The 72,089-nt window shown below is 38.1% G+C and overlaps 1 protein-coding gene across 1 annotated transcript; it reads left to right on the forward strand.

The window, feature by feature from the left end:
* Positions 1–16,668: 16,668 nt before the first annotated feature.
* LOC139736822 (integrin beta-1-binding protein 1-like) lies at positions 16,669–57,106 on the forward strand. The gene is made up of 7 exons (XM_071647484.1): positions 16,669–16,745; positions 18,556–18,837; positions 40,746–40,863; positions 45,733–45,863; positions 48,544–48,678; positions 49,321–49,464; positions 56,706–57,106. Exons 2-7 carry the CDS (start codon positions 18,667–18,669, stop codon positions 56,775–56,777), a joined length of 771 nt encoding a protein of 256 aa, XP_071503585.1. The 5' UTR covers positions 16,669–16,745; positions 18,556–18,666; the 3' UTR covers positions 56,778–57,106.
* The last annotated feature ends 14,983 nt before the right edge of the window (positions 57,107–72,089 follow it).

Here is a 72,089-nt window from a genome sequence, read left to right on the forward strand (position 1 = left end):
ATGTTTGAAATATTACTAATGTTTCGATAGGCATAATCGACTGGTTATTCAAACATTACTGTTTTTCGTTCACCATCAATAGGCCTATATACTGTACCTTGTACAACGGCTGCAAAAGTAGATTTGAAATTTAATACGCGTCTTTAAAACGGATAAAGATTGTGTCGAGTGTACAGATGTTTGAGAATCGTGGGTTTGATTGGAATCATTAAAAATGATAATAAATATCAGAGGGGTGTAAGGAATGCACACGTTGAAACGAAAGTAGCATTTTGTATAATGACCCAACATCACTATATTGGTTGATACGTGTACAACGACCTCGTTAAGCAGTGTATGTATACAGTGAGCACTACGTGTACACGTAATAATAATGTTGCAGATGCGTTATTATGTAGTAAACTGTAAGAATGGCAATCTGACGATTAAATATAGTAGACCTACATTTCGGCATTGTTAATTTTCTAATTGATGCTATGGTTTTGATAAATGGAACACAATCAAATAAGTCGGTATACCCAGGGCTGCCAACTCTCACTTATTGAGAGTGAGACTAACTCATTTTGGTCCTTTCTCACTCTAAAACTTTCATTTGTATGCATTTCTATTGATCTCACTCATTTTGACTCCTAGATTATAGCATTGGCCTATGGGAGTCTCACTCTCAACTAGTTTCCAATGTTGGCAGCCCTGCGGTACCACAGTTGAATCTTGTTGAGTTAGGGCGTTCAGTAATTATTAGTCACCCATGTCAAGGTGTCTGTGAAACAATGAAAATGGTACACATATACCCTTTGGAAGAAAAAAAAAAGTTTATTTCACACCCGGCATTTCCGACTTTAAAAAAAGAAAGACACATTAATTTTTATACATAAACAAATTGCAGCAACATGCACATCTGCAAAAATTTATTTGACACGGGATACTTAAAATAAGTATACATGGAGAGACTTGCATTTCTCCTTCAGAGCGACAAAAATAAACACACACACACACACACACACACACACACACTCACCATTTACCTTGAGTTTGCCCAGGCAAATACCTATCGGGGTGAGTGCATCAGTATTATATTCAATTCGTTCATTCATTCATTCAATTCATTTATTCTTCATTTTCATTTTTCTTCCAACAAAAAAAAAAAATGATAACACAGAATAAATCAGGAATTATATCAGATGGAAAGGGGCATATGGTTATAACTCTCCATCCCAACTTTGAATCTATCTGTCTGTCTCTTTCTATTTCTCCCTTTCTCCCTCATTAAAGCACATACCAGTTAACTATCTTTGGCATAATACATTCACTTTTGTTTTTCAATAATATTTTATTGATTTCATTCAAATCAATCATAAATCAACCCATTCTGGGTGTAACATGAACATAAAAACGGTATAGATGCCATTCAAAAGAAAAATCCATTACCAACTTACATGTATACTGCCAATCATCTCCCTTCAACATAACAACTCGATTATAAATCAATCCTTGATCTACTCGATTATAAATCAGTCACACACACGCGCGCACGCACATACGCACACACACAACACACATACGCACACACACAACACACACAACACACATAATGCAAAGTGCATCGACAGGTGCGTACTTTACGTTCTCTTTAGATGTTCATATAATCATTCACCTTGTAAGAATAAAAGGCGTATAATATTCTTTTATATCAACGATGCCTGTCGGATCAAATGAACTATAAACCTTTTGACAGCCAGCCCTTATAGTACTACGGATGTATTTCAGTTCTCTGTGGGAAAGAATGACATAAATATTCCTTGAATTATGATGTAACCTGAATACGGATGTCACTAATATTAACGGAAAAAGGCATATATGAAATATTTTTTTCAAAAGAACAGAGTAATCTCTCTCTTCAGCCTGAAGCAGTGAATTAACACAAATTTGAGAATAAATTTTTGAATTTGCCTCATCATCCAGTAAAGGAGACCTCCGGATGACTTTCAGATTTTTACATCTGAACAAACGATAAATTACTTATACTGAGAACAGAGGTTCAGAAGTTATGGTGATTGGGATGAGGAATAAGAATGTTTTCAAAATTTATAACATTTTGCGATGAACAATGATGATGATATGCAGCCTCACCGTAAGAATGCATGAGTTGGGGCTCACAAGGAAAGAGAACAAAATAAGAAGGTATGCATACATTCTATACACAGGTGAACTTGTCAATCAAGCAGAATGTGAGTATTGTGATGGAATTACACTGCTACATTTCTGAAATAATTGTGTGAGGCTCCTATGTCATCAACACTGTTCAGTGTAATATGTTTAAGATTTTTTTTTTTTTGAGGGGGGTGGGGGGTATTGGTTTCTGTGCTCAAAGACCAGGAACAATATATTCCAAATCCAAATATATACCTGGAGCTGTTGATTTATGTGCTACATGATGTGAAAATGTGAAAATTGTCTGGAATGCTCCTTTTATGGTTGGGACGTATAAAACATGAACGAAGGAGTGCAGGCAGACTATTAACCTCACTCTCTAGATTTTAGATTTAATCTAAAATCGAGAGGGTGAGGTTATTCGTGTTTGTGTGTCTTAAATTCTCTTTCCTCTGTGTGCATGATTTGAAATAACATGTATAACTTCAAATTGGTGATCTAGCAGCAGTGTAATTATACATGTATTTATTTTGTATCATGTATACTTTCTTATACTAGCCACTCTCTTGACGAACACATTTAATTTCATTCATTGTTTATAGCAAAGGATTCACGAATGACCTACATGCCACTGTATTAGTTCTCCTGTGTATTACTATTTTCGCTACAAATTTTGGGTGTTTGTAAAATTAATTAACTTGGTAAATCGGAAGAGATCAAGGTACAATGTATATAGCCACACATCATACTGCTTTTCCAAAGTATCGACTCGGGAGGAAACATTCTCCATACCATGCATACAATTTTTTACCTCGCTCGACATCAGCTATAGGGCTCACACCTGTAAATAAAATGGACTGTCCCAGACCCCTTCACAAATTCGTACCAAAGATACCAAAATAAATGAAGAAAAAAATTAATTAAAAATCAATGATGTAGTTTGGCAAAAAACTGAATAGCTGTAGATATTGAGTATGAATTCCTCTACAAACTGCATTTTGGTTGGAAGATGAAAGCTTTTCTGATGGAATTTGAGGGGACTATATTAAAATTTTTTCATTGGGTACGTGTACGGAAAATAGGTTATTTTTTGAGTGACAAGAACTCGTAGTCTGGCTTTGCGGACCCCTGGACAGAATTAGAGCAGAACAACCCACCCTGGCAATCTGATGGATGAAAGGTAATATCTCACTTATTCAGGTTAGTGAAGATGAAACACCTCATTTCTCCCAGCTATTTTACAGAATTTTTTGAAATTTGAATTTTAACACACGTCTCTAATGGGGAATTATTTACCCGTGTGAGCCCTATAGAGAATGCACGCAATACATGCAAGTCTATGGGAAGTATTCATCCCATACAAGCTCTGCTGGTCTATGTTGATCTTGTATTGTGTCAGATCTCTCTTCCTCCCTCCCCCTTCTCCTCCCTACTCCCCCCCCCCCCCCTTCCCTCTACCTCTCTCCTCTACTCCCCACCCCCCCCCCCCCAACTCTATCTTGCTACAATTTCTTTTCTTAATATTATGTTCTTGTGGTACTAGATCTTAGTAAATAGCAGTCATCAGTATCACACAACTTTGAATGACTTCTTGCATTGTGTATCTTGTATTGTGTCAGATCTCTTCCTCCCTCCCCCCTTCTGCTCCCTACCCCCTCCCTCTATCTCTCTCCTCTACTCCCCCCCCCCCCCATCTTCCTTGCTACAATTTCTTTTCTTGATATTATGTTCTTGTGGTACTAGATCTTAGTAAATAGCAGTCATCAGTATCACACAACTTTGAATGACTGTGTTAATCTTGTATTGTGTATCTTGTATTGTGTCAGATCTCTTCCTCCCTCCCCTTCCCCTCCCTACCCCCCTCTCTCTACCTCTCTCCTATACTCCCCCCCCCCTCCTCAACTCTGCCTTGCTACTATTTCTTTTCTTAATATTATGTTCTTGTCACTAGATCTTAGTACATAGCAGTCAGTCATCAGTATCACACAACTTTGAATGACTGTGTTATTTTAATGTATTTCTTTGTTTTGGCTACCACTGAAACAGCTCGAAATACATAAAGTTAGTCTGTTTGACAAAACAAAGTCTTATCAAGTACTTTGTAGGCTATAAGGTGATGATGACACACCCACAATCAAGGATAACTGCCTGGATCTATGTATTCATCTTATGAAGAACTGATCAAAACTGCAAGATTTATTTTTAAAAAAACCCCTAAAGGGCATGATTTTCTAAAAGTGTCCCTTTGAGAAGCTTTATAATCGTTGAAAGTGTAATTTCTCATATGATGTAGGGGCAAATATCATAAAAAACACATTTATGATGTTTAAAAGTCAAAGAAATATGACCTCCACTATAGAGAATGCACGCAATACATGCAAGTCTATGGGAAGTATTCATCCCATACAAGCTCTGCTGGTCTATGTTGATCTTGTATTGTGTCAGATCTCTCTTCCTCCCTCCCCCTTCTCCTCCCTACTCCCCCCCCCCCCCCTTCCCTCTACCTCTCTCCTCTACTCCCCACCCCCCCCCCCAACTCTATCTTGCTACAATTTCTTTTCTTAATATTATGTTCTTGTGGTACTAGATCTTAGTAAATAGCAGTCATCAGTATCACACAACTTTGAATGACTTCTTGCATTGTGTATCTTGTATTGTGTCAGATCTCTTCCTCCCTCCCCCCTTCTGCTCCCTACCCCCTCCCTCTATCTCTCTCCTCTACTCCCCCCCCCCCCCATCTTCCTTGCTACAATTTCTTTTCTTGATATTATGTTCTTGTGGTACTAGATCTTAGTAAATAGCAGTCATCAGTATCACACAACTTTGAATGACTGTGTTAATCTTGTATTGTGTATCTTGTATTGTGTCAGATCTCTTCCTCCCTCCCCTTCCCCTCCCTACCCCCCTCTCTCTACCTCTCTCCTATACTCCCCCCCCCCTCCTCAACTCTGCCTTGCTACTATTTCTTTTCTTAATATTATGTTCTTGTCACTAGATCTTAGTACATAGCAGTCAGTCATCAGTATCACACAACTTTGAATGACTGTGTTATTTTAATGTATTTCTTTGTTTTGGCTACCACTGAAACAGCTCGAAATACATAAAGTTAGTCTGTTTGACAAAACAAAGTCTTATCAAGTACTTTGTAGGCTATAAGGTGATGATGACACACCCACAATCAAGGATAACTGCCTGGATCTATGTATTCATCTTATGAAGAACTGATCAAAACTGCAAGATTTATTTTTAAAAAAACCCCTAAAGGGCATGATTTTCTAAAAGTGTCCCTTTGAGAAGCTTTATAATCGTTGAAAGTGTAATTTCTCATATGATGTAGGGGCAAATATCATAAAAAACACATTTATGATGTTTAAAAGTCAAAGAAATATGACCTCCACTATAGAGAATGCACGCAATACATGCAAGTCTATGGGAAGTATTCATCCCATACAAGCTCTGCTGGTCTATGTTGATCTTGTATTGTGTCAGATCTCTCTTCCTCCCTCCCCCTTCTCCTCCCTACTCCACCCCCCCCCCCCTTCCCTCTACCTCTCTCCTCTACTCCCCCCCCCCAACTCTATCTTGCTACAATTTCTTTTCTTAATATTATGTTCTTGTGGTACTAGATCTTAGTAAATAGCAGTCATCAGTATCACACAACTTTGAATGACTTCTTGTATTGTGTATCTTGTATTGTGTCAGATCTCTTCCTCCCTCCCCCTTCTGCTCCCTACCCCCTCCCTCTACCTCTCTCCTCTACTCCCCCCCCCCCCCATCTTCCTTGCTACAATTTCTTTTCTTGATATTATGTTCTTGTGGTACTAGATCTTAGTAAATAGCAGTCATCAGTATCACACAACTTTGAATGACTGTGTTAATCTTGTATTGTGTATCTTGTATTGTGTCAGATCTCTTCCTCCCTCCCCTTCCCCTCCCTACCCCCCTCTCTCTACCTCTCTCCTATACTCCCCCCCCCCCTCCTCAACTCTGCCTTGCTACTATTTCTTTTCTTAATATTATGTTCTTGTCACTAGATCTTAGTACATAGCAGTCAGTCATCAGTATCACACAACTTTGAATGACTGTGTTATTTTAATGTATTTCTTTGTTTTGGCTACCACTGAAACAGCTCAAAATACATAAAGTTAGTCTGTTTGACAAAACAAAGTCTTATCAAGTACTTTGTAGGCTATAAGGTGATGATGACACACCCACAATCAAGGATAACTGCCTGGATCTATGTATTCATCTTATGAAGAACTGATCAAAACTGCAAGATTTATTTTTAAAAAACCCCTAAAGGGCATGATTTTCTAAAAGTGTCCCTTTGAGAAGCTTTATAATCGTTGAAAGTGTAATTTCTCATATGATGTAGGGGCAAATATCATAAAAAACACATTTATGATGTTTAAAAGTCAAATAAGAAATATGACCTCCACTATAGGGCTCACACCTGTAAATAAAATGGACTGTCCCAGACCCCTTCACAAATTCGTACCAAAGATACCAAAATAAATGAAGAAAAAAATTAATTAAAAATCAATGATGTAGTTTGGCAAAAAACTGAATAGCTGTAGATATTGAGTATGAATTCCTCTACAAACTGCATTTTGGTTGGAAGATGAAAGCTTTTCTGATGGAATTTGAGGGGACTATATTTCATTGGGTACGTGTACGGAAAATAGGTTATTTTTTGAGTGACAAGAACTCGTAGTCTGGCTTTGCGGACCCCTGGACAGAATTAGAGCAGAACAACCCACCCTGGCAATCTGATGGATGAAAGGTAATATCTCACTTATTCAGGTTAGTGAAGATGAAACACCTCATTTCTCCCAGCTATTTTACAGAATTTTTTGAAATTTGAATTTTAACACACGTCTCTAATGGGGAATTATTTACCCGTGTGAGCCCTATAGCAGCATAATCGCAAGAAGACAATAGTCAAGAGTGGGATGTGTCGATCAGTGCCGTATATTAAGAGAGTCTGGCCAACTCGGTTTTCGGCTTAGGTGTTTTGAAGCCTGTGATTGGTCAAAAGCTGGTCCCGTGACCTACAGGCGCCATGTCGTTACCAAAGTCAATCACGCGGGCGCGAGCAGAGCTCATACGCAGTGCCCATTGTTCATTACGCGCAGCTACGCGCTAATATTGCTTGCCTTGGGGACTTCCCCTGAATATCAGTCATGGTGCAGTGGGGATATGTCATTGCCGTAAGGTTGTCAACTTTATTGAAGTAGAAGGTACAACACGAAAGATATTTTGATATCTTATTGCCATAAACTGAAGATTCGTCATGCCTTCCTGCGTAGCATGGCGTTGCGCGAACCGACCTGGCTCTTAGTGTAATGATGCACCGCTTTCCGACAGATCCAAAACAAAGGAAAAAGCGGGAAATCAGAGTGCGACGGGAAAATATATATCTGATTTGTTTTCTTTGGATTCCTCGCGGTGTCTTTCAGACTATCCAAGTTTTTATTCACATTTGTATGTCTCCGCCATAACATACGAAAGTGTCGCCTGAGGCATTTGTTTTGGTCGTCCGTCCGTCCTTTCGTCTGTCCTTCATATCGCAATCAATATTGTGGACACCGTTTGAGGTAATGGAACTTGACGTGTATGCTTGTGTGAGTGGACGAAGTTTTGTTTTTAGCTTATAGGGCCTAAACTTTTGTGTAAACACGCTCAAAGTGAAAGGTCAAAATCATGTATATAATGGTTAAATTCTTAAAATATCACTATTTCCCCCCTGGAGGTATAAGTACAGGTATTTCCAAACGAAACTTACTGCCTGACCGTGATTTTCATTTTCTCGTGATTTTATTTTATTCATTTATTTTTTTTTTGGGGGGGGGGGGGGGGCGGGGGTATGGGAGGGGGGTAAGGGTCAAGGATCAATGTCAGGTAAAATGTAATATTAAAATTCTACTCTCTATTGTTAAAATACTATTACCCATGCAGTTCCTAAATACCTTGGAAATTACCCAATTCACAAACTTAAAACCAAAATATGGTATACACGTATTTGCATGCCATCATTACTACACAATGACGCGTGATAGGGAAAGATTTTGACCATGATGGTCAAAGGTAGGTGAAAATACTGAAATGACAGAATTTTCTATATGTTTTTAAAATAACCATTGAAAGTATTGCCCTGAAAATAGTAGTAAGTAAAAAGTAGTGAGAAGAAGTAAGCAAAAGTAAAAATGCTCAAATTCCTTAATATTTGCTCTCTTAAATAATAAAAGACATCCATTCATACCTAGTTCACGGAGAGTAAACATTCAACGCATTAAATTTAGTGACAAATTTGGCATTTTTTCTGCCAATTGTGTGAAACTGTCGTGTAACAGTGTCAAGACGTACTCTACACCTGCTAAGAGAACAATGTAATATGGCGGAGGAATACCGGTCGCCATTAGGACATCTTTATTTGTGTGGGTTTTTAAAATTATTATTTGGTACAGATGTCACTGAGGATATCCCTCATTATTATGTTATCCAGGTAAAGTACTTGTGCTTTCGTTCAACATGTCTTTTTGTAAATATCATTTTTAAACAATTTTAGATCATTTTACATACCTTAATATCGGTGACGTCACTTTTTTCATGTTGTACATTGTACATAGGTGTATTCCTTTTGAATTACATACTAATCGGCCTTCATGTCAGTTTCATACATATATGGGACTAAATAGGATGGTAATTGATGATTGCAATGTATTAACGTGCGAAACAGTAATTACTGTGGAATTCCTCTATCCTCTGCACAGCTAGAATTGTAAATTTATATATCATGTTGTTATGCAATATTCTGGTTCCCTGGACAACTTGCTAAATACAATAAACATAGCATACAGTCTAGTGAAAGTTTACGATACGACTTACTGTGAATTCTTCCTTTATTTTCACAGCATATATATTCAGGAATTATGTCCTTTAGACAGCTTCCCTATTATTTATACGGTATACTTGTGAGCTTGTGTCTATTTGAATGTGTAAAAATGATTGATTGCTGGCTTTGTTCAACATGGATGGAATGAAAGAATGTCCCTCCCTCAACCTACCCCCTTTCTCCCCCCCCCCCCCCTCTCTCTCTCTCTCTCTCTCTCTCTCTCTCTAAGAGAAAGAAAAGCCTGCGCGTACACACTTAACCCTCTAAGCGCACACGCTAAAACCATAAGCGCACTGTACGCTGGGTAACGACATGGCGTCCAAATTATGAGTTGGCCAGACTCTCTTAATATACGGCACTGGTGTCGATGAGAAAAGCACGCCACCTATTGAGCATTGCAGTGTCATGGAACTAATCAATGCATTTACGCTGATGTTGATAATATTTCTAGTGATGAGATCGAATTGCATTGCATGTCTTTCTACCGCTCTTCTTTTGAAAAAAAAAAGTGTAGATCGTGTAAGATGTCAGTCCATCTTTCACTTGAGGGGTATAGCACTTTTATCACAAACGAGAAATTGGAACAGACTTCATGTCTGTTCTATCAGCTTGTCTGTGATGTGATGTTTCCCCTTGATCAAATAACCCAAAGTGCCGTCTCGTCATTAATGAAGTTTTGTCGAATGGATGTTAAATTTTTACCAGTTGGCGCCACACCGCGAGAGGGCGTATGATGATTACTCTCAACTTGCCCAGCAGGGCAAAATCTGGCATCCTTTGTTTTGGCAGAGCGCGTTGGAGTATAGTAATAGTGATGAGTTAAAAACGAAGATGAATAGAATGATCATTGTCTGCATGGCGTCACCCGACTGCAGTTTCCCTGTCTTTGGCGTCTATGCACATATTGCTTGCGCTTTCTGATCGTCCACTGCTTGGCTCGTGGGTAGATGGCAGACTCACTGCTCCCTGCGTAATCGCAAAGAGCTCGCCTCCCAGCACGTTGGAGGGATAATTCTGCGAATTCCCCTTCATCAGTCTCCGTCGATCGTTCTCCATCTCAAACCTCCTCCTCTCCCTCTCTTTCTCCAGCTCCTTGCGCAAACGCTCCGTATGTCTGTGCGATGACCGACGGATGTAGAACAATACGAGGCCGAGTACGACGAGGCAAACGACGGCGATTGACGTGAAGATGATGGCGATTTTGTCATCTCTTGTGAGACCACCCGTAGGGTCGTCCGGGGCGGAAGGGGTGGTCATGATGCTATTGTGAAGAGCACCGTTTTATTGTTCCTCCTGGGAAATCAAGATAAGATAGCAAGAACGTGACGGAAAAGTGCGCTGACAAAAAGATATAAAAAAAATAATAATCGCATTTAGATGTATTAATACTTATTCCTTGGTTGGTCAAGCGTTCTTGCATGGTATCTATTTTTTTTTTTTTTTTTGTAGCCTACATGGTGATAAATCATACTCCCTTTTGGAATTCTTTGCAATATTTGTTTTAAAACTATTTGTTATGATTCTTTTGTCATGTCCCTGTGTAAATTCATAAATATTTATTCACCTCTACCTTGCATAACACTGGTTTTGCAGCACGAACTACAGTGCACTCCCGTTATAACGAGCACGGTTTTAATGGATTTTTTGGATACAACGAAGTAGAATCCATGACCCAAAATTTTCAATTAGATATGAAGAGTTTGTTCGCAAAAACTGATATGTCCATATTTGCCAAATGGAGATATTTGCGATTAAAGGTCAAGAAAAATAAAGAGAATGATAAAAAAATGTTTGCTTCTTTTGATCATAACTTTAAAAATGTAAAAAAAAAAAATTATGTAGTGACCAATATATCATTTAAAAGGTATTATTTCGTACTTTCTGACAGAGACCATACTTCAAAATCTTCAAAAATGGACTTATCGGTTTTTGCGAACAAACTCTTCATTATGTTTTTACATTTTATTTGTTCGGATATAACGCATATTTCGATAATATAACGAAAGAAAACCATCGGTCCTTAGGACTTCGTTATAACGCAAGTTTGCCTTTAACCTTTAAACGGCCATTGGGTGACGTTCGTAGAACAACGATATAAAGTGAATGATTGAATTATTAATGAAGTACATGTAAGTCACCAATCACTCTGCTCCCAGGTCATCTCTCTCTCTCTCTCTTTTTCTATCTCTCTCCCTCTTCTTCTTTTTCTCCTCCTCCTTCTCCTCCTGCAAGATCATTCCTTCTTCTTTTAGGGCATGGATGTGTCCCATTCTCTCGTTGCTCCTATTATACATTTTCATGGCAAGGATAGGAGGGCAGGTAAGCTGTTATTATTATTTGATATGGACGATTATCAATCTTACTCTCTCAATTTCTACAAATTTTACTTAAGTCACGGAGATGTTTTTGTCTCACCTCCCAGCCTAAACTTAAGTAATGTATACTTTTGATGTTGCTATGTTCATCGAATCCACGTGTTTATTCGTGGTCATATCAAATACAAGATAATGATTGGAACAGGTCTAGCCTATTCCGTCTGCAATGCAGTCATTTGCTGTTGTATTACTCTGCCCTATAATCTTGCGTTTGTCTTGATAACGTATCCTTATCCAGTTGTACATGTATATTGTGCTGATTCTTTTTTTTTTTTAACCAGCATTGACAGGTACCCATGACCTGGTCCAAAGGAGCATCATCGGGGACCAGGATGACTTCAGATTCGGTTGCAGAGTCTTTAGCTTAAAATCTAAAGCGTTCAGTTCTTCACAGTGACATTTAAAAAACAAAAAACAAAACCAAACACGATGCTCCCACGCCATCATTTTGAATACGGCATATAGCTTTTTGTTGTTAGCATTACCATTATCTTCCTCAAAAGCTAAATGTTAGCGTACATGTTGTATCACTGGCGTTTTGTGTTCATTATCAGTATCAGCCTAAATTCTATGATTCATATCATCATCACCATCATCATGCATAGTTATCATCAGTATACACTCCGCATGGGAGACGATACGATCCTTCGAATAACTACACTCCACTTATATACTACGTAACTCTCAACGCATTCTCAAGCTCAACCCCTCTCATACCAACTCTTTGTTGGGAAAATCAAAATCAGAATCAGTCACATAATTTGAATAGGCCTAAAGAAGGTAATCATTCATGTACAAACAAACATGCAGTAATCATGGTTATGAAGATTAAAACAAAAACAACAACATCGATAGTCGTGTAACTTCAGGTCACTGTGCCTGTTGTGTCGATTAAGTTTGTATTGTGTAAACTGTGTTTGGCGTACAAAATGTATATGAAGCTACTTATATAGAGCGCTTTGTAGAAGCATGAAAATAATCATAGATAATCATAAGCTGTACCACATGTATACAAACACCCTATTTCCCTGCTAACATTGTGTCTGCATCAAGCGTGAAGCCATCACTTGGTCTTATGCTTACTTCGACTGATAAAATATATAAGAGTCTCTTATGTAAGTCCCGATATAATGCGCCTTGCCATTGTACCCCATGGCTAAACGTACCAGCAGGGAGGTGCAGCACCTCCCTGCTCTAGTATAGAACTCTTACCTCTTTGGTGCAATACTGATGCATGAACGTTGTTGTATACATACCTGTCATCTCACTTGTGTTCCGCCTTGGCACGATATGTCAAGTCGTCCAATTTTTATGTTTCTCTCATTCGAAAGAACATTCGTGTAATGGAGAAATTAAGCGTTGCCATTATCCCTGTAAGCAATCACATCCAGGATTTGCAAGTCTACCTCTATGGGTATTATCTCTCAAATCCATACCGCCATTTAGGGCTTACAGCATTGCACTTTAAACCCTGGCTCTATTTGTACGGCTGAGGTGTGTGTTAATGTGCAAAAGACATGCAGCGTTCCGTGCGTTGCAGCTGTAGCGAGCTACTATTGTCTTCTATCTATTGTTGCGAGTTCGCTCAACCTTTGCACTCTCCTCAAATCTCATTCAGAAATAATAAGCTGGTGCAGTTAACACGAGGAGATTTAGTGTGTTGTTGGTTTAGGATACAGTATTATGCCACTGAAACCACAGAACTCTTGCAAGAGTTCTGTGACTGAAACAGGTGCTACAAAACAACATCCTTCTGAGGACGAATAATTTCCCTATATTATTGGCGCGGCATTCTATACAATGGCGCCTCACGTTGACGACTATAATAATAATAATAATAATAATAATAATAATAATAATAATAATAATAATAATAATAATAATAATAATAATAATAATAATTATTATTATTATTATTATTATTATGATTATTATTATGATATATAATAATTCATCATTATCATTATTATTATTATTATTATCATCATCATCATCACCACCACCATCATTATCATCGTTATCATAAGAATATGACGACTAGAAAAAGATACGCACTAAACACTCGGCTTTCAGCACTCCAAGTTCAAGTTGTCATCATGTATATATGCGTAATGTCAATCAAGTAAATAACTTGGTAGATAAATGACAGAATTTGTAGAGGGAGACAGACTGAAGAATCTCACACCTAAAGTTGGTATACTTTGACAAAATCATGCATAATACTACTTTAAAATAAAATTTTAACCTGTTCAATAACACTGTCTTTCTTTGGAGTCATCGTTCTGAACACAACATCAATTCATAGTTATTTTCCTATTCTTAAAAAAAAAAACACACACACACACACACAACATAGCAAGAGTTAGCAACGCACCAGTGAGAATTACAGCATAATACAATTGCTTTCAAATTCAAGTTTCAAGTGACCGGCCTATACCTCAGTTTGCAGCTAGAAATGCCTGTAAGTTTGTTATGAAAGAATAAAGAGGAATACGAGATCTATACGATCTCGGTATTATTCTGATTCTCCGGGTGAAGGGGGGGGGGGGGATATGCCATCTTCTGTCACATGATACGCATTATTTTTTTGTATTGTTTTTTTTTTCCTGTGCCCTATTAATGCAGGAGTGCAAAGCAGACCCCTGGAGCCCCTACCCTATGTAACTCCCATCATCCCCCTAAACAGCATTCCACAAAGCCTCAAAGAGTCCATCAATAAGTCGAATTTCAAATATTGCATACTCTCCCCCCCCCCTTTTTTTTTTCTTTACTTGGATTCCAACGTCTTTCTTCGCAATTCAGTCCAGTAAAGTTCAAACTTCATTTTCACCTTTTTTAACAGTATGCTCAGAAAAATGTGAAATCTGACATGCATGGACTTCGAATGATATACATGAAGCTCACAAAGAATAACAACTATGTGAGGCCTATGTGATTATACCAATACGGTATGTATCTATACAAGAAGAAGAAGAATAATTAACATAAAATTATCATATTACTTGTATAACATTCTGCCCTTCTAGCAGTCTAGGCCTCTAATGATCACAAAATCGTGTCTAAAAAAAGGCAGTATAGGTAATCACCGAATTGATCAATAAGAGTTCAGAAATATCACTTAGACAATTTGTCGATGAAAGGAATAGGCCTATTCCGTCACAATATCCATTGGTGCTTGCCTTTTCCTACTTATTATAGGCCTGAGCAATACAGTCATCGTCATTATCGTCGTTTTTTCTTATTATGTCCATTATTATGATACTTGTTGCTATAGTATACTGTAATATTTTCATCGATATAAGTATTTAGTTATAATCATGTTTAAACAGTCCCTTAGCTCTTCATAACAACATTTTTATGATCAATATCGGTACAAGAAGAAGCATGCTAATTATACAAACATTATATATATATATATATATGAAGAGTTTGTTTGCAAAAACCGATAAGTTCATATTTGCCAAATGGAGATATTTGCGATTAAAGGTCAGGAAAAATAAAGAGAATAATAAGAAAATGTTTGCTTCTTTTGACCATAACTTAAAAAAATAATATACCTTTATATGTAGTGACCAATATATCATTTAAAAGGTATTATTTTGTACTTTATGACAGAGATCGTACTTCAAAATCTTCAAAAATGGACTTATCGGTTTTTGCAAACAAACCCTAGTATATGAATATAAGAACGACCCAAGTCCAATTTTTGGCCAAATTTAGTTTGACATGGGAAATTGTAGCTTATGCATGGACTCATCTTGTGTGTAAATGATAAATCCTAGTTACCCCCGGAAGTGCCTGAAATGAATGAGTTAAATCTTATATTAACGTAAGAATGAAGGACTTGGCTCATTCGTACATTCATAAATTATAATAGCGCCCTCTCTCATCCTTCTCCCATCTCTATAGCAGAATATCATGTATAATTATGAATCAAAGAACGACCCAAGTCCACCACACAAAATGGCCTCTCCACAATTAATGTAAATGTTAATTGTCATAATAATATATGTTCTAATTTGTATATACAAGGTTGCCTTCCCATCACAGTTAAATAGAATATTATTGGACAAATAAAAAAGATATGAAGTTTTTTTTTAGTTTACTCGAAATGATCTTCCATGGACTTGGGTCGTTCTTATATTCATATACTCATATCTTTCTGCCCTTCTAGGCGTCTAATACAATGTATCACAAAAATAAATCGAGTTTGTAAAAGGCCGTTTATTAGGTAGGGCCTACCTATGACCGAAATGAGAGCTAGAAATCACTTTTGTGAGTAGACGAGTGTTCGATGAAAGGATTGGGCCTATTACTCCACAAATTCCATTCTTGCAGCGGCTGCCCTATCTCCAGCTTATCAGCAATACGCAGTCAGTCATTTTTTCTAATCATAGTAATTATTGTTACAATCAGTTGCTTCTGTTATTTTCATTGATATCATGTGAAGACCTTAGAAGGATTTAGGCCCAATTATATCACATACAGTCCCAACTCTTGATAATTGTCATCGTCGTCCTTGTCAGCTAATCAGATGCAAGGATTTCAGTAGCTTTTAACAGTTTGTCAAACAAAAACAAAAAAAAATATCTGACAAAACACTTCATGATGCCCCCTGATCGTTCACGAAACCATCATTGAGGAGCCGTTGTGCAGCTGGTGAAGATTTAGTGATACTCTTTGGTGTAAAAAAAAAATTAAAAAAAATGTATTTTGTACGTCTGGCTGGTTGTACCAAAAAGTGATGAGCTCACACCTGTAAATAAAATGCAATGTCCCAGATAACACTAATGAAGAAAAAAAATAACTAAAAAACAATAATGCAATTTGGCATAAAACTGAATAGCTGCAGATATTGACTATGAATTCCTCTACAAACTGCACTTTGGTTTGAAGATGAAAGCTTTTCTCATGGAATTTGAAGGGACTATATTTTCATGGGTGCATGTACAGAAAATAGGCGATTTTTTTGAGTGAAAAGAACTCGTAGTCTGGCTTTGCGGACCCTTGGACTGAGTTTGAGTTGAAGAAGCAAACCGCCTTGGAAATTTGATGGATGACAGTGTACAGCTCACTTATCCAGGTTAGTGAAGATGAAACACCTCATTTCTCCCAGCTATTTTAGAGATTTTTTTTTTTTAAATTTTGAATTAGTTTAACACACGTCCCTATGGGGTATTTCACCCGTGTATGCGGCTCTGATAGGATCTGCATGCTGCCCTCTATCGATTTAGGCCGCGTAAATATATCACACAGCAAAACACACTCCACCTGCCTTAAAAAGTTCTTCGAACTTCTGTGCGTACACCATTCCGAATACCGCTGTAAGTTACCATTGTTTTAATTAACTTTCGCATTCTCTATGTCCAGATACTTCACAGAATTCAGAGCGCCAAAGTTTATGAGTTGTTGATGTTAGCAATCCGAACAGTTGATTCCTAACTCCAAGATCCTATTACAGATTCTTCCACGTAGTGTACGTGTAGTGATACATGGTGTAGCATGGTAGTAAGCCTACACAACAGTATGAACGATAGGGCTGTGTATGTGTTGTATTCTCATTGTCATACCCGTGTACTTTAACCGAAACCGCAATGCCAATGGCCTATAAAAATAGAATTCACTAAAAACCAAAGGACTTGTCACTTAGGAATGGTGGGGTTCGTGCGCTAACATACTTCCGCACGAAGCATCTGCAATATTGCGCCGACACCAAACGGGACCGTTGTTACTTATACTTCAGCATATTCAGTAGATTTCTACAGTGGTCAGTGGCAGTGCCTGCCACTGTGCCAGTCCATCACGAACTGCTAGGCACCTGCTACTACACTTGTACTACAACTATGTCCTAACAGTAACACGGGTTACGTTACTCAGTTAGATCTAACACTGCAACAGTTAGGCCTAGGCCCTACTGGTATTAAAAAGTGCTACTGCTCTGTGTCGACACCTTGCAAAACTTGTATTTGGCCATATCGAGTTTTAGGGGTGTCACAATTAATTGCACAGTGCAAAAGGAAATTCAATTTTGTGGAACTTTATTCTCAACGTACCGGTAGAACTCTAACCTTTGAGTCTAGTGAATTTTATTAAAAATTATTATTATTAATATTATTGTTATCTTTTTTTAAGCCAAGGACGAGGAGTGTATTTTTCATTCATTCATTCCTTTTTTTTTCCTGCATAAGGTAGGGTGCAGATTGATCTCGATCTGTAAGTTCAAATCTTTATTGTACAGGCAATGTTTAAATTAAGTTGTGTGTCCTGTCTGCAACCCTGTGGCTGTAACTGTATAATGACAGATTGCTTTCATACAATCATAAGCCGATATTTTAGAGATTGTAATTTGGACCTTTCCTCTTGAATTATAAAATGGGAAACTATGATGGGCAGGGGGGGGGGGGGGTGTATTTCCAGCAAATATATTTATTTTGTTTAATGCTCACTAAGCAAACCTTTTTAACTTCCATGCTTTGCAGACTATACATTTTTCAAAAGTCCTTATAATTTGCTTGTTAAACCACCATTGTTATTTTTAAAGGTGAAATTTATTCAAGCTGTGTTTTTATCTTCATATTATGATATGTAGAACTTATTGTGTTGTATACTCCAGTTTCCTAGAGTAGGCCTACAGTTTGCTAATTAAAATTTTGTTTGAATTTTCTAAGAACTTAAGTTTTACCTTGCTTATACATGTATGTAACTAACTTTAAAATGTCACTAAGCACATCTTTCCAATTTCAAAATCCATCACAGGGTGGTCCTATGTTGTTATTATTATTATGATGATGATGATGATGATGATGATGATTATTATCATTATTCATTCGACCAAGAGAAGAATATATGTATTGTAGTCTACATGTCTTAAGCATTATAAACATGAAACAAAAAACAATAAACATTATATACAAGGGATACAGCATGTACCAGTACTTTTCTGAAAACTGCAGATTCTCACATTTCATATTATGATATAAAAAGAATACACCATGAAATATGTGTCAATAGGAAGATTTAGTCCTTGGAGTGAACACCGTTCTTGGCTCAGACCCTACACTGTACTGTACATGTATGTTACACAAAATGAGTATTAGTTTAAAAAAAAAAATGTTACATCCTTGTTTTTTATAGGTCACAACAAATGGTCCTTCCCTCGTGATATCAGCTGGTTTAACCCACCTCTCTTAGCCCACACATAACTGTGCTGAAAGCAGCACAGATCAACAGTGCCCCCATGTGTTCATGAGCTGCTGCGCTGGGTGCTCTATGTTCAAGAGGCGGCGCGACGGCGGCGTGACCAATCACCCGGTGGCGTCAGTAGACCAGAATGTGCTCCATCCCCGCCCTTCCTCGCTGCTCCAAGAGGATCCACATCTCAGCTACCCCAGCAGCAACAATTCAGCACAAGTGAGGGTGAGACTCGCCTCAACAAATAGTTTCCTTTTTTTTTTTCATAGACATCTTTTAGAACACTCGCACCTCTAATATCAGAATTGGTTTCTCTTTCTTACTGTAATCCACAAACTGCATCAATGGTTCAGACTGTGTTTCTTTGAAAGATATTGAACGAAAAGAAAAACAGGGGTTCATTTCAGTTGCTCCAAAACTACATTAGCTCGATGTTACAGTGTATGTTACAAGATTTCAGTTGCCTGTTTCTTGTACATTGCAGTTGCTCTAAGATTTCAAATACATGACAGACATAACTAATTTTACGGTGCACATGAAAAACAGATGGACACTAAACAAACATGCAAACAACCAAACAAAGTTTACAGTGTTTTCTCAGACATTAATGTGCATAATTTGTATTCAATTGATGACAAACATTACAATGTACAGTGTAGAACGTTAGAGCGTGTGACAAAATTGCAAACAAAAAAGAAACGAGAGAGAGAAAAATAAATACCAGAGAAAGCAAACAAAACATAAAATACTGAACATTTTTGTGACTGCTTCAATTTTACAATACATGTACAAAAATGGGTGTAGCAACAGATGCATGCATGGGCAGTGGAGACTGCTATCTCATGTGTGATTCTCATTATCAATTCTGTATTATGACATGACAAAGCCATATTTTTGATTGCTTAAATTTGCGTCAAGTTTTCATAATCTGTCTCTGGAAGATATTGCATGGGAGCATCGACTCTTCGTATCTTGCTCAAGTCAATGAAAGCCCTTTCTTTATGTGAAGCATCCATGAAGTGATGCCTTTGGCTTTTCACCTACGGAGTGTATAATGGGAGAATACTGTACACGTGTAGTGTACTGGGAATACACATGTATGATAATAGATGAAATTGTTTTTGTTTCTATTGGGTCGTGAATTCTTCCCATCACAAAGCATGATAAAGATAATGGGATATTGCCTTTCTTTTAAAAGTATAGCATTATTTCATAATAACATGAAGTCCTAAATTCATAACTTTTCATAATAGATGAATCTTTAATTTCATGTAATTCACTACATTTATACATGATTACAGATGTACATTGCACATAACATATTGTGTATTGCCACATTTTTACTCCTCAAAGTGCATGCCAACTTTGTAATACACTTGGATGATGTCAACCTTGAAACCTGAGTAAAATATTTACACAGCATACCAGTTTGCATTGACACCTTTGTATTAAAGAAGAAGAAGAAGAAGAAGAAGAAGAAGAAGAAGAAGAAGAATGAAGAGAAAGATATACCCAACTGCATAGAGTACACTGTATATGTACGTAGATTGTACCTTAATACTATTTGTATACTTGGCCTGCATGAGGTCGAAACTCTAAAATTAATGTACTGTACCCTGTAGGTGCACATCAGTACACAGTACCATCAATTTTGATTTCTTAAAAGCTGCAATTAGCAGGCAAAACCTGTTGGGCTATTCAGAGAAACAAGCTAAAGAATGCATGGGTGCCTTTGAGTTTACAGACATGATAAAAGAAATCATTAGGGTGTGCAATGAAACTACGGTACATTTTCATGGTTTGATTGTGAGGTCATGTGTGTTATCTGATTATCATACATACAGCTTTGTACATGTAGTACAATATGTAACAAGAGTTTGAAGGGCCAGTCCTCTTTCCCACTATAACACATGAGATTATGTGTACACCGGTGTGAGACAAAACTCTTCTGTTTCAAGCATGTGTATTTCCTCTGAGTTTGAAATCAGAAGAAATCAGGGATCTGGGCTGCCTAAACTTCGATTCCGTCTGACCGGCCATTAATCCCCGCGGAAATGGACGGGAAATCCATCCCCCGAGCAATTCTTCTGACTTGCCAGCGCGCCTCTCTCGATCCATCCATTTCCTCCAGACGAGGCGCCTAATTGCCCGTGGTCAGTGAGATATCAGGGCCAGTGCTGATCTACTATATCTTGTTTCGCCATCCGGCCACATCTGAGTCTTGTTAGCAGGAATTGATTTACGATGGTGGTGTTGCTCAATTAGTCAGGTTTTTTTTTTTTTTTTTTGTGGCGACCACAATTCGGTCATTCTTGAAGGTGAGCAGGAGTTCCGTTGCATTTCAGAAGAATTTGGATGACTTTGGAGTTCCAACACTCATTTGTTAGCCTCGTATTCTACACACTGCCTACAGCTGTACACACGTATGTGTACATTTACCTGTCATTTCTTTACGTAAAATATGAAAATTTTCGTTGCCCTAGTAATGCAGAACATTTTGTACAGGAAGGATCTCCATTTTGATAGGCTACTCATACTACAGTGAAGAGATCTAAAGTGGTTATGTCTCTCAGCTATCAAAACCAAGCATTAATCTTTTTTTTTTATGTTCCCCATTATACAAATTTTAGCTTTGTACTGCACATATTACAACTTGTATTTTAGTAAACATTTTTTGTCCGTGGACTTACTGTTATGCGCATGCATTGTAACAGTAAGTTCATGGACAAAAATGTTTTTTGTTTTGTTTTTGGTTGTACTTTGTTTGTTTTTCTTTTTTCCCCATCTGCAATAAAAGTCAAGTCAAATAAAAGCTCATTGAATTATTTCTTTCTTTTTTTTTTGGGGGGGGGGGGGAGGGGGCTGGATGGACAGTTTGTACCTCAATTCTGATACATTTAGCAAAAGCTGGCAGTGTGTTAAAAGTGATCTCAAAAGAATTATGGGAATTAGCTGAAGTAGCAAGATCTTGAAACAACAGGAGATACAGGTGTATGCATTGCATGATATCTTTACATTTTCCACAGTGCTTGTGTAACTTTATAGTTCAATCAGTGTTTTGGTTTTGTTTTGGTTGTCATTGTTTTTGTTTTTTCCCCATTGCTTACCATAAGCTTGAATACTTGTACCTGTAGGGATGCGCAGACTTACCAGGATATGATTTAGATTGCGCTGTGGCGCCCTCTCTTGCTCACTTGCCTGTATCACTGTGCATGCACTTTATTGATGTGACCCCTGATTCCTTGCCTGTCCTTTTGGCTACAGTACTATAAAACATTGTTGCTGGCATCGCATAATTTGTCTCAAGTAGTCTTAGAATTTCTCCAAGAGTGTGCTATGTCCAGAAGTTGTAAATAGAGTGATTATAGGTTGTTTTTAAAACACACTTTGCAAGGACTATCACACACATTGAGGGTAATATTAAAAAGTTAAATTAACAAACTCATTCTGATGTCTTTCTATACTTCTGTCTTTTGTATATCATTTTTTTTTTTGCACAATATTTTGAATCAGCGTTAAAGGAAAAACATTCAGGCTGTCCAAGTGAGCTATACATGTACACTTGTAGTTCATACAATCTTTGTATTTTATATGAAATAGCTTTCCTAGTCCCATGATTATGAAATGACTCTCTCTGATAGTTCTTCCCCTTATTTCACGTATGATATTTTATCTGTGTCATATATTCACTGTTTCCTCTGCATTAATCCTCTAGTCTATTGAGTTTTCACACATCCTTGTAAGGCCAGGAAAGTTGTAGTAAAATAGTTTCAAATTTGTGACTAGTTTGAAGCAGTTACCAATCTGTCACATACGCTTAAAATGTAAAGGGTGAATGTCACTTCTGGTTCAAAATATTAGAGAAGTGTTTGGTTTAAAAAAAAAAGTTAATACAAAATGAATGAATGAATGAATGAATGAATGAATAAATAAATGATAAAAAAAGAAAGAAAGAAAGAAAGAAGGAAACTAAATAAATTTGTAATGAATAAATAAATAAAGAAATGGATTAGTTTAACAGTAAATGAATGAATAAAAATGCAGCTCAACATCAACATCAGCCTTTTCAGTTTTAACTTTCCAGAAGGTCACTTTTTATCTTGTTTGCTTGAAGGTGTTTTGCAGGTTACATTTTTTTATTTTATTTATTTATTTATTGATTTTTATTGATTTTTTTTTTTTTTTTGGGGGGGGGGGTATTAAACCCCTTCCCCACCCCTATAAAAAACATCAACAACAAGAAATGAGCAATTACAAATACATGAGAGCTCAAGAAAATGCAGTCACATAAAAGATTAGGGGAATAGAGTCCCACTCTAAAAAGCAATATTCTGCAGTGCATTGGTTCTGATAAAAACCATTTGCACCAATCTTTACATTCTATCATATTTGCACTAATTGGTAAAGGAATTTGAGTGCCAATATTCAAACCTTATTTATTTATTTGCAAGTATTCATTTATTTATTTTTTGGAAGATCTATGCAGATTGTGTAGATGAAATTTTAGAACATATTTTAGAATGTTAGATCGAATACATTTTTATTTGTTTTCATACGTTCAGAATTGAGAATAGTCGTATTGATATTCATAGTATGGGTAGTACAATAAAGTAACATAGCCTATAGAAAATACATGTCTCAGGAAGAGATGGATATGAGAACAAATCTAATTTTCCCCTTCATATTTGTTTTACCCTCCCCCCCGGTCAGCTTTATTCAAAGAGTCTGGAGCTAAGACTAATGGCACACTTCCCCCTTCCCTCCCCTCCCATCCCCCCCCCCCCCCCCCCCCCCCCCTTGAGTACATCCACTGTAGCCATCCCGATCCATCCTAGCCGTCCCTCTGCAGTCTGAATTAGCATGTATGCGCGGAGCCGCATAGACACCTGTTCCCTTCAGCTTTGCCGGGAGGTGGAAATTCGAATCACTGTAGGGGAGTGCTAGGATTTCCTCCAGCCAACCCCTTGCGTTCCTTGGGGACCGGGGAGGCCTGGTTAGCTCTTGTCGCCCACCGCTGGATTGGCTAGGAGGCTGATAAGTGTGGTGACAAGATTTTTTAGCAGAGAGAAGAGAGAGATCAGAGAAGGGGGGGAGGGGGGAGGGGATATTAACTGAGTTGATGAACTCTTATGCCAACACTGCCCCCTCGTGCTAGAGTCAAGAGTAGTTAGGGGTAAACGCTATGGGCACGCACATGATATGCACAGAGTTCTTCTTTGGTGCCCATGTACATGACCGTGTGTGTGTGTGTGTGTGTGTCCTAGTGGTCTGCCAAAATTTGAGAGCAAACTGCCAGCTGCAATGCTGCATTGGCTGTGATCAGTCAGCCTAGTCTACCATTCTAGCCTGGTCTTCCTACGACGTCAGATCCTACAATTTTGTACCATAGTCCAGGAGTGGAGGTCACGCTAGTACACCCTAGTCAATTGTCCAGGTGGTGTTAATTGTACAGTATGCCAGTTTAAAACCACCTCTGCTCTTTGGTTGCAAGACAAATGCAGTACTGTTTTAAAATATGCATAGAAGTCTTGCATTGATCTGTGCAATGGTTATTGCTCTTTGTCATTTGATCCCGGACAACCAGAAATGATGCCTGTATCATTAGACTAACAAAGTCAAAGTGGATGCCATTTTGGGAGAAAAAGGAATATTTTGGGACACCTGCCCTTGTGAGTCTCGGGGATCTAGAGAAGATAAAGTAAAGACTGGGATGAAATCTCGCGAAGTCACTGAACTCGAAGGAAAAGTGCAAGCAGCAAAGTCTCCTGCATCTTGTTTGTTTTTTTCCTTTGTCGAAGAAAAACCCAATTTCAATTTTTTTTTTTTTTTCAAATTTAATTGTGACTTGTTTTGTCAGAAAAAGGTGATGCTCATTTGCTGATCCTATTTTGCCATGGATGCACATTTTTCTGTGATATATCTGGAAAAGCGGCGTGACTCGGAATTTCCAGACGGATTAACCCCGTGTCACTGAGGCTGCACTTGGGGTTGTCAAGCTTCTTCCAGTGGCATCTGGCCACCCTTAACTGAGATACAAGCACTCTAGCACTGAGTTGCTGTGAGGGGGAGTGGGAGGGATAGAGTAAAGCCGCCGAGACTTGCAAGTCGTGTCGTCGAGCCAGCAGTGGCAGCAGTCCCTATCACACAGTACATCAACCTCTCTTGAGCCTCCTGCGGCGGCGTTGTCGGGACCATCTGTGATGCGGACGCTGTGAAGGGGGACGATGTCTCAATCATGTGTCGTGGAGGTTGTTGCGTTCAACTTCAAGGCCCGTGGGGTCATCTTTGCGGTCCACCCAGGGGTAATTCATGACCAACTTTAGCATGCTTGCAGTATTTTGAACAGTTCTCAAGGAAACTACAATATTGAGGGAGACACTGTTCCACTGTTGTACCATCTGAGCCTTTTTTAAGATCTACTGTTTGTGTATTCAGTGATATAGAATTTGAGGAATTCCAAACAAAATTGATTTGTCCTTTTCTTTATCTGCTTTTTGTGCCTCCTTCATTTTAATACAAACGTTGATCTTTGCGTCAAATATAGCCATTTGTATACTGTCTCAATTTGTTGAGTTTTATTCAGTTTTGGACATTTTATCCAGGGCTGCCAACTCTCACGCATTGAGCGTGAGACTCACGCATTTTGGTCCTTTCTCACTCTAAAACTTTATTTCATTCGCATGCGTTTCTATTGATCTCACTCATTTTGACTCCTAAATTATAGCATTGGCATATGGGAGTCTCACTCTCAACTAGTTTCCAGTGTTGGCAGCCCTGTTTTATCTCAATGCATTGTATCTTCAAGATCAGTATAAAAGCATGCACACATGTATTCTGAACTTGCACTCATTTGCTACTTAGCAAATGAGTGCAAGTTCAAAATGTGTGCATGCTTTATCCCGACAACCTAGCCCATATTTTTGCTCCACCTGCTTTTAGAGCAGTAACATTTTCTTGTCTCAAGCCACTAGAGGGCATGGTGCCAAAATATGATGTTGCTACAATTTGTAATTAAGTCAGACAAGGCTCTAGGAAGCTGCACAGTTGTCATGAATAACCTTTCTTGTAAAGAGTTCATGTACATACTCTGTAGAATCCGAATTCATTATCAAATGAGACTATTTACAGTGTAGACTTCTTCGCTGTGAATTAAAGGACAAGTTCACCTTCATAAACATAAAGGATTGAGAAAATGCAACAATATTAGTAGAACACATCAGTGAAAGTTTGAGGAAAATTGCACAATTGATGCAAAAGTTATGAATTTTTTAAATTTTTGTGTTGGAACCGCTGGATGAGGAGACTACTACAGCTTGTGAGTCATATGCGTACAACAGTATAAAGAAAATGTAAAAGAAAATTCAACATATTTTCACTTTTTTTGCATAATAAAAGTGCACTTGACTTGCCTCTTTCTAAAGGCAGGGGGAATAATATTACCCATAACATTTGTCGGTAACGAGTCAGGGGAATGTGTACTTTTTTCAAAAAATGGAATTTTGTGAAATTCTCTTTATATTTTCCTTATATTGTTGTACGCATGTGACATCTAACTTATTCATACACTGCAGTAGTCTTCTCATCCAGCGGGTACTGCACAAAAACTTCAAAAATTCATAACTTTTGAACGGATTGTCTGATTTTCCTCAAACTTTCAATGATGTGTTCTACTAATATTGCTACATTCTCTCAATCCTTATGTTTATGAAGGTGAACTTGTCCTTTAAGTGTACACACTCTGATGATTAATGAGCATAAATACATTTTTGTGCATTGCTGATGTCCAATCGCTGTATCAACAGTGAGAGGAGAATTAAGTGATAGTGAGGTTTTGAATATTGACTGACAGCTGCATTTTTTTGTGTGTGTTTACACACACTGTATAGCAGTAATAGCAAGATCGTTTATCTTTTTTTTGGGGGGGGGGAGGGGGTGATTATTTGTTAAATGATGGAGTGTCATTCAACTTATACTGTTGCTTTATACATCTTCAAGCAAAGTTTTGCAGCAAAACAAGCATGCAGGTACACATGTTCGTTGGAAAAGGTAAATTAGATTTAGAAATGCCAAAAGTACCCACAATTATGAGGCAGAAAAAGCACAAAAGTTGATGGCAGTATTAGCTGAAATCTGTTGATGGAAATAATTTTCAACTCTGTATGATACTAACAAAATCTAAATTTATGTCCCAGAATGCAGACACTGATTGTGTTTCTAGTTTTGGGAACCTGGTTCACATGTACAAACTGTATGTATACTGGTGTACTAGGTTCCCTTGAGGAATGAGTTACAACATGCAAGACCAAGCAGTGTCCTACATGGATATTATGAGGTGTACATGCACAGTGTTATAATAGTCATCTAGGGATTTATGTTCACAAACCACAGTCAGCCACAGGGACCTTGGATTTTATTCACAAGACTCTCAGCATGAAGAGTGAGAGAGCTATACAAAGTTCTGTACATGATATGTAGAAAGAGGAGAGAGAGGGGGAGAGAGAGGTGGAGATGGCAGGAAATTTGCCAAAATTAATGAGAAGTTCCAACAAGCCAGTAGAGCAGCAACTCATCCTGTGCCGCCGATTGAGATGCCCTTCACTTTTGCCTGTAGCAGAAAGAAGGGGTATTGGAGTGTGTTTTTTGGCAAAACAGTTGTCTTGAGGATACCATTACAATGCCATCAACAATGATGTCAAAATATATTCTGGCATTCATATGGTCATAATATAGACTGCATTGTAGGCTTATTTGTAATTTCCTTTTCTTCTTGAACTTCTTCTTCTTCGTCTTCTTCAATGGTACAAGGTTTGTAATTATTTTCAACTGTTGCTTTGAATGATAAACAGTGCTTTACTCTTTTAGAGGGATACATTGTACTTCCCCTGGCAATTTCCTTTATATTATTCAGAGATGCCACACTGCAAAACTTCATTTGTCACAACTTTTGAAGGGATTGTAAAGTTTTAGTTACCTGAAACTTTTACTATAATATTTTACAGTTCTGTTTGTACTTTTAAATTGAATTTATGCGGATCTTTAGGTACAATTGTAATCTTCTCCTTGTAAAAGGAGCAGCCTCGCACCATTCATGTTATATATACAGTCATACCCTGACAGATTTACAATGAAACATGACTTGCCCAATTTTACTTCCAAAAATACCACAGTCATGATACAAAAGAGAGTTGGGGCCCACTTCATGAAAGTCTTTATGAGGAACTGTGAAATGGGTAATTCCATTAAAAAGGGTCCCACTAGTTAAAGGGATAGTACAGTATTGGTGGACATGAGAATTGGGCTTTTAACTTTTTGCGAGATACAAAGAAAACATGTATGAAATAGTACAGAGCATACCATTTTAAGAGGAATTCAAAGTTTATTTGATGAAAATCGGGTTTGGAATGACTGAATCATCCGAAAACAAAGTAAAACAAAACGATCACAATAAAGTGTGGGTCCCACACTTTATTAGAGTCGCTCTTTTTTGGGTATCTCAGCCATTTCAAAATCAATTTTCATCAAATAAACGTTGAATTCCTCATAGAATTACATGCTCTTTCATATTTCATAAGAGGCTACTCATTATCTCACAAAAAAATTTTAGAAACCTGAAATTAGGTCTCAACCAAAATTGTACGATCCCTTTAAATGCCCCTTCTATTTGCTTCATATTGTCATTGCTTAAAAATTACATACCCTAAATCAATTTTACTTCTGAATACTCTTACAATTGTATTCAGGTAAGTATCTTCCTTTTCATAGTAAGATAGAAATTGCTTCTTCAAAGTTCCACATGAATTTTGACAAAAAGTGCAAAATCACAATGTTTTTGGGCAAAATTGTGTGACATTTTACTGTAACACCAGTTAGACAGATTTACAGCTTGTTTGTGGATTAAACTCGCTTTTAAGGGGTCAAAAATGATAAAAGACGAGCAAACACTATAGATATAATTCATGCATCAATTGATACACATTTGCGCACGTAAATCTCAAGAAAGAAGTTTCATGTGTAAGTTTTGGTGTCCCCATAACTGCTTACACGAGAAACCTATAATTTATGAGTGTGAAATCCATATTACGGACCAGTGTTGAACTGTTTGTTGTTATTTTGGTAGCAATCACATAATTTAAAAGATTTCAAGAGAAAATTGGGGTAAAATAAATAAATTTGAAAAAAAAAGACCAAATTATGATTTTCACACACATGGCTTTGGTGTCCCTCTAAATATTACATCGGGGCACAGTGATAGCTAATTTTTTGTGTCTTATCACAACAATAATTGCTCCTCATTGGCATATTTTACAATGTAGCTGTGGTTTCTTTGTAACAGGTATCAAAAATTGACCACACTATTAATTTGAAAAAAAAAAAGCAAAAATGATATTTGGTGTCCCCCTTATACACAAGAAACATGGAAGAATCTTTCTCCTGGCAAAAAATAGGGGTTGTGTAATTTTTTCAATAGTATACTAGTAGTTAATTTCTTACTTCAAAATAATCACGTCTATTGAAACAAACATGGAACTAGTTTGAAATATGTGGTAAGATGGTTCACCGTGTAAGGACACCAATGGTGTCCCCTTTACATGGTGAACCAGTTTTTCCCCATACACTGCAATTTGATATGCTGACTTCCTTCAATTTCAATTCAGAATGTTAATTTTCAGTCAGTTTTCAAGGGACTTACTCAATATGAATGTTTTTTAAAGTTATGTTGAACAAAAATCTGATTTTCTGATTTTATTGGCAAAATAGGCATGTCACAAAGTGGGTCCCTATTTTATGGAATTACCCAAATGGATTTTACTTCTCTCTGAAAGTCTCTTGTATGGTTACTAAGTGAGTGACTTTGGCCATTCTGAGATTTAATAAATTCTGTCTGTGATGACTATCATGTGATGACTTCATGAAATGGACCCCTGGTCAACAGATTAAAGAGGAAATCCGCTCCTAAAATAAATAAACTTCAAAAGAAAGAGAAAAATGTTCCCTACAGAATGATACGAAAATGATGAAAATCAAATTTAAGAGACATACATGTAACAAGGAAGATGTGACATTTTGAAATTTCACATGTTTTTTTGGAAAAACATTTCTTGACCAGTCCCTGTGAATATTCAAATTAGCATGTTGATGATGTCATGCTCTCACAATTTCTTAAGTTCATTTCATATGCAGAAATGACAAAAATATCACATTTCAGAGTTCTGTGTAGAAAACTTGTCTTAAAACCACCCAAAATTAAAAAAACAAAAAACAAATGTTAACTCCGATATATCTTGGTACAAAGTGTATGAGAACATGCTTTTACTTGTAATGTATTAGCTAAACTAAATAAAAGAAAAAAAAATCCAAATTTCATATAACATACATGAAAAATTGAGAGGGTATGACATCATCAACTTGCTAATATTTATTTATTTATTTGTACAGCTTGTATGTGTATTTTGTATGATTAATATGGTCAGTTTTACGGTAAAGGGTGTAACTTTCAATTTTTAGCCTTTTGGCCCACCCTGAACACATAGATTTACAGATCTCAAAGATTTTTTCCCATGTGAGTCACCTTATGAGTAGCCACCTTGGGTAGCATAATCAGGTCCAGGTATTGATGCGTTTTGTTTTGACAGTCACATATGTACCCTAAAAATGACTATTTTGTTGCATTGAAATTTATATAACATTTTTGAAATGTTAATAATTTTCTACAGCAACTGCAGAGATCTAATTTTTTATGTTAAAAGCATAGTTGTATGGTCAATTGAAATGACCAAATTAGTTTGGTTTGTATCTGGCCCTTTATTTTAGAATACTATGACTTCAAATTTGAGGTTTCGGAGGCTTCATTTTCCGTTAACAATTGTTTACAAACTTTGATGGACAGTAATGAACAGTGGATGTGTTTTGGTTACTTTCTTTTATGCTGAAAATAGTAAGGTACAGCTAAACTTTCGACTTACATCAAAGTTTACTTGATTCTAGGGCTATTTGAAATTTTATGATAATTTTATTCCATCAAGTGAAATTTCCGTTAGCAGTTTTGAAGCCTCCGAAACAAAGTGTTTAGTCAAATAATATGAATATAGATAAGAGAAGCGACCTAATCTATATGTCAAAATGTAGGATATGGGGCCCTAACCTAATAGACCAAAAATAGTTAAGATCCGCCAAACTCTCTGAAAATAGGAGACAATACAAATTTTCCGTTAACACGTGAAGCCTCCGAGATGCATTGAAGCCTCCGAAACAGCAAAAACATCTAATTTGACATTTCTTATAAATTCTTTGAGTGTCTGCCCCAAATTATGCCATGAAATCATCAACAGACATAGACAGACAACAAAAATAATAAAAACATTATGATACTGCAATAATTTTTTGAGCTAATACACTTTATAGAGAAAAAGTGGTTTCGGAGGCTTCAAAAGGATGTTAACACTGCATTTTTGTGATTTTCTCTTGACAAAATCAAATTAGATTATTGTTCACCCACCCAATGATCGCTTATGACATATCTAAAGATATTTAATCACATTCAGTTTTCTGGCTGCTTTGTTTACTCACCAATATAGATTTACTATATGATTTACCTATTTTTCTTAAACAGTGCAGACGTGTCACACATAACTCACCTTTTCATTCAGCAATAAAATATTAGCAGATGAGGATGTTGCCCTACAAATATGTTTAAACAGTGTATATCAACCAAAAAAGACACAATTTACCCATCACTTTCTACATAACATACATGATTTTCATAAAAACATAAGGCATACCAAATTAATTTTCCAGATGTTTCGGAGGCTTCATTTTATGTTAACAGCATGTAAATGGAATGTTTTGATTACAATTTTGTAATTCTAAGTCTATCAAATAACTGCTTGGACTGAATGAGACTTAATGATTCCTCAAGCAAGGTGTAGATAGTTGTTTAAATGTATGAAAAGCATTTATTTTGTAGGTTTCCTTTTGAAACAATGAAACAGGCTAGATATTGTGAGTAATGAAAGTGACTTCCAGCTTGCGTGCATGCCCACATCATGCAACAGTAGTGCAACAAAGCAAGTAGTTGTGGATACATCAATGTTCTTAAAGGACAAGTTCACCTTCATAAACATAAGGATTGAGAGAATGCAACAATATTAGTAGAACACATCAGTGAAAGTTTGAGGAAAATTGGACAATCGATGCAAAAGTTATGAATTTTTAAAATTTTTGTGTTGGAACCGCTGGATGAGGAGACTACTACAGCTTGTGAGTCATATGCGTACAACAGTATAAAGAAAATATAAAGAAAATTCAACATATTTTCACTTTTTTCGCGTAATATAAGAGCACTTGACTTGCCTCTTTCTAAAGGCAGGGGGAATAATATTACCCATAACATTTGTCGGTAACGAGTCGGGGGAATGTGTACTTTTTTCATAAGATGAAATTTTGTGAAATTCTCTTTATATTTTCCTTATATTGTTGTACGCATGTGACATCTAAGTTTTTCACACTCTGGCAGTAGTCTTCTCATCCAGCGGTTACTGCACAAAAACTTCAAAAATTCATAACTTTTGAACGGATTGTCCGATTTTCCTCAAACTTTCAATGATGTGTTCTACTAATATTGCTACATTCTCTCAATCCTTATGTTTATGAAGGTGAACTTGTCCTTTAAGTTGGATAACTCATTTTTACTCTTAAGAGAAGTTGAAGTGTTGTGACCATATTTGTATCACTCTTTTGACTGGTTAGACTTTGATAATGAAGACCAAACAATTACTTGATTATTTAGTGTTAAATACACTTTTTTTTTAAAGAATTGAACACTATTCCTGTCCTGAAGATTCAAGGACTTTGAATAATAGATGGTTATTCAAGAGGGAAGCATACACTTAACTAAGAAATATATTACTTTTGAATTTAAGGTTGTATCTTTTATGCATGATCCAGAGCAAATGGTGGAAAATACTTTTTGGATTTTTACACTTTCGACTCACTATCATCTGAGTGTAATAGTTTCGAAACACAATCTTTTACATGTCCATTTATAACCCATTGACAAATCCATTCCATTGTTACTCACATGGCATTTGTTTTTGCCATACTAAAATCTTGACTTTTTCAGCTTTCCATTTCTTAACAAGTTCTTTGGCTTTCATTTCCAATACTTATTTGGAGGAAAATAATTAATCAATACATTTGTGATTGGATTTGAAAAAAAGCTAACATCTTGCAGATTATCATTTCTGTGGTGTGACTTGGATCACAGGGTACTGTTTTGGAATTTTGACATTTGATTACTTCATTCAGACAGGTTTTCATATCAATCTGTATGTCAGATCTGATGCATGTAAGGTGCAACACAATCTTGATACTATACCCTATTTTCCATACTTTATCATGCTGGCAGTGACCACTTGACTATTTTTGATTAAACAAAATGTAACTTGTGTTACGAAACATCTCTTCGCATACATGTGTGAGACTATGACATGCTTGCGGATGTAGTTCTCAGTGCAGTAAATGGACAGTAATGGTTGGGATAGGATTGTTTATAAATGACATATAGACCTCTACTTATAAATAGCCTGTTGCCATGGGATACATGTAGTTTACATGGGTGGGTGACTGGAGAAGTTATGTTCATGAAGAACAATATTGAAATGATTGAAATCTTTATAATCTGTTTAGTCCTGGCTTTTCTGGAAAAGGTTACAAGCCCCTAACTATTTTGAAATTCAAAGGGTTAAAACTGTAGTCTGTGGGTTTATATACTATTTAAAACAAACTTGTGGGTTTCTAAAAAACTTCGATATTTTTAAACACATTTGCTGCTTTTTAATTTTTTGCTAAAAAGGTTGTCATTTTTAGAAACAGTAAAAGTTCTGTTAGCAATTTCTCAATGCGTACCTTCAAAAACAGGCCTCCTAGCTGTCACAGGAGTCACACTAACTGGAATTTTATAAAATAACTATAAAAAAAAGAAGCCTTTGAAGAATTAAAAAAAAAAAGAAAAATAAAATGATATGAAACAGGGGTGACTTGCATACCACAGAAAAAGAAAGTAAAATTCTAACTATCATATATTATAGGGAACTATACATTTGGTCAACATTTTTTTTTTTTGATTCAAATTTCGTACACAGTCATGGGTAGGGTATGTACATATATCTTTTCAACAGGCGATTCAAAAAGATGAATGGGATCTTGACCATTTCAATTTCTATTGAGCTCCATGATAATATCACCAATATATTGATTATTCCAACTCCATTTTGATGATGACAGTTTGATGATGACCCTTACATGGAATGGCTGATCGGTGTTTAAGATTGCTGTTCTATGACCATGATCACTGCATTTGATAGCTATAGTAGGGGGTATCAGGCATGGTCATATGCAAAAGAATGTTTATAAGCCTTTTTTCCCCTTTCTATATTTTACAATGCTATGTTGTAATCTAACCGTCATGCCATCACATAGTCTATTTTCTATCCCTTTCTCATCAACAGTTGAAATTGATTTCACATGTATATAAAACAATTATGATGGGTGGTTTATGTCAATATACATCCCACAAACTGCACTTATAAAGCAAGCAAACATAATCTTTGCATTAAGTCTATAGCTACAGTTCTAAATCATTGAAAGTAATTCTTACTGCATTATGATGAAAAGTTTGACAAATGCATACAGCTGTACATGTGTGTAGCCTAATCATGTTGTGCATTGCCAAAGTCATGGATATGCAAATACAGTGTACAGTTGTATGTATACAACTGAGCATAAAGATTTAAAATATTTTTCTTTGTCTCTTAACATATATGTTGGAAAGTCTTTTTTCTGCATACAAATAAATACTATTTTACATGTTACAACATTGTTAGTTATTTGGAAACAATCAGCTGCATTAAAGTACTTCATATCACCTTAAAATGGACCATTTTTGCATATTAACAGTCATGATGAAGCCTCCAAAACATGCGTTGCTGCTAACTTTAAGCCGCAAAAAAAAAAAGATGTTCCTAATCAGTGTACTTTTATTGCTACTGTTGCAGTTTCCTTTAGAATCATATTGCCTCATGTAATGTCATAAATTCGAACTGAGCATTGCTCAAAGTGTACACAGTTTGTTATTCACTTTTGTGGAAGCCAATTTCCTTATAATAATAAGTACAATTTGTATGAAGGGTAAACATTATGCACTGCCATAAAATGTACATCTGTATACTGTCATTCACATTTTATTGATGCCTTGTTCTTATTCTAGCATGTAGTGATAGTTGCTTACTGTAGTTTTATTATTTTAAGTGAATACAGGACTAGAACTTTGTGTTACCAGTTTTGAAGCCTCCGAAACACACTAGTTTGTTAACTGAAGCCTCCGAAACTCACAAGTCTGAAAATTTCAACTTTGTCAAAAATAATCAAATTTCTTTGGGATTTGGGTTGATAAATGTTTGTTACCAAGAGATAATTTAGGGCTATGTTTAGAGTGGCTCTTGTTTCTGGAACATTCTTTTAACTTAAAAATAGTTTGTCAGGTACCATTTTTACCTTGGAATTTGAAGTTCACATCCAAATAATTGCAAGAGCGAATATCTGTTGGGGGAAAAGTGTTTTGATATTTTAAATATATGTTCACAGCGAATGAAGAGTTGCATTACCTCCACCATTTATCTTCATTTGGTTGCTGTGGGTGATCAAAACATTCTTGTTGTTTTTACCTAAATTTATCTAAAATTCCATAATAGTCACTTCATTTTTCATATTTAGCCTAAGAATTAAGCTCTGGAATGACAAAATATTGGAAATATAGACATTCCTATATAAAATAACGGCAAAGATAAAAATGGAAACACAACTTTAATTTTTGACCCTTGCCACATCAAAGTTACACCCTTTACTGTAAAACTGACCATATACAATCTAATATATATTTTTAATAATTTATTTATATATTTATTTATTTATTTATTTTTTTTTTATTTTATTTTTTTTTTTTGGGGGGGGGACATATTGCATAGATCTGTATAGGCAGCAATATAAAGTGGTTTTACTGGAGATGTGCTGTGGCAGTTGGCCAGTATTACACAAGAGTGCTTGTCCTGTTTAAAAATTGGTGGACTTTGAGTCTAAGACGTATTAGCATTCCCCTTTCTGTATTTGCCCCTTTGTTCACGAAAGCTCTTCGTGTATATAAAGACTTGAGAAGTCGGGATTGGGGCTCTTCAAACAGATCAAGTCTTGCATACTAAAAGAAAGAATGAAAGGAGGGGGGGGGGGAGGATGCTCTCTGTATACAGAGTGATGTGTCAGAAGGTCCTATCTTTCAATCGTAGAAAGACTTTCATAGTTCACTATCAGCCCAGCAGCATTGATGGAGGCACTTCCGTGGGACGACGAGAAATAACATGCAAAGCCCAAATGTCAAAGTAAGTGTGATATCAAACTGTCGTTGCGCTTTCGCCTTATGACTGATTGGACGAGTAAGACCCAGTGTGGAGTGATGGGTTTCCTCTCTGGCTTTTTAGGCCCCTTCTTGAGTTGGCAAGTTCCCCTCTTCTTTCTCGCTCTCTCTCGGCTTAGAACCAAGGGTAGCTCAGAACCCCCTGTACACGGTCCGTTCGTCCGTGTGGAATTGGCCACCATGGCAGTGTTGACTCGCGATGAAAAGAGTCGCATAGGAAGGGGAAGCTGTGCCATGTAAGAACAGTGTTGCGGGACCATGTAGCATGATTTTTATCGCGGCCAAAACTGAAACATGCACAGAATATGTGCTTTGCCCCCCCCCCCCCCCCCCCCACCCATCTGCGTGTTTTCAGATCAGGGAAATGTGATTTATTTCAGGGCTAATGTGGCATTGCCCCATCTCTTGAACTATAATACATACACCTGATCTTTGTCTGAGATAAACTGTACCGCGGATTTCAACCCTGTCAAAGTTGTCAATATTAGATTCTCTTTATTACAAGCAGAATGCATACAAGTCATTTACGTGTTAACATTAAACTAGTTGATAGAAACTGCTAAGTGGCTTTTCCTTTTGTGACACATTCTGCGATTAAAGAAAGATAAAAAAGTTAGAAGCCTTATATAATGCTTTAAACTATAATTACTTTACCATGATTTTACTGTGAACCATCTGAAGTACATGTACACTGTGTATTTCAATGATACGGTTGTACCGCATTGTTACATATGAAGAGTTAGTTCGCAAAAACCGGTATGTCCATTTTTGAAGATTTTGAAGTACTGTACGGTCTCTGTCATAAAGTACAAAATAATACCTTTTAAATGATATACAGCTGTATTGGTCACTACATTATAAAGGTATATTTTTGAAGTTATGGTCAAAAGAAGCAAAAATGTTCTTATCATTCTCCTTATTTTTCTTGACCTTTAATCACAAATATCTCCATTTGGCAAATATGGACTCGTCGGTTTTTGCGAACAAACTCTTCAATATACACGGTAATGTTATTAATGTATACATATGATGTTCAGGATAAAATGCCTGTGAAGCCATTTGAAAAAAGTAATGTAAATGCAGGCTTTATGAATTAATGTGCCATACATTATGTGGTTGACAGTACAGGGAAGCACATACAATTGTACCTATTTTAGTCATGTGTTCATCTTCGTGCCAGCACTGATGAAGAGAACTTTCCAACTTTCCTACTTGGAGGGAGAATGAACCTTGTGGGTCGACAGCCCGACTGAAACTCTCACTCTCGTCTTCTCCACCACGACCCTCACTGACCCCGTAAGCAATTTGTACCCATCCTGTTATGATTCAATTCAAAACTGGAAGCTTGCGCCCCTCCAGGGGTGGATTTTCACCACCTTGGCGTTTCCGTGCTGGAAGAGGGGGGAAACGGAACACCAATCAAAGGGGACATACCAATGGAGGGGTGGGAATTATTTTTATCATAATTTCAGCTCTCTGAAGTTGTCTATGCTCTGTTTGTTTTGCCTTTTGTGGTTAATTCATCAGAGAGAACTTTGGGATACTGAATTAGGAAGTGTGATATTTTTTTTCCCTTCTTCTATTTAAAGAAATACAGTATGATCCACAGATGATTTCTCTATCCTGTGAAATAATGAAATAGAAAAAGAAACAGAAACTAGAATCTTTTTAGAGGTACAGTTAGCTGTAGTATTGAATCAATTCTTTTGTCGAATACCGTAAACGTACACGTACAATGTACATGTCCTCTGAGACCAGGCAGTTTGTAATGATTTGAAGTATTTTTTCTCTCATGCATATTTTGTGAAACTGTTAATACTTAACCTGAAAAAGTACACAATCATACACTGTACAGTATTTAAAGGGTTTGGGCATACAATTTGTACTCTACAATGTATTTTGGTGATCAATTAGCATTTTCCCCACAGGATTATTAAAGGCAGAAATCATCATTCCTTGAATGACACTTCACATTACTGCATGTTTGTAACAGTCGCATTGGAATTATACTGTAATCCTCCTTGGTACAATCGTTTGAGAAATATGCAAGAACTACACTTTGATTGTATAAAGAGAGGGATACAAGTGTAGTTCCGCTACAGAGAGAGAGACAGAGAAAGGGATGGAGAGAGGGAGGGGAGGGGGGAATTACACAATAAATGTACCGTGGTACTATAGATGGAATCGTAAATTCCTTTGTTGTTGTTGTTGTTGTTAAGAACCTTATTATGTGAAAGCCATTGTCAGTTATCCAGTGATGTAAAATACAGTAGTAATGACATTTATGATTAGATGAATGTGCATCATGGGATCAAATGACAATACACGTATTAGTACGTGGTCATGTATTGGGTTCATTGTGTTTTGCAGTATCGTATGTAGCGCTTTTCCACCATGTTTTGGGTACAAAAAGCTCCTTTATTCAAAGATAAACAACACTTTACTTTAACCTTCCCTACAGTAAAGTCCCACACAATATTGAGATGAATGAGAGTGCAATCACATGAATATGATAGTCCAAGTTTCACCAATTTTATATTGAAGACATAGAAAGTTATGAAATTTAGTAATATCACTCAAATGTTTCGCGAATTGCATGAAAATTATGGAAGTTGGTGATGTCATCACCTTCAAATCTCCCTTTAGTGGCTTTGTACACAAATATTAGATTCAAATCATGGTCTGGGGCACTAAGTCATCAAAATCCAACTTGTAGCAGCTTACAGCTCACTCACCATTACATACAAAGTCATCAGTGCTGGGTTATTACATGATCACAATACAAATTTGATCTATCCATACATGTGTGTCTTTCATACTATTTTCTTCATTTGAACCCGTTGAAGATGAGTCCCAAGTATACTCCCGCAGGTGTCAGATGGGAAATGCATGCTCTTACAGCAAAATTACAGTAGTCCATCCTCAACAGGTTAATAATTAAATGCCAAAAAAGGGACATTTCATAAGATTGGTGTACACTTCAGTGAAGTCAGAGGGCAAGGACTTTATCACCAAGTCTACCACTTGTTTGCGACTATTAGGTAAAATACTGGTGCTTTTTATCAGGTGCTACAACCTCACAACAGACAGGATAACTCACTTGATGTAGACTCTCAATAGGCCTTGTGAGACCCCCAAATAAGCCTTTTTCTTCAAAAATGTCAGACTTCTCACAAAAAATGCAAAATAATACGTTGTATATAAAACCTATTAAAGTAGTAATATTCTTTTCATCTCATTCTGCTCTTTAATATGTTAATAATGGCAGCTATGAAAAACATGATAATAATTGAGATTATAACACATCTTAATGTGCAAGCAGTTTTTCAAACTTCATTCATCAACCGTAAAGAAGTATGAAGACGGTACCTTGTTATCTCAGGGCCTCACAAAGTGCCGAGCGACCCTTGATTGACCTGCACGTAGGTGGGATTATGGGAAGAGCTAAATTTGCAACTGCATTAGCATCACGATGAAGCGCGGTGTAATCTGAAAAATGTTGAATCTGATCTCGCTGGATGCTAAGGAAGTCATTGACAGAGCCAGGTGCGAGTCGATCGACTTCGATTCGTGGAATCAACAATGGCTAATTTTGGAGTCGCAGAAGACCTCCTCCATGTCAAATGATTAGTTGTTGTTTTTTTGTTCTGTTTTGTTTAGAGATGAAAAATTTCTTAAGCTTGTGCTTGTTGTAGTTCACAGATTTGATTAAAGAAGACAAGATGTGATTTTTAAAAAAGAGAGAGAAAAAAAATGGATTATGATGACGTGTTTGTTTGATGCAGATTCCTTGTAAGAATAATGTTTCTTGTTAATTAGAAAAAGGAAATCATAAATTTGGATGGAACCTTCACCTTCAAAGCACACCATGTATAGTTAAACACAGTGACAAAAGTAGCAGAACATTTTTTTTTGGGGGGGGGGCGGGGGATCTCAAGGCTAAAGCTGTGCCAAATTTTTTTTTTACATTGTATGTGTACATTTTGTACATATTGGGTAAGAATTATTTTCCATTTCGGTGTTTATTTTATATTTCAAACCTGAAATGATTTCGCTTTTTATACGCTGTATGTTACCAAATGCTGATGATGTATGTGAAATGCTCATTATTCCAGCTGTCACGATGCCAAGTTTTTGCATGGAGATAATAGCATTATTGCCTGTCTTTGTTCTTTAAATAGCAGCTTAACCTCAAATAGCCCAACCTAACAAGAATGGAATTTGCTAATTTTGTGGGGGAAATCATAATTTGCTGTAGTGTTCAGACACTCACTGTGGCGATAATCGAATGAGGGCGCTATTTCTCAAATAATCAAGATAATTTTTAAATAATCACAAGAAGCTGTTCTTAAACATAGTGAATAATACACGTACTAACAAATTTCATCACTTTTTTGAAGCACTCTTTGTCTTGTGGAGCTTGTTTTTCTCATTTCATTGCTTCGTATCTACGCAATATCTTTAATTATGGTAGTATTAACCTAGCAGCTCAGATTCCTCAAACTGGGAACATTGGTAATAGAATGCCTAGCATATTTATAGGAAGTAGCCTTTCAGATGTGTGCGCTAATCAATGTACAGTTGTACATAGTATCACTTATTCTACAAAGTATTCTACCATCTTAATGATTCCCTTTTCTCATGTCCTTGACCCTTTTGCCCCCTGCAGGTAGATCCTGGTTACGGGTATCCCCCGGCTGCCGCGCCCCTGCGGCCAAACCAGCACTCTGCGCTGAGGACGGGCTACAAAGAGACAGGAGGCATGGTAGCGGAGCGAAAGCCCCCCTGTGAGTAGCCTTAGATACCCCATGTAGACAGGAGAGTTCCATGTGTGTGTGTGTATTATCCCAACAAACGAAACTAAAGCCTCAGTCACATAGACATCCCAGATCACCCTGGACCACCCCGGATCTGATCCGGGATGATAAGGGGAGAGATTCGTGTTGATGCCTTGGACATCTGTGTATGTCCGTGTAGATCCGCGGACATCTGGGAGGCCAACACAGCAACTTTTGCTGTCAAAAACATCCGGCGTCATCCAGGGATTGCCGTGTTGGCAAAGCAATCCGGGGTGGTCCGTGTGGCTGCCGTGTAGCTGCCGTGTTGATCCGTGTACAAATGTAGATGCCGTGTTTGTCCGTGTAGATGCCGTGGTCTTTCGGCCCTATCCGTGTAGCTGCCGTGTTGATACCGTGTGCACAGTCATACCAACGCTCGTCGACACTCCATCGAGGTCGAAACTATCCCGGATCTCCCCGGATCTCCCCGGACTTCAGCGGATCTCCCCGGATCACTGTGTACGAACTGTAGATCCTTGAGCATCCGTGTTTATATGTGACTGGGACTTAAAGATTTAAACTTGATCCTGGAAGGTCAGCTATAACTGTTCACAACAGCACTGAGTATACGAAACTCATAGTAACTAAATTGGATTGGATTGGATTGGATTGGATTGGATTGGATTGGATTGGATTGGATTGGATTGGATTGGATTGGATTGGATTGGATTGGATTGGATAGGATAGGATAGGATAGGATAGGATTGGATTAGATTGGATTAGATTGGATTGGGTTCAATTGGATTCAATCACGTTTGATCGGAAAGGATCAGATAGTATTGAATGGGATTGAATTGAATTGCTTTGAATAGAATTGGATTGGATTCTGTTAATTGCACAGAATACATTCAATGTAATACGCTCAGTCAGTGTAATAAAACTGTAGGTAGTATGCTTATACAGAAATTCACATAGTCAGGAGATTGAATAAAGCTGTTGGTTTGTTTTGAAATTGTTGTCTTTTTATCTAACAAGTGGAGTAGAGGATATCTATTTAAAGACAACCCACTCAGAATGTAGCAATTCACAGTTTCATGCCCTGCAAAAATGAATGGAACTCAGGCACACCATAACAGTCAAATTTTCATAGTCTAGGCAATTAATGTATAAGCCCAGCCTATGGCTGCTTTGGCATAGAGTGTACCAGCTGAATAATGTACACATCTTGCATGATGCCAGGCTTTGATCTACAATGTATTCATCGTGATGTGTAGCATGGATGTGTGTGTATGCATGTATGTTTGCATGTACACTATTATCCATCCTACAGGTAGATATAAGTTTTCAGAGCAGGTTCTTGTAAAGTAAGTTGCCTTCTTCTTCATCCCCTTCCTTTTGTAGGTTGCCAACAAAGTATTATTGAGTCAGAGTTTGAGTCTCATGGCAGTTCTGAGGACAGAGTTGTAGAGAGCTGTCTTTTCAGCATGTACTTGTACCCAGAAAATTCTGTTCCCAGAGCTTTAACCCATTGAGGACGGGTTGATTTTTCTACTACGTACACACGTACCCATAGACACTTGCCCGAGTATACCCGGGACTCGCCAACGGGTAAAACAAAAACCTACACAATGTAGCTTTAGTGCTTCAAAATAGCTCTGAAATGCGAGTTAATGATATAAACAACCAATGTACAACTGTTAATCTGTACAATCAATGTTTAAGTAAATTGTTAGATATACAAAATGTGAACAATACTGTGATAAAATTGTATCTAGAATAAACCACCAACATCTTACGGTTTATTGAGAAAAAATAGTAATATCTCCTGTATTTTAGGCTCTATTGTGAAATTTTTATGCAGTAGGTTGTTTTGTGATACAACTCCTTTTACATTATGCATCAAATGTGTTAAGTCAAACATTTTTTAAATCACTGCTTCCAATTGTAAATAGTTCCTTTAAACACCCTGCAACTCGTCATTGTGATATCAGTGGGATTAATATACCTACAAGTGTTTTTCATGCCACCTGCAAAACTGCTCTGAAAACGAACGAATCTTGAAATGTCTCTAAAAAATGTCTGGCTGAAGGTTTGTCCACACAGATCCAGCCGAGTGGGCCCTGTTTAGAGGAACCCATGGACTGTCGAGTGCACTCTTCAGTCGTAGGAGTAACAGCAGCGCAATCGGCAATCAGCCGAGGAGACACTGATCTCTCCCTCGCGTCGAGAGCCTAATAAGAGAAAGGGATCAGAGGAGGGGCGAATGCCTACCCCAATTTCCTCCAACAAGCCACCATCGCTCTCTCATTCTCTCTCGGCAGAGCCGAGGCGTCGAAACGCAGCCAGGAGAAACGACAAGAAGAACACAAAAATCTCAGGAAACCAAAACTTTTCAAAAGTACACTTTCAGAATCTTGTCCCATACAAGGGAGATGTGCAGCTGCTGTCGGAGTCGACCGTTGGGATTTCATGGCGAGCCGAGATTCTGCTGAGGACGATTTATATCTCCTGCGGTTATGCGGTCATTTGTGGTCCTTTTTTGTCTCGGCTGTCTGTTTCTGTTCTGAGTCTTCGTAGTTGCCATTTTTTGTCCCCCTCCTCGTCCCAAGAATTGTTTGAATTATAATGGACCACGTCTATTTCCAAGCTGTCCAAGAAACACCTGTTACAACTGTACATTATACTTGTAGGACTGCAGCTGGATATTGGCATTTTCAGACATTCCCAGTTGTTCTGATTTACAGACTTATCCTCGCCATAATCTCATTGATTTAATACAACTGTATTATAAGTCACAGTTTTCATGATCTCAAATTTGATTGAACTAGTATTTTAATCTAATATGAATCTGGTTGTTTGCAGAACAAAGCAAATTTGTTCAGTGTTTCTGCTTTAGTTCAGTGCCTTGCACTTTTATCTTCGTTATCAAATACTTTTTCTCTCTTTTGTTTTTTCAAAAACCAAAATAGCAACCACAAACCAACTTGAATTACAGTCCCTTGCACAAACACAACTGGCTATCTTGCAGAAAACTCTCTCAAGGTTATGTACATGTATGGTCATGCTCCCAAATAGGGACAACACAGATTTAAAGATCTTTGGTATACAATTTTGTACACAGATTCAGTGCCTGATTGCTTTTACCGAGTCTTCGTGTCTGTGTTTACTTCCAAGAGTATATGTAGGAAACAATGGAGATACATCAAATTGTAATCCCAGTTGAAATATGAATTTCCTTGTCTTCAAATATTGTACCACCAAATGTCAATCAAGAGTCTTTCAAATACCAAACTGAAATTCAGGCCCATTGTCCATACTGTCCCTTTTTTTACTAGTAGCATGACATCATAATACTTTTGTGGGTTATGTCATTAGGCACAGTGGATGTGCTCTTGTGCAGGAAGCTGTAGGCATGGGTTCGAGTCTCACAGGGTGGCTCCCCCTGCCCCCCCCCCCATCCCCCCCCCCCCCCCCCCCAGCTTGGTGCTCTGAATGAACAGTAGATGCATCTCAATTTGACTGTGTCCAGCTCATCCTTACCTATCACGCCGAAACATGCACAACATGTGGACACACTTTAATACACGTACGTGACACACTTTTTAGACACACACGTGTAAGGCACACACACGCATACACAGAGACACACATGCACCGAGGGGGGAAAAAAAAAGAGAGAAAGAGAAAGGCACAGATCCATATATACCGGGATGTTTCATCCATCACTTTATTAACCTTCTAATAGGAGTGGATAATTGCGTTCAGCCCAGACCCACCCCCTTCCTGTTACACTCCTAATCTCATTTGTACCTCATCCCCTGTGGAGAGGGAGGGAGGGGGGCAGGGATCTACCTCCAGTTTTACCCAGATCCAGAAGAATCTGAGCCAGAGAGAGTCGAACGGCTTCTCGGCTGGAACATGTGTGCCTCCGTCACGAGCACAGATATATCTCGATTTGCACTTGTCGCCGCGGAGAGCTAACGATAAGGAACGCTTCGCTCATCAGTAATTCAATCAGCATAATCATCATTTTTCTTCTTTTTTTTTTCGGGGAAGAAATGTGAGTGACTTCGGAACTGATTGATGTTGAGGCAAGTGGATCGATGGGGCGGGTGGGGATTTGAAATTGATACAAGCCTCTGAAGTCAGTTATAGCTTGATAGTATCAGTCAGCAAAGACGTGTGGATTAACTCACTGTGAGACACAAACTCCAAATGTCATAGGAGCTTGTGCTGCGTGTATGGATAGCTGAAAAGCGGCCCCCCCAAAAAAAAAGAAAAAAAGAAAAAAGAGAGAAATATTCACCCACATGATTTTTTTCATTTCTATGATTCCTCTTCATATTTCCTGGCCACCCAAGCTTAATATGTGAGCAATGAAGAAATGGTTTAGATAATGAGGATTTTAATGCATGGCTGCTTTTGTGAATGTGACTTGTACAGATATATATGCTTTTGATTTGCAGATATACTGTGTACAAAGTATTGTTTCTCCTTTTTTTGTTAACTTGACAGGTCATGTGCAGTGTATACAGGGATTTCAGCATCTTGCAGGGAATATGACAAGATAATGATTAATCTTTGGAAGATTTCAATACAGTACCTGTGCTAGCCTTTTTATGAACAGAAATTATGAAGTGCTCTTCCTTTTCCACAATGTTTCAGGGAGTATTTGTGACACAAAGATTTAAAAAAAAAGAGTCTGATTCACAATCTTTAGCACATTGTACAAGCTACTCAGTTTTGTAGTCATTTTGTAAACTACAGAGACACTATGTACAATGTAATCCCATGTTACATTTCGATTCATTTTTTTTTTCTTTTATGGAATAACACCCACTTTAGTTTCATAGATTTTTCCCCGCTTATTCTTTGCAGTTGTTCGGGACCCGCTGACTCTCTCTGTAGATTTCCTGGTGAGGTACGTTGGGATGATTGCCACAGCCCAGGGGCTTCAGCACTCACAAGAAGACCACCTAGACCTGATCCAGGCCCTAGACCAGGCACAGGTTTGGACCAATAAAGACTTTCTGCTATTCCAGCTTCAGGGCCTGCTCTGAATGGACCTGCATGTACAAGTACAACATAGTGAAGAATTGCTGTAGCCGTTTACTTTGTTCTATCCTTTTCAAAGAAATTCCAGGCCATAGACCAGGCCAAACTGAACCGAATCTAATGTTTCCTACCAAATTCCATCAATTCAGGGTAGCCTGAAGGCCCGGTTTACACCAAAGCTTTGCCATGGCCCAAGCTTGGCGTAAACAGTAATGTGAGTCCGAGCCGCGGCCCAATTTTAGCTACATTGTATGTACAGCCCCTTTTCTCTGATATATTATCAGAGACTCCAACCCAAAGCACCATCAGATCGGGAGATTCTCCCGCCTGAAACCCCTAGCAAACGGGAGACTCCAAGTTGATGTGTGCGAAGCTCAAAGTTCCCAGGGTTCTAGATGCTCTCTTTTGCTATCTAAGGCTTATTTTTTCAACACACGATAGCAATAAGTAAGAAATCCTTTTAAACGGGAGACACAGAGCCAGGGCGGGAGAAATTAAATCTCAAGCGGGAGAACGGGAGATCTTGAAAAAATGGGTTTTCGGCGGGAGATCTCCCGTCGAAAACGGGAGAGTTGGAGTCTCTGTATTATACATTGTGGGGCAAGTCGATCAGGTATTTAGTGTGAATTGGCCTATATAAAGGCATGTAGTGAAATATTTATGGAGGTCTTTCACCTTCTAGCTGTGATGCTTTAAACGTGGAGCCATGTCAGCATTGAAATGTGATGGCCAAGCCTGAACCGGTAAGATCTGAGTCTACGAGCCAAATATTATGTGAGGGATTACACTGTACAACTGTACTCGCACCATGTGGTTTTCGTCAGTTTATTTGTCACATGGCCTCACTAACTCTTCACACTCTTCAAAAGATTTGGCACCGATCTCCTGTTATGCCATTGTTGGCGAAATCCTCCATGGAGCGGTGCCATGAAGGAAGATTTTATATAAGAAAAAGAATCCCTCTTCAAGTATTTCCGTACCAAATCAAAAAGGAATTTTGCTGCATTAAAGTCACTATCTTGTCATCAGTGCATTGGCAGGCACCTCTAAATTTTTTGAGCATTTGAATTGAGATTCAGCAAATGTGACCTATCTTAATTATGGAAGAACACGTCCTTAATCAATGTTGAACAATGCATTGCTGCATGATAACATTTTTCTTCCAATATAGAACATGTACTGTAAAACACGATATTTTTGTGGCATGAAATTTTCGCAAATTTGAGCCAACGGCCTTTATCGAGGCATGACATTTTTGCATGTTGCCTCTGACCTTCTATGCATATAGTGTAGACAAGAACTTTCGCGTGCATTTTAATTTTGCAAATCTTGGCTCTCGCGAAATTCGCAAAATTAAAATGCACGCGAATATTCCTCATTTTACGTAGATTACAAGTTTTGTAGAATGAGCTAACACCCTCAGGTTCCTAAAAAAAAGGCTCCTCAAAAATTCTGCAGTCGAAGTGAACAGAGGAACAGAATGCTCAAATCAAAGAGGATTTTTACTCTACCTGACACACTAGGAAATGTAGGATACAATAATGGCAATGTACAGTCCATTGTTTGTGATTGATATACGTACAACTGTATAAAGCGAGTATGATGTTATGGGGCAGTGCTCTTTTATCACAGTTTGGAGTAAAGATCAGATAGGACATAATGAGACTTAGGCCTCATGGGGCAGATACATGGGACTTCATGGGACAAGGACAGACAATTGTACATTGTGCAAGTTGACACAGCAGCAAGTGAAGTTGTGTTCAGAAGTGCTCACACCACACATTGGTCATGTAATTTGATAGGAGAGCTATTAATTGGGGAGCTGTCATAATATAAAGCAGGAAGTAACAGGAGAGGCCCCCCTTGGAGGCCCCCTCCCCTTTTTAGGAGCGAAGGGTTTGCCAGTAATTATAGTGACATACATACAGGGTAGCATCCTAGGAGCTTCAGTGGTTCACTGGATGGTCCGTCTGCTTTAGATAATGCAGGTTCTTGGTTTAATTCGTAGGAGGAGTCAGACCCATTAGAAGTCTTCTCCATTTTCATTTCATTTGATTGATTATCTTTAAAGCAACAACCTGGGTTTTCTAGGGGGTCAACATTTGCTTTTGTACTTATCTTTTAAAAATCATGAGAGTGCAGTGTGTAAAAACAATTTGCTACTCGGTATGCAACTAGGGTGTATAAATCTTTGTAATTTACTATGCAAAGAATAGGAAATACAAGAATGAAATAAGTGTTTGTTGATTATCGTACTTGAGAATTAAAAGTCTTGTAAATTATCATGCAATTTATTATGTTCCTTAAAAAGAATGTGGAGAAAAGTTGAGGAGGTTGAATATACGTACATTGTACATGTAGCCTGTAGGATTAATGCATCAAAATTCATAAAAGACAACTGTACATGTATGAAGAGAAACACAAGAAAGGAAAAAACAATTTACATTAATCTTTAATCTGCTTGAATATCACTGCTAAAATAAAGAGTCCATGTGGATGTACAAGATGTAGATTTTACTCAGTAGATGACAAGCTTTGCTTTATCATCCATCCTTGCTGTAACTGTAACTCTCCCTTTCTTTGAGGTGAATGTCACTTTGAATATTAAAAGGTGTTAATCTGCACCCTCAACAGATGGATGGTCAGTTCAAGTTTGCAGAGAATGACCAGGACTTTGTCACGCTCAACCTCTCCAAGTACGGCATGAAGATAGTGGAGAAACTTCCTCAGGACCGGTATCAGGTTCCACCTGGCATGAGACCGCCACAGGTAGGTTGGGCAGGATATCCCCCCCCCCCCCCCTCCTCCTCCCCATTTTGTTCCACAACATATTCTCCTGCGACAATTGCTCCCATGAAATATTTCAACGCTAAGCCAAACATAAATTCTACCCACAAACATTTTGTAAACCTAACCCTAATCCTAATCCCTACACCAGACTAAACCTAAAGCCCTATTACAATCCTAGCCGTAAACCCGAAGTCGTTGGAGAAAATATTAAAGACCAAAGCAATAGTTGCAAGAGCAAACGCTGTGTCACCCACTTTTATCCTGTCTATTGAACCATTAGTAATTGAACCGCCAGAAACCTCCCGTCAAGATTACTCACTAAAACGCCTGAAACGTGTCTGCTTTTTTTATGCTTTACTATTTTCATTGTCTTCATATAGAATATATGTTAAAATTACATAGTGTACAGCGGAATTGTAAATACTGATATTGATGATGTAAATATAGTCTTTCAATTCTATTCTTATCACCCCCCAGGGGAGACAGTAGAGTTTGACATTAGCGTTACCTCTCCTCTTTATTTCTTTCATTATACCCTTCTCCAATGCCACACTTCCGTATCCCTCCCCCCCCCCTCCCAAAAAAAAAAAACTATCATAATGATGATGAACACGAATACAGGTAGTACGTTGGAGACATGGTCTGGTAGAAATCATCCGCGCCGTCCACTACGAGGACAGCTTGGGCCGGCAGTTGATGGCGGTCAAGCTTGGTCAAGAGGGGGAGGAGGTCTACGACTGTCTACTGTTTGAATGTACTCACCAGGTAAGCGATGTGTGAGGGTTCAATTTCTCTTGTGTGACACGGTGGTCCCACCTGGCCTTATGTACTGGTCCTTACTAGTGTCATGTGAATTTAATGAGGTTAGTATACAAATAATGCTCAAGTGAGATTGTGTTTAATTAGTGGAGATGCAGCACATTCAAGAGCATGTACAATGGTGCAACATTTTGCATGATATTGTGATACCTTTGAAAGTGTGCTGCATTTCCCTTATTACATCACAAACTTAAACCTGTGCATTATTTGTTTTATAAAGTGGGTTTGTGGACTATGATATTGGCTGGTAAAACGTATTTCAGTACAATAGGGCCACTCGTCGATTTGGTTGTGCCTACGACTATGTGAATCAAAGCGATTGCTAACCCAATGAGGATGGGCTGATTTTGCTACAACACACATTTCCCATAGACACCAGCCCGAGTATACTCCGGACTTGTCCTCAACGGCTTTACAAGGTTCGTGCTGCATGCACAGGTCACAGCTACACTGTACATGTATCTGCCGTAAAATACGACACAGTGCTGTTATGCTTTCTTGCACCCTTTTTGCACTCCAGTGCATTAGTGAACAAATGCAGAAAGCACAAGCGACTCCTTTCAGCAGTATTGAACCCGTTTTGTAATATTGTTCACCTTTACAGTTTGTGTGTATGTGGGTATTAAAGTGTCCACACTGCTCCTTTAAGATATATAAACTGGATTATCGCCTTCCTTTGTTCGAAAAGTTGGAGTCCCATCTGCAGCAGAATTAGAGGCATGCCCACCCATGGGTCCCGTGCGTGAAGATCTGGTTTGTGCCACCAAGTGTTTGGCCACGTTGCCAAGGGGTAGGTGTGCTCACGCCCCGATCATGGCGAGGATCCTTCTTGGGAAGTCCTGCGCACGTGAAGCGGCGCGGAGATATCGAATCCTTCTGTGGTCAAAACCGTTCCCAAGAATTTTATTGGTGATTCGTCCGTCTCAGCCTCCAGATGTATTCCTCCTAATGCACTGCAGAGTCAAACATGCCCATGAGTCAGTTTTTACATTCAACTTCTGGGCGTAGACACCGAATATTCTCAGTGTACTGTGAGACGACATCAAGCCATTTAAAGACAAAGAGTCTGCTGATTTTCTTTGTGTGTGTGTGTGTGTTTGTGCATTTTCTCCTGTTTTCATCACATCGACAGGTGTTTGTCCCATGCTCTCTGTCTCTCTCTCTCTGTTCTCTGTACAAAACAGAGCCAAAAAGTAGCGATAAAGATATTTGTTAAACTAATGATGATGATAATAGTTGTCATGACACCTGTATATATGCATTATTATGATATCGACATTAATATTGTAAATATTGTATAGTCATCATTGTTACCATCATTATGAAATAATAATGGTAGTATTAGGAAATAGTAATGGTGTCTACAAGCACGAAACACCTGACTGTAAAGAGAAGGAATATGCCCTATTAAACACACATTTGCAATCAGGAATTGAATCACCAAATCTCAAGATCTGATTGAAGACCGTGTCTTTGAGTATTATTTTCATTGAGAACTGAAAGAAAGAGCATGATACTGCCATAGAGGTTAATTCAAGGGTAAGGAAATAAATTAATAAAAAAATCATTGACTCCTTAGTTGGAATATGTGTGGATACTCTGATTTTTTAACTTGAATTTAATTTTTTTCTAAACTGATCACCTGAGGGCTTAGAACTGTTTTGAATTAAGAGGACAAAAATATAAAATACACTGTACTAAATCTAGATGTTTGACAAACAGCATGGTGGAAGAGAGATGTAGGTTTAAGAGGGATTAAGGTGTAGGACTGATAAATTCTTGCCTGAATTCAAAAGGTTCTTTTTCCATTTAATTCTTAAGCACCCAAGTCCGCACTTTCCCCCCTCGGGAGGCGGAGAGTAGGGCTCCAGTGCCGAAATCTGGGGTTCGAAACATAACATCCCTGTCCCATCTCCATGCATTAAAATATCCTGCAGCGGCGATCGCTATCACTCGTTGATACGTCGAGCTGACTCAGCCGCCCAGCGTACCCACTCTCCCAATTTCTCTCCACGCTTCGCGGGCTTTTACTGTCTTTCTCCAAGCCTTCCCATCGTTTCGCTTTCCTGCGTCTTTTATGTTTCCTGTCAGGGAGTTGAGACAAATTTTCCCCCTCCCCCCCCCCCCCCAACAGCGTGTGCCAAGTTTTGAAAATGTTTGTTTAATTACCGACCCTCTTACCAAGTTCCATGATAAGTGATAGTATCTTTATGTCTTCCTGGCAGTATGATCGGAAGTTATGTGTGCATGTCTCTTCTATAGTTGTCATATGGGCAATTCCACGGTAACTAGGACACAGGTGCCAAAAATTCAAAATGATATTTGTTTCAAACACCATACATTTTCAGACAGTACTTGAGTTGAAGTTTTAAGAATCATTATGTTTTTCAATAAAAGTGGCCATTTTGATTTTCAAAATGGCTGCCAAAATATGCCTATAACTCAATGGTGAAAAGAGTGGATTGTGGCATAACTTACTCTCTGTATATCCACTTTATTAGTACTCTAAACAACAATCTTTTATATGTATGCAGTTACCAGAGAAGTCTTTTACCACACGATAGAAAAAAAAGCTGGTTGCTTTAAAGAAATTGATAAAAACTTTTAATTACTTTGACAATGATGGATGTAACGTCAGTTACCAAAAACAAGGAATTTTAAATTTTATTCATCAAAGAAAGTGAGCTTTATGATGTAACTTGGGATTTCTAATGTATGCCCAATTGCCTTCATTTCAATATCAGAAATAAGGATACTTGGCATACTGGAGAGTCAAAATGATCACTACAAAATGTGTAACGTCAGTTACCGAAACGTCATACACGAGTATGTAACGTCAGTTACCATGACAGTAATTATAACTGAGGCAAAATTTTTGACTTTTGGCCATTTCAATACATCTGGGAAGTCAACTTACAACAAAGAGCAGCAATCCCTTTCATAGGGAATGACGTCATTGCCATGGTATGTCCATGAATATATTTTTTTCATTTTATTTTATTTCTAAATTTATTTATTCATTCATTTACCATGATTATCTTTTTTTTTTTGGGGGGGGGGGGAAGGGGGCTTGAGCTTTCGATTTTTGATTCAGCACAAGTTTAAGGCTAAATCATCTGGAAGTTTAGTTTGCCACATGTAGTATATGCACTCAAATTAGTACATTCCCAGTCCTATGGGATGATAAAGCTACCAAAGTTTGTAGGCCTAATCAGTGACATGATTGTTTTTTATAGAAAAGGTGGTTAACGTGCAAACTTGTGCACAGCTTTATACCAACAGCTACAATCTTCACCAATGTTTGCTTTTGCCAGCATTTTTCTTTTTTTTTCTGGAAACTTAGTGAAGTTTCTACCTCAAGGCAAATGCACAAACAGATATTTCTTCTCTTGCACTTAAATGTCTGGTGTAGTTAACATGGCGCATCTTGTATTATGGTACGTAAGGCATGTACTCATTACTGTTTGAAACTTGACACTGATGTTGCTCAAAGTGAGAGGGGATTCTAGGGTTTAAAAAAAAATTGTTCATACAGTGTGTATTTGTTGATTACTTTATTCTATTCATGCAGGGATATTTTGTAATACAATACATGATAATTATGAACAGGAAGATTTTTTTTTTTTATATTGATCTTAGAATTCTTTCGTTGCAAAGTCCGATTTCTTGGTATCTGGAATGTATTTGCAAGCCGTGATATATCAGTGTAAAGGAAAAGAAAACCAGTTCAATTACTTCAAGCAAGGAATAGTGTAAACCAATAATGCTCTTTTGACCAAAAAAGCATTTATTTTTCTTCTTCACAGAGAAATATTAAAAGTGCTACACTTTTCATTTAGATTGATGATGGAGACCTTTTTTTTATTTATGGCCCCAACAATGCCTTGAAGGAGAAGGAGTAAAATAAAGAAAAGGAGAAGAAATATATCACAATAGATTTCATACATATTTATGCATATTTATGAGTTGATAAGTGTGTTTTCCCCATGACCTGAAATATATTTTGATTTTTTGATTTTTTTTTTCAAGCAAAAAAAATGTCTATGTTTTGTGTAAAGGTATTATGGGTGGAGCACTCTAGATATAGAAAATTTCCTGTTCATTAAATAAAAATAAAAAAAAACCCTTAGTCATGTCAATTATGCATGTATTTATACTTGGAACTGCTTAATCTATTAATGGCTCTGTGTAATCATAAATGTTGAATTAGAATTCAATCTTAAGACAAATGTCAAGAAATATCCTCTTGTGCATTTACTTTATTTTTGCCCAACTGTGTTATGGCATGGGGGGGGGGGGGGGGGGGGGGTTGCCCCCTAAGGACCCAACCCATTTGTGTCTTTAGATTTTGTTTTAATTTGTTGCTAAGTAGTTGCATGGGATTGATACTGGTATATTGCAGCAGTATAATAACCTGTTAAAGAAATTAGTTCTCTGTAAACCCCATGGCAAAGTATGTGTAACGTCAGTTACGTAACGTCAGTTACTGACATGTTTACCTTTAAGTTTTCATAGAACACAAAGAAAATGGACTAATGTTTCATCTCATTTGTGTATTTATGACTGATGAACCAAGGTATGACTCCATATCAAACAAATCATTCTGAATGGTCAGAATTATGAAAAATCACAAAGCTATTCCCAATCATGATTTTGCATGTGTAAACCCTATGGCAAATGTAAGCGTAACGTCAGTTACGTAACGTCAGTTACCGTCATGCCTTCATTGAAACTTGCATGGTGCTAAAAGGAGACAACTAAAGTGCACATTATTTTGCACACCTGTTCCTAAGAACCTAAGTGTATTGCCATATTAAACACATAAAGGTTAAAAGTCAGGGACATGAGATATTTCCATTTAAATCTACACCATAAATTCCCATGTCCTTTTTCCGTAACGTCAGTTACCGACACATTTTCACTTGCTATGTGATAAGAAATGCAGTTTGAGAGAAAAACTTTCCACCTATTTCTTCATTCTCATGAACTCATTCATCAATGCTAATTGCAAGCCCCAGGTGCTTTCATTCACAAAACTACAAGGTAAACAATTTCATGAAAATCCTTACGCGTAACGTCAGTTACCGTGGAATTGCCCATATGTCTTTCCACAAATTTCCATCTTTTTAAAGTCATTGCTCTATTTTCTTTCTTTTTTAAACATTGCTTTCCATCATTCATCGCAATATTTCATGGAAAAAGATAATTACCATGACTCCAGTTTTCCCTCACATGTCAAATATGTGACCACCCAGAATTAAAGGCACTGTTTACCATCGGGAGCAGTGATTTAAAATTTTGTGGAATTATCACATTTGATGCATATGTATGTACTGTATGTAGTTCAGTTGTAAACTCAAAACATCCTAACATTAAAAATTTGGCAGTAACATCGCAAATATAAGGAGATATCACTATTTTTTTTTCAATAAACCATAACTGTATATGGTTTAATCTAGAAACAATTTTAAGAAAAGTTTTTAAGAAAAAATTTCAACCGTCCTATTGAGGCTGCATAATAATCAGAAATTGAACTTGATGGGAAAATTAGAATTTCTCATTCCACAGTACAAAGCAATGGGGGAAGGGGAAGAGCTTACATATTATGATGTCAGGAAATTGCCAATTTGTGTCTGATAATCACAACTTCCAAAAAGTCATTGCTTTCTTTAAGAATTGGCTCAAACTTTTTTGCAGTCCTGCTCTTCCTATTTTTCTGCTTATATTCACACAAACTAATTTGCAGGGCGAGCTTTCCCTTTAACCCATAGCCTACACAGACCAATTTGTGGATTCTTTGGTGCGGTCACAGATCACCAATACAAAAGTGACCCCACAAGTCAGTTCTCTCTTTTTACCATGTCTGAAAAATTATACTTTAAGCTTTATACTGATATATTTGGGTTTTTTTCAGACCTTCAAGATGCAGCATAGATATTTACTGTAAGACGAGAAATGTTCGCGTGCATCTTAATTTCGCGAATTTCGCGAGCGCCAAGATTCGCAAAATTAAAATGCACGCGAAATTTCTTATCTACACTAATGCATTGAACGCAAGAGGCAATTTCTTGCCACGATAAAGGCCGTCAGCTCCAATTCGCGAAAATTTCGTGCCGCGAATATATCATGTTTTACAGTAACTCGTTGAGGATGAGCTGATTTTGCTATATCACACATTTCCTGTAGACACCTGCCTAAGTATACTCGGGACTTGTCCTCAACGGGTTGAGGAAATTTAACTTTTTAAATAATGATTTGAATGCACATTAACACTTTGTGCCATATCTGCATGCCCAGCTCAGTCGATGGGTTTGCCAATTTCACATATTTTGCTCATATGTACAATGTATAACCACACACGGACCAAATTGTTTTTAACCTGTTGAGGACGAGCTGATTTTGCTACAACACGCAGTTCCCCGAGACTCTTGCGCGAGTATACTCGGGACTCATCTTCAATGGGTTGAACACTGGCCATTCGCAAGAAAAGTAACCATAGCCTTGTCATAAACTGTACATCACAGCAAAGCGTGCAATTTACTCTGCAGCTTTGCTGTACTGCATTTTGAGCATAAATGCTTCCGCAAAAAGTTACATGGAAGGCTTTGAAACAAGAATGTTTTCGAAAAGTGCCCATGCTTAGTGGTAACAGAATAATGGTGCACACAGGAGATATACACCATGGCACCCAAATGGTTAAAAGTCTGTCAGTCGACAAATTTGTACAAGGATTTTTATTGATGATGTGCACTGGAGGTGATTGAGTTGTTGAACAGAGCTAGTGATAAGTGATGACTTTCACTAAATATCACTAATTACTTGGTGGTGCAATATTGAGTAAACTCTTCAGCAGATCATGATTTGCCCAATGTGCATATTTGATTACGACTTACGTGTACACTAATAGCACTGTTTGCAAAACAGTGTTACAGTTTTAAGTTTAGTTGTATTATCCTTTGATCAAGTTTGATGAAACGGTCATTGAAATATTTTTTTTTCCCTCTATGTTTTGAAATCAACATGGACATGGAGTGTTTCACTTTAGATTGCTTTGATATACTCTATGTTCTGTACTCAATATGATATTCATGTCTCCCCACAAGTCACCAACATCAGTCGTGAAGGATTTTGCGTCCTTTTGTTTCACTGCACTTTTCTTTTCTGGGTTTTTCTCCTTTCATCTTCAGCCCCAGGCGACGCAGATCTGCAAATGTCTGGAGCTGCTCTTTAACGCGGTGTGCCAGTTCACGCCCCTCTGAGTTAACGAAGGTGTACAGTCAGCCCCGACTTTGTGCTAACTCCCGACCCCTCCTCCTGGCATGGGTAGAGTTCTGCTTTTCCCCCCGTCGTGAGTGGCGGACCTAAGAACCAGCACAGTGCAGCATTGGAGGACAAGATCAAGCCCTATGCCTCAGCGAGGCTCCAAACGCGAAGCTTAGTCACATCGTGTTTTCTCTACTATGATACCCAGAAGAACGGATCCAGTTGTAGTGTCACAGAAAAACTGTGAAAGATATTGTGGTATTGTTGTTGTTATTGATGATGATGGTGTTGTTGTTGTTGTTGTGGTCAACCCCTACAATTGTATATGGAGTCCATTTTTTTTTTCATTGTGATATAGAGAATCTGGGAAACTTTATTTTCAATGTTAGATCTCCGGCAGTCCAGATAAATTCAAAAGACTGTGGGCCGTATCATAGGTGTTAAGATGGTACTGTAATAACACTTGCCTGTACTACTTGAAGTATACATATTACTTTTGTTTTGTAGAAATTCTATAGTTTCCCTCCTTGGTTTTGCTTGCTTTTGTTTTTTTTTTTTCCCTATGACATCAGCAGTGATTTTTCTTCTTTTGATTTCAAGCATGAATCCACACATGGATCAATTGGAGATACTTTTACAGAGATGCCAGCTGTTACATTTTTTTTTTTTGTTTAATATTACATGCAGTATTTTGTACTGCTTGTTACCAAAAATATGGCAAGTTTCTAGTTTCAGTAGTCGTTGGCTTATTCATGAACAAGGATGCCTCCTTTTTTTTTTACTATGTATTTTGTGCCAAAAGCTGACAGCTAGCAAGATGAGAACAATGTTATTCTCGACTGTACTGCGTTTCTGCGGTGGATGGGATCATGCAGTGCTTTCAATTCTATTTTTTAAGTGTGAACAGGCCAGGCACTGTGAGGCCTTGCATTTGCTGCTCCCAGACCACCCAAAGAGGGGGCTATACTAGCCAGGTGAACTAGAAACATTGGATGGCTGGTATTTCCAAGTTCCTGAAACGTAGGGTTGCATATTATGAAGAAAAGATTGCAAAGATTTTGTTTTTTTATTCCCCCCCCCCCCCCCCCCAAGAAAAAATAAGTATATAAAATGTATTAATAACTCTTGCATTGTCAATTACTGCACTTTGCATACTTGATCAGGTTTTTAGTTTTCTCCTGTGGTTATCCCAGGTTCTAGGGTAGGCAGCAGGCAGTTATAAATGGTTGTGAAGGCAAGATAAAAAACTATAGAAAAAAATTCCTAGAACTTGCCAGTAACTTACCTAACATTGCAATCACTCGAGTTCATACAGATTAAAGTTGAGCAATATGTACTTAAAACAATCAGTTACGTATATTGGTTTTGTAAACAGCACTATTTTTGACAAAAGAATTGTCCCCGAATTGAAATAGATGTTGAGACACTAGTCATATTGTTGTGGAAAAATCTGAGAGTGATGGAAGTGACAATGGATTATATAGTGTTTCCTTTCTTGATGTTTTCGCTGCCACGGAACAGAGTAAAACCAAATATGTCGAGGGACTGTCTTTCAATCATAACAACCCAGCCCCCTTTCTAAATAACAGAAGAGCAAGAAGGATGTACAGAATGATTTTGGAAGTTTAGAGAAGAATGTCCGAAATATTTGGTGATGTCAGCTGTGTGTTTAGCCATAAGGAATGAGAGAATTCTTGAAATTTTCCTTCCACTTTCTCGCGTCTTCCATTCGCCTTTAAAAATGAGATAGTCTCATTATAGATGTTTGTGTGGCAAGGTTTTTCTATGCATTGGAATTCTTGGATTATTTATCTACGTGCTTCCCACGATTTAGTGTTACATCCATTGAGTGTATGCTGCTTGAAGAGTCCTTCACAACCATTTGCCATTGAGGGATGACTGCATGTTGAACATTGAATAGAATCTTCTAGAACTGGTCTTTTGTCTGACTTTGCCCATTGAAGATCTCACAATGAATTACTACTGCACTGACACACACATCGGCCTCTTAGAGAAAGTAGCTTTTTCACTGTGAGAACTTTGAGAACCGAATAGAAAATTATATTTCCATGTGATAATTCCGGAGTTGCTTCCTATCAAAAATCACCTCACAATACAAATCAGAAGAGCTTGACATGAGTAAAATGGTTTGCTGAATGCCTGAAAATGAAATTGATCTCAGCAGCGTAAATAGAGAGTGCCATTGTTGGAATTTTTCGCCTGCGTCCTCTGAGATGCCTTGAAATTTTAGGGGTTGTTGAGTTCATTTGTGTCAAAGTGTGATGAGTATGTTTACTGATGATATTATGAGGAAAGTAGAATCTGATGATTGCGTCCATGAAGAATTTAATGAGAAACACAGCAGTGCTGCGGTGAGCGATTTTGTCCAAGTGTCGCTGATGATTGTGAAAACATTTTGATATTTTTGGGTATGTGACTGTGTGTTTGTGTGTAAACGTGGAGGGTGTGATGATGAGTGTGTTTCTAATCTTCTTGTGTGCTTTCTTTCTCTGCAAGCACACTTCAGTCTGTGCTTTGTCAGAAACCTATGTGTCCTGTGAGATTCTTGTAAATAGAAACAAACGTGAGAAGTACTGTCCAACTTAACTTTTTTTGAAGGAAATATGATGGAAATGCATTGCCTTGCTCATTTGTTAATCTGTGTAAATACTTACTGAGTTTTATTCATGCACTGATGTACTTAAAAAAAACAAAAAAACAAAAGCAGAAATGACAGAGAATAGTTCTTAGTTAGGAAAATATCTGAAATCATATGCCTGAGTAGGCAAAGAATCAACAAGGTTGTCATTGGTATAGAGAGTTTGGCCAAATAGGCAGAGCTGAAGATGTATGCTGTTTACTGGTACAATGAATATCATCTAAACTGGAATGTTGACTCACACTTATCGAAGATGCGTGACTAGAGTGACTCTGTACTTATGTGTTAGTGTCAAGTCTAGCTTTAGGAAGATGTGGTATGATAGAGATATATTTATGAATATGATACCTATGTATTTTGTATTGTACTCATATGAGAGCTCTAGCAGACTAGTATTTTTATGTCAGAAGTCTTCCATGATAGGTTTAGTTTAAGGAGAAGTCAGAGAATCGGGGAAAACGGAAACACACACACACACCCACAAAAGAAATGGAATAAAAATCATGTTTATGGCCAATTATTTAGCAACTTCACCCCTTTCCCTCGGAGTTATCATTGCTTTGTGATGGGAACACGACAACACTTTGATATTGATTATACTATTTCCCTCATATACTCGTATATGCAATGCTTGCATTATTAGTTTTAAAACTTAATATATACATGCATTACCTAATGGAGATTCTCTGGGAAATTTCCAGCCAGAAGGTCAAAGGTCAAAGGCCAGGTTTCAATGCCCCCCACAGAATCTATTTTGTACTGTAATTACACTCTTTCTTCATACCTTGGAAATTACTCAATGCATAAACTTATAAAAGGGTCGGTCAGAAGTCAAGTAAAAATTCTCAATTCCCCAAATATGTGTACCTGCACTCTTAGACAATTATAGCAAACCCCGTTCAAGGAAAGTGAACATTCAAGATATTTCTGACAAACCTGTCATTTCAGTATTTTGCCAGTTATGTGAAACTGTCATCACACATTGTGAAGACATTGTACTATACACCTATTGGGAGAATCATGCATTATGGCGGAGGCATCAGTCGCCATTGCGACATTTGTAGTTTTTTTAATTTCGTGTCAATACTGAAAAATATTATGAAGACATGTGCACACATCAGTTTGATACCGAACTTGCAAAGTGATTATATCAACACCCCATCTTATTTACATAAAATGGAGTTGCTACGCTGTACCAGCATCTTTGTTTTGCGACAACTTGTGGAAGTTTAAAACTTGAATTTGATGAACTTGATAAGCCCTGCCCCATCCTGTTAGTTTGATTTTAAGCAATTTGCTAAAGTTAAAAAAAAAACACTTGAATTTGGTATCAAATAGTTCTTATAGTGGTTTCCCATAAAGTGCAGTGTACATATCTAATAATTACTCTGTACAAAAAGATTACAATGAGCATTTGTGGATTTGTATGGTACGTTTTATGCGGAAATGATAGGCCTTTTGAGTAGAAGAGAGGATACACATAGTTAGAAACCTTGATGGTGATTGTCTTCCACCTTTAATAGGGAATTGTTCTATCAGTGTTGGCCATATTTTGTGTTGTTTTTATCACCATTTTGTGTCTTCCAAAGCTCAGAGTGATGTGTGTAGGTTCCCTTCAGTCAGCCATGTGTGTAACATTTTGTACTCCACAAAGTTTTGAACTTCACAAAGTTTTTACCCTGAAGATGCTGTGTAACATTTCTTGTGGCCCAATTGCGTCATTGACAACAAACAAACACACAAACAAACAAACAAACAAATTAAACCTGTTCTCAGACATCGTTACCAAGTTAGATGTGTTCTATGAATAAGAGAACACTCAAGTATACCAATGCTTTGAAAATCATTCTGTTGCTATCTACATAATTATAGACAAACATATTTCTAAATACATATATAGCAGGAGATTGTTTGGAAGTGTCAAATTCTAAAACTTCATACTGTATCTATGACTAGTTTTGTGGTGAATTTTCTCTTGTATTTTGCTGATTTTTCTGTCCAGTGAGCATTTGCCATTCATATCCAACAGAACATTCTTCATATTAAACTTCATGTTTAAACAACATCAGAGATACAGGTAATGAGCAGGATTGTGCAGTTGTGATTGTTGTTTGCTTGTTTTGTTTTGTTTTGTTTTGGTTTTTTTTTTTACTGGAAACAATGGATTCATTAACTTTGAGACTTTGTTCATGCAAGTACACAATGCTTTAATACTATACTTGATATTTATTCAGACCTGTGAAGAATAGTATGCCAATATAAAGACAATGTACATGCGTCAGTGTCGCTATTTGATGCTTTCTGTGTGATGGTACATAGATGCTCCGTGGTTTTCAAGTTTGATATATCTCAGTGTAAGCAGGAATGACAATGCCAAACTTGAAAACAGTTGACATTTGAAATAGCGTGTTGAGCTCAAAACTGTGACACGTGTATTTCTAGTAACACTTAGGGGCCCGATGTTGAACGTTGTCTGCTGAATCGGGCTTCTCGTGTTTCATATCCACTTACGTGCCTTTTCCTCTTTGGCTTACACCAGCCTTTAGGGATTAATAAGTTTGACATTTCAAGTTCAATGTTAGTGTTAAAACAGTGCTGTTTGTATGAGACGCACCCACATCCCAATTGAAATTACTCACGTTGACTGGTAGGCGTATAGCGTACTCTTTTTTAACGCGCACGGACCGTCCACGAATACACTGGTCACAGCCGCATTGATTTGTTCCTGATGGGAGCAAAATAATGATTTGTGTATTTCAAGCTGTTCAGAAATTAGTGGCATGTTCAATCTTTTTTCTTGGCCCTACCATCTGACCATCTGTGTCGGAGCTGGATTACATGCCGTTTACGACACCAACCCCCAGCACTAGCACTGAATTCGAAAATAACTCAGTGTACTTGTCTTGTTCCAGTATAGTTGGTAGTTGGGCTCTCACCTCAATAAAAACAGATCCTCCTTTACCATTGGTCTTCCAGCTAGGTGTTGATGTCATGTATACGAAGATATTAACCCGTTCTCTAGGTGGACTCTGCAATGTCTGTAGACATTTTATACAGGGCTTACCAGGTTTCCATCGGCAGGGGGTTAATTTCTATTGTCTTCGTCAGAATAATATGTCAAAGTTAATGTTTTGCTACTCAGTACATTAAATAGATCTATGCTTACTTAGGATTGCAGTATTGCTTCTGTAATATGGCCTGTTATTTCTTGAGTCACACGAGACCAGGACTGTGAAATAAAAATGTCCGATTCTTTTTACTGCACCTCTTTGTTTATTGTGTCGTGTCATTGTGATGTCATAATGACTTTGCAGTGTGAGCGAGTAGTGTTCGAGTAGTAGTAGTAGTAGTAGTAGTAGTAGTAGTAGTAGCAGAAGTAGAAGTAGTAGAAGTAGAAGTAGTAGTAGTAGCAGTAATAATAGTAGTATTACAGTGCATGAGTGGTTGTGGTGGTGGTTATACAAGTAGTGGTGGTGGTGGTGTTGGTAGCTGTAGTAGGGGTGGTGGTAGCAGTAGAAGTAGCAGTAGTAGTACACGTGTAGTAGTAGTAGTGGTAGTGGTAGTGGTAGTAGCAGTAGAAGTAGTACATGTAGTAATAGTAGTGGTAGTAGTGGTGGTGGTAGTATAGGAGATGAGTTGGAGAGTGAGAAAGGGTTGTAGTGGAGTACCTCGATAATACGAACAGTGATACGACGAGATGCCAAATGTTCCCATGAAATTTCTGCTGTCCCGATTTTTCTTCCAGTTTGCTCTGGGTAAAATACAAATACAAAAGTGTACTCTACTCATGGTACAAGATGTCAACGAAAACAACCCATCCAAATGTAGTCTTGCGAAATGTTCTATTCAATACTGCTATGGGGGGGGGGGGGGGGGTGTCGATCACGCACAAATATGTTCACATCGGATAAACTGATATCAATCGAGCTTTGCCGTATTATATGAAATCGACAAGGCATAAAACCAAACCATTTGTGATTTCTGTAGAGCATTATGTGTGTGCATACACCATGGACAGGTATAAAGGGCTTTGTTTTGGGACTGCATGAAGAATATTCATGACATGTGAGCTATGGGAATTTACCTGCGGTATAGTCGTCGAGTTACTAAAATTATATTTTTCACCCCAGTATATGTAGCTACTACAATGACGGATAATCTGGTGTCACTTGGGGCCTGTGAATAATATGCACTGAGTGTGGGTAGAGTTGTATGACTGTGGTTCAAAATCTCGAATAAAATCGAACCAGTGGTAAACAACGGACCGGAATGTTGCCAGCTCTGCCAGCTAAAGCCCGTCTTGCCATCCTAGTGTTCTACCTGTGTGCTCCGGTCAGAGGTAATAGATAGCGTAGATTGTGTCTTGGTAGACTGCCTTTTAGTTATTACAGTAAATACTTTATTACTTCAGTTTTTAATGCGTCATATCAGTTGCTTCGTCCTCCATATCAACGTTTTCTGGTGCATTATTAGATAAATTTTGTAGAAAAAAAAAGAGGAATTTAGGAAAGTGGACGTAATAACTACTAGTAGACGAGTAATGTCGCCGAATAAACAACAATCCAAACAACACCATGCAGTTTGCGGAAGTAGATGGAAAAATACAAAACATATTTTGGCAATTTCAACACCATGCCTTGCTGAGTAGAATAACAAAATCCTATAGTATAAATTTCATTATATAAGATAATTATGCTAGCATTATAGAATAATGTAATTTGGTGTTTGGTTGCTTGATTGTTTGTTTGTTTGTTACTATCTATACATTACGCGCAGGATTTACTTACGTCGGTTGCTTCAGGGATAGCGTCCCGAATCGTTTACTGCCAGATCTGATCCACTGTGATCCCGCGCGATCTCCCTTATATCGAGTCTGCCAGAGCCAGGGATGCGAACAAGATCAGATAAACTACTGCCAGTCCGTTGCCATGACAACGGAGATGTGTCGGAACATGTGTGCACACCAGAACATGAGATACTTCGGGCTGGAGGCGGGAAAGCAGTGCTTCTGCGGGGGAGATTTTGCTCCTGTCGAGGCAGCCGTGGCCACTGCATCACCGATATCTGACGTCGAGTTTTGCTCCACTCCATGTCTGGGAAATTCCAGCCAGATTTGTGGAAGCGACTTGTACATCAGTGTTTATGAACTCATTCGTAAGTGGTATACATCTCTCGGCTTTCTGATCATTAAAACTGTTTTCACCCAACTACCCCCTCCCTGCGCCTCCACCCGTCCCTAAAATGCCGTATCTCTGTCCATTGATTACGCTACCGCTACAGCCATTACAGAACTTATCCGCTGGTGACATACATTACCAAAAAATAACGACTTATTCATTTCGGCAACTGCTATAGCCAATCTATCTGCGTCATATAAAATCAACGCAGTATTTTCCATGAGTTTACACATAATGAAGACAAGAGGAAAATCAGACTTCTGAATTCTCGCACTAGGCTATCATGACCATTGTCGTTGTTTGCTTTCTGTGTTCTGCACTCGGCAAGAATTTACATGTTTATAATTAAACACTAACAGCTTTTTGGTGCGCATTCCGCTTATTGGTTCAAAATCAATCTTGGAAACAAGGTGAAGATCGCGAGAAAATATCTTCGCCACTATGACATTATTTTTACCTTTCGGTTTTTTTTTTTCTAATTTAGCTCTAACCGCACTTTTGACGATAATGGACCAATTATGCTTCTACGTAACTTCATTTGAAAAACCAAGAATAGGTATAACCATTATATCATGCACGAAGTTACCAATCTTGTGCAGTTTGGAAAATAATATATGATTATTTCCCCCCTGGAGGAAAACATAATTATGTTTTAGAACATAAATGGTGTCTAAATTTATGACGACTGCCTTGGGGATCTGGGATTACTTTTGCATTTCATCCTCACTGTTGAGCATCGGGTTATAATTATAACTTGTGGCAAGCGTGTTTGTGTGTATTATGAAGAGTTTTATCTAAAGAGTTTTAGCAGAACGAGCTATCTCCATTCTTGCTAATTTGAGATATATGTGATTAAAGCTGCTAAAAAAAGAAAAGATGAAATAATATAATATTTTTAACCATAACTTCTATAATATTTTTGCTATGTTTTACAGATGAGAGTCTCATTGGAACGATTTTATTTTGCTCTCTCTGACGATGGACACACTTCAAAATCTTGAAAGTGGCGCTTAACCCATTTTTTTTTTAATGAAACTCGTCATTTTTTAGTTCATCCGAAATCAACATGACAAGGTGAAAAAGAAAACAGCAACAACAGCAACAACAAAATACAGATGAAAACGAAGAAACTGCACATCCTAAATAAAGCCTCTTCTGTCTGCAGGTCCAGCCAGTACCGATTGCTTCAACCCGGGGTACGTTCCACACAGCGGACTGATCGAGTTAACTGGCTTCTACAATGCCACGGACATTGTCGATTTCTCCTCCGTCTGTCTCCCGCCGAGTATCAGGCAAGGTTCGCCAACCATTGTCTGCACACCGGCTGGCAATTGGACGGACCCACCGCCGACTTGCTCCGTGCGCTGCCCCAGACCCGAACCGCCGTCGGGGTCGTCGTTCAGTTCGAACGAGACCATTGCAGACACGTACGGCGAAAGCGAGACCGTGCTCTACGACTGCCTCCACGACTCGAACAAGACGGGCCAAGTGCTGAGATGCGGTTACTATGGCAACTGGCGCGCATCAGTTTACTGTCCTGAAGCCGGTATGATATCTAGGGGCCTACTTTGTTCTTTGCAATGACAAGTTAATATTCATATCACTCCGACAGAATCATAATTATTGTTGATCTACAACGCTAGTCAGTGATTGGTGATGAAATAGTGACTAATGCAGCAAGGATCCAAATCATTATATTACGTGTATAGTGACATCACGTCAGGTAGTATAGGGACCTATCCCAGAATTTGACCGCCAACCGACAGGGCCAGAATGAAACAATGTGTATTCATGTAGACCATTGAACGTTACATTACTTTGACCATCGTTGTATAACAAAATTATAGACTTGACAAAAGTCTTGGAGTTATATTGTCCCTCGAGACAATTATTTTCCCAGAGCGCTGCACGCTACGGGAGTATACAGCTCACGCTGGGGGCATTAAGTGTTGCATTACACCTCTAAAAATGCTATTAACCATATCTGTTTGTTTGTTTGTTTGTTTTCCTGAGAGGATTCACTGTGACACAATTATTACAATACGAATTTCCAATCTTCAGGTTTCCCCGGACCAGGTCTATAGTTGCAGTATGAATAGTGCCCTACAGACGGGACACTCAATCTTCTTCGATCCCATTTTAGTCTTTTGGATGGGACGAACCATCCGTCGCGTCGGCTTCACGGCGCGTTTGTGTCTCGGTTTCTTACTCATAGAGCACTTAATAAAATGATGGCACTATTAGGTCAGTAAAACGAATCCAAAGTAACATCACACCTTGCATTCATTGCCATGCGTTATCAAGTGAAATAGATGATAAGGATCAAGGTTTTTGGTATGCACTTACTTCATTCCGTAAACGAAATTTAATAATTTGTGTTACGGTATAAAGTGCAGGTTAAAATAAAAGTTTTCTGTTTTGAGTGACTGTATCAGACGGAAATTATCACTTCGTCCATTACCCTTTTTTAACGAAATGGAACAGCGACCCCAACGGCAGAATCGACTTTCTCGTCACCGTCTGCAATCTCAACTTCATTGGCATCGGTGACTACAACTGATCTAACCAGGACCAGCCAGACACTATCAATAGAGAATACTGGCCCTCCAACATTGGCGGATACGACTGGCCAAGTCACGACCAATCAGACGCGGCTGTCAACACAGCCGGTCACTTCAGTCAAAGAAGCTGCATTATCAGAACGCCCTACTCTAGATCCTGGTGTGGACAATTTTCCGGGTAAGAGATTAATCGATTAGACGTGATACCTCCTTGGATAGTGCAATTCCTAGACAGAGACAGTTTCAAGTTTACTCTAGACTAGTAGATGGAGTAATGTCAGACTGATAGAGTGCGAGAAGTTTGATCGAAATCGATGTTAAGCTGAAACAGTTGTTGCGTTTTAATTCTTCACTTTACAAGTTTACAGCTATTACATTGTAAAATATATTGATATCATATAGCCGCATCCGCATGACATCATACATTATTATTATTATTATTATTATTATTATTATTATTATCATTATTATCATCATTATTATTATTATCATTATTATTATTATTATCATCATTATTATCTGGGCCGATGATGTCATCAACTCGTTACTGTGCTACAGGACTCTAAAGATTTCTTCTGTCCATTAGAAATAGCAGAAGTCTTATTTTCCGTACATGATTTGGAAGCAACCAACTGCAAACTTCTCTCGCAAAACCAACAACAGCAATAACAACAGCAACAACCACAATAACAACAGAAGCAGCAGCAGCAACAACAACAATGGAAACGTGACGAATTTAAAACATTTGGACAGTTGTACAGTACATTGTGTTTCTTTTGTTATTTTTCATTGGCAGCTGAGATTATAAGATAATTTGTTTACATCCCTCCCCATTCCAAAGGACCTGGTATGAAGGTGTTCTGCTCTTCAGTTCGAAATAATCCCCTGAATATATAGAAACCTGCCTCTAGAAATCTGCCTATAGTGACGTCTTTACAAACGAGGTCTATTGTAATCTATAGGTTTCCGCATGTTGTGATTCATTAGCTTTTGTCCTCGTAGATGAGGATGCAGTAATTGTAATCTCGGGACTCCTCATCTTGAACTTGTTCAAATTTCATTCTGCTCTGTTCAGTGCTGGCTGGGGTCGTTCTCGGAATCATCGCCGTGATCACCGTCGTGACCATCGTAGTTGCCTTGATCAGAGGCAGGAAGCAGCAAACGCGGTAAGATTCAGCCATCATGCTTTTATACCTGGGACGTAGATATGAAAGTGCATATATCCTGTATATTACATATTTCCCAGGATACTATCGAAGTGGGTTACCAAATTAGTAACCAACTTTTGATATCCTGAGGAAATTTCTGGTGTACATGACATCACTTCTGTTCTATATCTCAGATTGACCCTATTACGTACAATCACTGAATAATGTGTTTGTTTGTTTGTCTGTGCCCTGTGCTGAATCCAACTACATGCCACCTTTCGCGTCAGAGTTTAAAAACGCATGACACATTTTTCTTCTTTGTTTTTTTTTTGCAGGTGGTATACCCTCCTTCATTCCTTAGACATATCAATGAAACTACAACTTTACTCCGCGTCTTAAGCTTATTATTTTGTTGGTTTGTTTTTGAGTGCGGAAATGGCTTTGCAGTCTTGAATCTTAGCATAATAATAATGATGATAATAATAATAACAATAATAATATGAAATATTTATATAACGCTTAATGCAGCATGTTTCGAAGCGCTTTACAACTGTCAAAACAAACAAACAAACAAACAAACAAACAAACAAACGGAGATATGAATCAGCTTCGAATACAAATAGTCAACTCTACATAGTCATCAGTTCTGTTCTAGAAATAATTAGTATAATAATCGGCACGTAATTACGGTGAAGGATATTTTGGTATCCGACTGCTCACAGGAGTTGTTTTCTCTCGAGATGTATAAAAGCGTTTGGTAGATGATTATGATAAAACTATCGACCTGTTTCATCAGGGACAAGGGAGTGATCAGGACTGGCGACGATACGGACATTGACCAAGCCTACGACTTGGCCGCAGACCAACTGCAAGGAGAAACCGCACACGAAACAGATATTGACGAGCAGGTCTCGTCACCTACATCGCCATTACCTATCATACCTCAGCCGATTGGAGTAATTAGAGGCGGTGCAGTCCAACACACGTACTACAGACCCGGTCAGGCTATCGACATCCTCTCGGGCATCCGTCTCGGCGATGACTCGGTAGGTGATGTCGGAGGTGATGTCAGCCGCGGTTCTTCCGTTCAGCGACACGTGTACGAAGACCCCGACGAAATCGTTGCGTCCGGTGGAGGCCAGGCTGTCGGACAACACGCGCATACCAGGGAGATACATAATACTCAAATGTAAGAAAAAAAGAAATCGATTGATAATTGAGTATCGGTCATACTCAAAATGTAGTCCCACTGACTGCGCCACGTTTTCAAAAGTGGGAGGGGGCACTTCCGGGTTTCATGAGCTAACAAGAAAGAAAAAAAAAGGGGGAGCTTCAGCGCAACTTCTGGTGTCACTTCCGGGTCTCTTCAGCTGAAAAGCACCCCGCCCCGCCCCCCCCCCCCCCCTCCCCCGGTTCCGCCGGCCATGCGTCCTACTACAAAAGAAAGGAGTTGATCGGTTCATGCAACTCTTAGTTTGGAGTCAATTCATTAGATAGCATAGCACCTAAATGAAATTTGAGAATTTATCAAATTTGATACAATAACGAGAGCATAATCAATTATAATATGATAATGATTGTAATTCTTCCCAACTTCCTTAAAACAAGGATTGGCGTAATTTCCTTTTTTTTTTTGGGGGGGGGGGGGTACAATTTTGATTGCAGAAGGGACTCTGAAGACCTCGTCAGCACGTTTTTACAATGTTTCTTTCGAGTCGATCGTCGAATGTAGCGTAGTCGCCGAATGTAGAGTTTGGGATTTACGCTTCCCAAACCACATTATTGTGTTTTGTTTGTTTGTTTGTTTGCTTTTTCAGAGAAAAGGGAGTGACCAGGAGGAGCGACGATACGGACATCGAGCAAGTACGTAACTTGACTGCAGACCAACATGATGGAGAAACAGCAATCGAGACCGAGGTTGACGGGCAAGGCTCGTCACGACCATCGCCATTGCCCCTACCCCAGCCGATTGGAGTAAGCAGAGGCGGCACAATCCTACACACGTACTACCGACCCGGTCAAGCTACCGACATCCACTCCCGCACCCATGTCGGTGATGAATCAGAAGGTGATGTCGGAGGTGATGTCAGCCGCGGATCGTCCGTTCAGCGACACGTGTACGAAGACCCTGACGTAGTCACTGCGTCCGGCGGCGACCAGGCGTTGGGAGGACATGCGAACTTGAGTGTGCAGATACCTAGGACCCGTATATTCCATGCTTACGAAGAAATCGACTAATATGTACACATGCATGTAGCTTTATACCAGTTAGACTCGGACTCTATCATTAACATACCAAAGAATTGGTCCTACATGTAGAGCGAAGGACCGACATTTCGTTTTGGGGTATTAAAGCGAAGGGCGCAAGAAATTATCAACTCTTATAATGTAGCAAAAAAAAAAAAAAAAAGCTGCTGAAAACTGCTCATCCAATAAAGGCGAGCCAATGGAGTAATGGAGTCAAAAGGGGTCTGAGCTTTCGATTCTAGCAGAATCTTCGTCAGGGGCAAAATGACTCTTATAATGATGACAAATATACTACTATTACAAATATACTTCTACTTCTACTACTACTACTACTACTACTACTACTACTACTACTATTGCTACTATACAACAAGAACAACCACAACAACAGTAACAACAACAACAACAATCATATTGATAATCTACGTTCCTTCAAATTCGCCACCACTCGCCGAAAAGGGTACTTCAGTTATTCAGTTTCGCGAATGGGCAGTCAAATTCCGAACATTTTCATTTAAATTTAACGTCATTTTATTTCTTTCTTGAATAGGTGAGAACATTAAAATGTACATGACTTTTTGTTTCATCCACACACTGTTAAGCAGTGAAAGTATCACTTTTTGACCCGATGTAACTCGAGTTTGTTGTTCTGTCACAACCGTTTTCTTTCATACATAATAGGCCTACATGTACCAATGCTACAGATTAACTTCATCGTCTTACAGTCATGACAGCACAATTTAGATACAAATGCATATTTCAAGAAGACAGAGAAAGAATTATAGGAATATTTGATGATCATAACCTTGACCTCCTAGAACTGGCCGACACACTCGGAATAAAGCGCTCAACGGCCAGAAGTTGCTATCTTTGGACTGGGATCCTCAATAAGCACATTGTAAAAAAATAAAATCTGTTGTCAAAATCTCCAAAATAAATACGAAAATATGAAATGTAATGATGCTTACAAAACAATAACTATGTTGTATAAAAAAGACAGAGCCAAAGCATAAACATGTGTGCTAAATTGACTGCAAAAGATGTTAAATCTAAGTGATAGGGGATTGGGCTATTCCACAATATTTACATGTGCATGTGAGACCACATGAGTGACAATACGAGTGTTCTGCAATAGTACACGTGATATAAGCATCAGAAAACCGATGAACCAAAGAACTTTTGATAACCGAAAAAAGTCCGCAAGATTTCGTTGATTATTGCTCGACATTCAACGATCATATCGGCTTTCTATTATAGTTGCCTGATCGTCTTTCTTTATGTGTTTGTGTGTGCATGTGCAAACGCACGCACACTTGTTAGTGTTCATGTTTGTTTGCGCGCGTGTGTGTGTGTTTTATTTCTGTATATTTTTTCATGCATGTACTAACAGTTTGTGTGCCATTTCTTTATTGCAGGTATGATTTTCATAATTGTCCCCTTCACAAAATTTATTACGAAGGAGTGTGCGTATGTGTGTATGTGTGTATGTGCGTGTGTTTGAAAGGGAACTTGTAAA

This window comes from Diadema antillarum, unplaced genomic scaffold (genome assembly GCF_040938485.1).
Source record: "Diadema antillarum isolate AM-2024a unplaced genomic scaffold, OU_Dant_1.0 seq00000663_RagTag, whole genome shotgun sequence".
NCBI lineage: Eukaryota > Metazoa > Echinodermata > Echinoidea > Diadematoida > Diadematidae > Diadema > Diadema antillarum.

Coding starts and splice junctions, on each gene's coding strand:
- LOC139736822 (XM_071647484.1), top strand. CDS start 18,667: ATGAGCTGCTGCGCTGGGTGCTCTATGTTCAAGAGGCGGCGCGACGGC. Junction 40,864..45,732: donor AGCGGAGCGAAAGCCCCCCT/GTGAGTAGCCTT, acceptor TATTCTTTGCAG/TTGTTCGGGACCCGCTGACT. Junction 45,864..48,543: donor AGGCCCTAGACCAGGCACAG/GTTTGGACCAAT, acceptor CACCCTCAACAG/ATGGATGGTCAGTTCAAGTT.